This window comes from Strongylocentrotus purpuratus, unplaced genomic scaffold, assembly GCF_000002235.5.
Source record: "Strongylocentrotus purpuratus isolate Spur 01 unplaced genomic scaffold, Spur_5.0 spur5_scaffold_8, whole genome shotgun sequence".
NCBI classification, from domain to species: domain Eukaryota; kingdom Metazoa; phylum Echinodermata; class Echinoidea; order Camarodonta; family Strongylocentrotidae; genus Strongylocentrotus; species Strongylocentrotus purpuratus.
The window spans coordinates 7,348,747-7,409,694 of record NW_022145614.1 but is presented as its reverse complement, the minus strand read 5'-3'; the positions used below and the strand labels follow the sequence as shown (position 1 = coordinate 7,409,694).

General features: G+C 38.2%; 2 protein-coding genes and 1 long non-coding RNA gene across 4 annotated transcripts in view; 2 read left to right on the top strand and 1 right to left on the bottom strand.

Annotated features, from left to right (window-relative positions):
- The first annotated feature begins 1,311 nt into the window (after positions 1 to 1,311).
- Positions 1,312 to 48,725, top strand: LOC578691 (ras-responsive element-binding protein 1). 2 transcript variants are annotated; one of them, XM_778846.5, is made up of 3 exons: positions 1,312 to 1,629; positions 28,731 to 29,845; positions 40,819 to 48,725. In XM_778846.5, exons 1-3 carry the CDS (start codon positions 1,587 to 1,589, stop codon positions 45,940 to 45,942), a joined length of 6,282 nt encoding a protein of 2,093 aa, XP_783939.4. In that variant the 5' UTR covers positions 1,312 to 1,586; the 3' UTR covers positions 45,943 to 48,725. The 2 variants fall into 2 exon arrangements, with proteins under 2 accessions (XP_783939.4, XP_030831135.1); XM_030975275.1 differs by lacking the exon at positions 1,312 to 1,629 and adding an exon at positions 7,858 to 8,209.
- LOC115920181 lies at positions 3,616 to 4,851 on the top strand. The gene is made up of 2 exons (XR_004062226.1): positions 3,616 to 3,648; positions 4,383 to 4,851. It is a non-coding gene; the product is annotated as an uncharacterized LOC115920181 (long non-coding RNA).
- A 3,100-nt stretch (positions 48,726 to 51,825) lies between the features above and the next one.
- Positions 51,826 to 60,948, bottom strand: part of LOC100891243 (zinc finger protein 341) — an 11,358-nt gene continuing 2,235 nt past the window's right edge. Inside the window, exons 2-9 of the mRNA XM_030975816.1 lie at positions 60,681 to 60,770; positions 58,777 to 59,285; positions 58,009 to 58,325; positions 57,008 to 57,197; positions 55,790 to 55,859; positions 55,268 to 55,407; positions 54,122 to 54,321; positions 51,826 to 53,724 (exon numbers count right to left, since the gene is read on the bottom strand). Of these exons, the coding sequence (XP_030831676.1) occupies positions 52,461 to 53,724; positions 54,122 to 54,321; positions 55,268 to 55,407; positions 55,790 to 55,859; positions 57,008 to 57,197; positions 58,009 to 58,325; positions 58,777 to 59,285; positions 60,681 to 60,770 (2,780 nt within the window). The 3' untranslated portion in view covers positions 51,826 to 52,460. The remainder of the gene's footprint in view (positions 53,725 to 54,121; positions 54,322 to 55,267; positions 55,408 to 55,789; positions 55,860 to 57,007; positions 57,198 to 58,008; positions 58,326 to 58,776; positions 59,286 to 60,680; positions 60,771 to 60,948) is intronic.

Genomic DNA, 60,948 nt, shown 5'->3' with positions numbered 1-60,948 from the left:
CATCAAGATTGGAGATGGTGGAATATTTAAGATGTATTTCAATCAGCTGGTTGCATATCATAATAATTTGCGGTCTTGAAAAACTGAGTAGGGCTACATGCAGGAATCAAAGTAGGCCTACATTTTCACAAAGCTTAAAGCGTAAGCACAAGCTGCAAACATTATGGAGCTTAAATTCCAATTGTTGGTTGCAAATCTGGTTAAAACCAATCATTGGTAGCCTACCACGATTTGCATTTGTTATCTCATTAGCAAACATGAAATATGTCTTTTCTACCATTTCAACGTCTCATCTTTTTGACTAAAATTTGTTTAAAGCGTTTTGACGCAGTCAACCATTGGCTCATGAAATAATCCATTTGTATACAAATCATGTATAAGCCTGATCATGTAGATAATAAGCTCAACTATGTTCCCTGTTACGTGTCAATGAATACCTTTTGGCTAGGGAATATATGGATAACGTACAACACAAAAGCAATCGAATACTTATAGATCGAGATCCGCAATGCTACACTTGCAATATATACCATGATCATCATTAAGACAAAAATTTAATGTGTCGATCTCGGGCTTGAGACAATTGGTGGGAAATACCATAAGGCAAAATATGTTCCTATCATTCTGTTTTCGAGGGTGAATAGTAAACGAATGTGGTAAATTATAAAGTTTGAGCATGAATTTAAGTTCCAGCATCTTTCTTGCATAAAACGTCTGGCATTCGGTATCCTCCACTGTTTCAATATGTGGAGCAAGTTTGGCATCTCATCTTGGAATGGGATAGTGGAGGAGGGAACGAGATGGGTCAGAAGTCGTCCCGGTCACTATGGTTACGCGGCCTTTTCGTGAACTTGCATCATCTTGTTATACCAGTAGGCCTACTAGCAATTTCTGCAAAGTATTTGAGTTTTCTCGCTGTGGCATTCATTCACATCGTCTAGTGACGAACATCAGGGTACCATGATGGTAATAAAGTTGTGTGCAAAGAGTACAAATCTGTATAATCTAGATGACGAGTACGATATAGCCATAAGGATATCTCAGTGAGCCGTATTAGTTACTGAGTAGACATAACCCTTGCATATTTGCACATCGATAGCTCGCGCTTCACTACCCATTCTGAGTTCAACTTCCAATCCGCTTGACAACAAGAGTAAAGTTCTCTCCGCGGCATCACATGATAATCCTCAGCAGTCCTTATTTAGTTTTTATTTTCTAGTCGCCAAACACTATTCAAAGTAAAGAGTGCACAAACTTCTACAGAAAAAAAGCCCGCGCGCCACCGGAGCGAAGTACAAGATAAAAAGTCGTATCCTCCTTTTATCGTGTGTGCTGGCTGGCTCCGCACAAACCACATGTAGGAGATCGAGAAGAGGAGCGAGACATCAGCTTGATGAATTATTCATGAGTGACAATGTGTGTGTGTACTGTGTACGACGTGCCATTGGGAGGCGGAGGTTGTATTTGCAATGTATAGGGTGTGTGTGTAATCTGCATTGTGTGTGTGTGTATGCCAGCTAGACTATCGCTGTGAGCAAAAACCGCATCCTCTATCTGCAATGCTGCTGTGAAACTATTCTCGCATCATGTCAAGGCGCAAGCAACGCGCTCCTGCCCGACTCTCCGATGGTAAGTTTTGAGTTCCTCCATCTACTTTTACTCTTTCGACTCACTAACTTCTCTTTAAAGTTCTAATGATGATTGTTCAGATGTTGATTTTGAGGATGATGTTGTATGTGATAGTTGGTTCTCCGTATGATGTTATTTTGTGTGAGAGATTGTTTGGAAGCTTGCAACGAGGCGCATCCCAAGTTTTTTTTTTCCCTCCCGACGTTCTTTTTATTTTTTTAGAGATTGTGCATTGGAACGCAAGCAACTGTGACAAAATTCGTGGGAGTGAGTTTGTAATTCGGGGCCATTATTGTTATTTGTGGGTACAAGTATGCATGTAATCTGTGAGTGATGATATCTGATCAAACACTGAGAGATGATAAATATGTTTTGTTTTTTCCTGATGCCCAATTTGTTGAATATGTTATCGACTTAACGAGTTCTAAATGTTATAAGTAACCACCGCTTTCCGTCTTGTCTGAATATCGAAGATGTTCAATTTCCATCATCGTCTGATAAAACTCCACGGATCTTTCTACATTGTCTTGTAGAGATCGAGAAGACAACTTATGTAGGCCTATATACTATAGGCCATCCTAATCTTTACACCCCATTGTACCGTTTGCCCGTATCTATTGAAAACGTTATGTAGGCCTACAATTTATATGCTGGTAATTGTGTATAGAGGCAGGGAGAAGTCTTTTTGAAAGGAAGGAGGAAGTTTGAATTGGGGAAGTGTAAATTAGACTGCGTGTCGTGACGATCTACGCGTTTTGTGAATTCATTAGGATTCTGAAACAAACCGGGTCTATGTGATGATGATGTTTTTAAGAATGTAAATTGTCCGTGCACTACAGTAGTTACTGTAATAGACAAAAAGCCAAGGATATCTCGATGCATATGACCCCTGAGTTCTCTCATTACATATGGCTTAATAAGTGCGCAGGAAAATATTAAAATGATTCCTATTTTCATCTTATAATGATGATGCTTCGACGTACCGTAAATAAATTGCGTTAAAATACTGTTTTCAAAGTGACTGTGTTTAAAAGCTTTGCAAATCGTTTTTAAGCTATAAGAAGTCAAATTGAAAGCCCTTCAGATTATTTATAGGTTTAGTGGGAAAACTCCCGGAGAAAAATTACGTAGTGCTCCTTTCAGTTAGTGCCACTTTTCTATTCGGACCCCGCCATGTGGTTATGGAATGAAGACGTTTGTTCTGGCAAAATTTCCATCACGGCTAACCATTTTATTGTAAAAGGAGATATATGCGGAAGTATTTTTTCATCAGCATCTTGCAGCGGCCAGATGATACCTGCCAGCATAAACTGGACTGTTTACTTGTGTAGTCCATTGTATGCTGGCTTATTTGACAAACCTGCATTGATATATGGCACGCCACAGCCGTCATAATTGGTCGAGTTTACAAAAAAGCAGTCGAGTTTACAAAAAAGCAATCGAGTTTACAAAAAAGCAATCGAGTTAACAAAAAAAGCAATCGAGTTTACAAAAAAGCAAACGAGTTGACAAAAAAGCAGTCGAGTTTACAAAAAAGCAATCGAGTTTCCAAAAAAGCAGACGAGAAAAAAAAAAAAGCAGTCGAGAAAAAAAAAAAAGCAGTCGAGAAAAAAAAAAAAGCAGTCGAGAAAAAAAAAAAGCAGTCGAGAAAAAAAAAAAAAGCAGTCGAGAAAAAAAAAAAGCAGTCGAGAAAAAAAAAAAAAGCAGTCGAGAAAAAAAAAAAGCAGTCGAGAAAAAAAAAAAAAGCAGTCGAGAAAAAAAAAAAGCAGTCGAGAAAAAAAAAAAAAGCAGTCGAGAAAGAAAAAAAAAAAGGCAGTCGAGAATAAAAAAAAAAAAAAGCCGTCGAGAATACATACATTCACGGTTGTTTCATCGCAAAGCATGCCGGGACATTTTTACCTTCGCCGTGATCAGCTGTCCCGTTGCAAACAACGGGATTCTTATCGAAGCAACATCTTAATCTTGTACATAATCCGCTATTCTGCTGTGATTTTCTTTCACTCCAGTATCATTTGTACGGTAAGAAACCAAAGTTTGTGTTTATTCATTTTTATGACGAATAAAGCTGATAATACGACGTAATGAGAGTGGGCCGGGGTCCAACTTTAGTAAATGTAGGCCTAGATCTAGTCCCGTATGTTTAAATGTGTGTGCATTTTAAGTAGACTGATTGCCTTGTGTTACTTTTAGGTAGAAGTTAACCAAATTTACAGTAAAATGAGACTTATGTCTCAGGAAATATGAATAGGTCTAGATCCTATAGACTATAAATAATTGATATTGGAATAGGATCTACTAGAATGGCTGACAGTTAGATAGTGATGGCAATTAGTAGTCTAAATGTAAAAAAGTAAAAGAGGCCATGAAAACGATAGATTTGTCGATCTTGATCTGAATATAATAGTCTATGTATTGATGAGCTCTACTTGAGGATCTACATGACGGGGGCGTATGAAGGATTTTTTCGAGGGGGGGGGGTTAAAATTTGAAAATCGTGCCGAAAATTTCACATCGACTCAGCCAGCCGGTGAATGAGAGGGGGGGGGGTCGGTTAGAGCACCTATTTTTTCCCGAAAATATGAACATTTGGCAGACCGATATTTTGTTCAGCTGATGGCAAGGTCACCTTGTTGGGGTCACCCTTTAGCACAAAAATGTTTCCCCATGATCTAGTGCGATAAGGGTTCTTTTGTTACCGTTATTCTTGAGGTTACAAACTTAAATTTGATTGTCTTTTTCCTTTTATTTATCAGTTGCAGCATCATCAAACACTATGGCCGATGAATCAGAAGATGACGTAGATGCTACGAGAGAGCTCATTTCACAATGGACAACAGAAGTGATACGTGACTTTCTACAAGGAGGGGACTCAAGCTTGGAAATTGAGGAGTCATTATTTTATGGGTGTTCTCTGCCCTGACGCTGGGGGTACTGTTCAGCCATCCGAGGTAGAGAGGGACTGGACGATGGATGGATGGGGGGGGGGGGGGAAGAAAGGCATGCAGAGATGGCCGTCTTCTATGTATAAAGACATTTGTGTGCTACTGGATAAGGACCCTCCATCACTAGAGGGAAGAATAATGAGAGACTACAAATAGGGGAAGGCATTTAGTTATTTTGCCAGTTTCTGGTTAGGGAGACATTTGTTTCATCTCCTGGGAGAAAGCTGTCTTAAATTCAAAATGTATTTGATACTTGAATAAATTTAGTTCATTTTCTAGACTGGTTCATGTCAAACCCGCCCATTGATTCTACTTTCTTGTGAGTATACACTGTAGTCAGAGAGATAGAGAAGTAACACGAGTAAAGAATGAAAAAGAAGCCAATATTTGAACGAGGAGGAGAAAATGGAGATTACGTTGTTGCCCATCAAGTTGGAATAATTGTTCTTACCACTGTTTATTAAATGATTGTGACCATATGGTTTATTGTTTGTACATAATGGTCTTATATTATAAGAACTGTATTGATCAATCTCAGGAGTCTTATACATGTAGATTGATTAATACAGTTTTGAGATGATGATGATGATCGTGATGATGAACGAGAAGGAGAAGAGGAGGAATATATCAAGAGTTGATGAAGAAAAGATTGATAGAGGGGTTATCATTACAGAGAGAGAGAAAGAGAGATAGACTAACATAAGGAAGGGAGAGCAAGAACAAGGCTATGACATAGGGGAAGAGATAGAAATCAAAATTATATTTATACAACATTTACTAAATTAAAATAATAAATTAGAATACAAGGCTAGAGGAAAGAAAGCAAACTAAAATTAAGCAAAGACCATCACTATATCTGAGTTGGGGGGGGGGGGGTACCACCTTTAATGCAAACGCATTTAAAGGGATCCGGTAACATTATCTCAGATTCTGAAACAAAATCCTGGATTTAGCTCATGCTGCAATGATAATTTTAGGTCAGTCAAGAACTTAATGACTTTTACAATCCGATCGCCTGTCTGATTATCAAGATATTTACGATTGGAAATCGAAACCAAATTTTGTGTTTGTCAAACGCTTTTCATAACACTACAAGTCTATTGAGGAAAACGAGTATGGTAAAAGGGGTCAATCAAAGATTTTTACTTTTTTGAGGCACTTCTTGATCATTTTGAAGCGCGATTTTGTTAGGGCTTCAGTATTAATACACCATATCGCAGACACTGGTAGCGCGTAGGGCCATACGTCAATCTCGAATTAAACATTGTTAAACCCCGCCCCCCCCCCCCACTCAGTGTTATTTAGGGTACGCATATGCTTGTTCCCTCTTTTTGAAAGCACCCCCTATCTGAGGACTGCCAACATATCCGAACCCCCCTTTCGCGGGCTTTTCCTGCCTTGGAGACTCCCCTAAATCATGAAAAATGCTCAATGTACCCCCTAAATTCAGAATAATTTCTCAGGAGTCCAAAGAGATAAGAGAAAAAAAGAAAAAATACCCCCTTTTTAAAGAAATCTCCGGGTGAAAAGTTAATACACCCCTTTTTGTACAATTCTCGGGCCGGACTTTGTCACACGAAAAGTACCCCTTTACCGGACATTTTGGTAACACGCATGGGGTCCGTCTGTTCTCGGAGTGGGGGGGGGGGGGGGCCTGGTGTTAAACAATGCCTTTTACAATACCTTTACAACATACACCATTGGCTGTCACATGGTTTGGAAATCACATTACAGATAATAATTCTACAATTGTGAGGTTTCACCTGTCATCATTTGATACCCGAAGGAACGCTTTTTTAGGGGCTAAATCTATTTTTTTTCACAAGGCAAAATAACTATATGCCTTCCCCTCTTTGAAGTCTCTCATTATTTTTCCCTCTAGTGATGGAGGGTCCTTATCCAGTAGGTACATACGTGTACATAGTAGGCCAGTTCTGCATTCCTACCCCCCCCCCCCGTCCTCCCCTATCCATCCATTGTCCAGTTCCTCTCAGTCTTAAACTCGGATGGCTCAAAAGCTACCCCCAGCGTCAAGGCAGCCGGCAGAGAACACCCATAAAATAATGACTCCTCGGTTTACAAGCTTGAGTCTCCTCCTTGTAGAAAGTCACGTAGCACTTCTGTTGTCCATTGTGAAATGAGCTTTCTAGTAACATCTACGTCATCTTCTGATTCATTGGTCATCGTGTTCGATGATGCTGCAACTAAAAGGAGAAAGGCAATCAAATTTAAGTTTGTGACCACAAGAATAATTGTAACAAAAGAATCGTCATCGATATCAGACTATTATATCCAGATCCAGATCGACAAATCTATCGTTTTCATGGCCTCTTTTTTTACTTTTTTTACATTTAGGGCCTAGACTAATTCATTTGCCATCACCACAGCGTAAATATTCATAATTGAATGACACCCCTTAAAACTAAAACAACAACAAAAAAACATATCTAACTGTCGTGTCGGCCATTCTAGTAGATCCTATTCCAATATCAATTATGTATAGTTTATAGGATCTAGACCTATTCATATTTCCTGAGACATAAGTCTCATTTTACTGTAAATTTGGTTAACTTCTACCTAAAACACGAGTGTTTAGGATCGACTTATAAGGCAATCAGGCTACTTAAAATGCACACAAATTTAAACATACGGGACAAGATCTAGGCCTGCATTTACTAAAGTTGGACCCCGGCCCACTCTCATGCATTACGTCGTATTATCAGCTTTATTCGTCATAAAAATGAATAAACACAAACTTTGGTTTCTTACCGTACAAATGATACTGGAGTGAAAGAAAATCACTGCAGAATAGCGGATTATGTACAAGATTAAGATGTTGCTTCGATAAGAATCCCGTTGTTTGCAACGGGACAGCTGATCACGGCGAAGGTAAAAATGTACTAGAATTATGTCCCGGCATGCTTTGCGATGAAACAACCGTGAAGACACGTATTCTCGACGGCTTTTTTTTTTTTTTATTCTCGACTGCTTTTTTTTTTTTCCCGACTGCTTTTTTTTTTTTCTCGACTGCTTTTTTTTTTTTTCTCGACTGCTTTTTTTTTTTTTCTCGACTGCTTTTTTTTTTTTTCTCGACTGCTTTTTTTTTTTTCTCGACTGCTTTTTTTTTTTTCTCGACTGCTTTTTTTTTTCTCGACTGCTTTTTTGGAAACTCGATTGCTTTTTTGTAAACTCGACTGCTTTTTTGTAAACTCGTTTGCTTTTTTGTAAACTCGACTGCTTTTTTGTAAACTCGACCAATTATGACGGCTGTGGCGTGCCATATTGATACCGCGTGTGTGCGGGTACGGGTCCGTTCTTCTAGTCCTCTCGGTGCGACACTTGAGCGATCCGACAACGCCCATTTTCGCATCGTTCATTTTTTAATTTCTTCTCTACTTATTTTCCCATCGACCCCTCTCATGGAGCGCGGATCTATTGAAAACGGAGTTCGCGACCACGGCACTTGTTTAATGATATTCACACCTAGATAAAAGACTATTGAATTCTGCGTCGTGGATTCTGTGTTTCATGATATTTGGGTTGTAAGTGTAACATGACCGAGCCGAGCTGTGTCTACATCTACGATGCTTATATGCAGATACGAGGTTCAAGTTCAAGTTCAAGTTTAATTATGATGTGTCAGTATCCCATTATATTTTTTTTATTTGACATCATATTTCAAGCATAAGTGATAGATAATTTGTCATGTTTTCAAGTACTGAAGTAAAGTTCCAGATTAAAAGTATTTTTTCCATTGAAATTCTTTCTGTAAATTCCACAGTAAAAAAGTTTTACATTGTAAGTTTTGCAGCTTTATAGTTTCAATGTTCCCCAACTTGGTTATCATGTTCATAAAGAAGGACAAATGTTATTGAACATAAGACAAACCTTATAACCTTGTAGATGGAACTCTAAACTGTCTCTATTCTCTTATCAGATTTTCCCATCACTTCCTTTCCTACTTCTGAACCTACTTCTGAACCGTCTCTTCTCTTCCCCTCATCACTCCAACACTCTTCCTCGTCTGTCTCCCCAAATTGTCCTTCATCCATAGGTAGAGGTAAGCTCCTCAACGATTTAATTGTTTTTCAATAGTGATTGTGATCCATTCTATTGTCTATCTTGTTTTCCGATGTGAGGTTTGGATAAACCTTGACCTCGTGCTAGAAAGATATGGAAGAATTTGTTGTTTGGTTGGAGTAAGGTAATTGTTGTTAGCTCAGTGCTCCTCAAGTCAAGTCAAGAGGTATGCTATTTGGAAACTTGGACTAGAACTGGAGTAGGTCCGTGCTAGAACTCTACTAGACCGAATTTTCCGTCTCTTTCATTCGTTAGCCTCTTATTGGGGTAGGGTCGGCTCTCTCTTTAGAGACGGAAACCGTCTATACACATTCCCTTGATAACGCCACGGCCATTTCAGGTCGTAGCGTTTTGCCCCCAAAATCCCCCAAAATGTCATTTTACCTCGTGCATATCCACATGTAAATAAGGCCTAGGCTATAATACATCGGTTCCACTTACCAACTTGACTGAAATAATCAGTTTAATGGTCCCTTTTTAGGAAATTATGGGTCAAAATCGAAATCCATTTTGAAAATCTTTTTCAACATGGATTTCGATTTTGACCCATAAATTCCTAAAAAGGGACTATTAAACTGATTATTTCAGTCAAGTTGGTAAGTGGAACTGATTTATTATAGCCTAGGCCTAATTTACAATATAACATGCACGAGGTAAAATGACATTTTGGGGGCAAAACGCTACGACCTGAAATGGCCGTGGCGTTATCAAGGGAATGTGTATAGACGGTTTCCGTCTCTAAAGAGAGAGCCGGTCGACCCTACTCCAATAAGAGGCTAACGAACGAAAGAGACGGAAAATTCGGTCTAGAACTCTGCATACCATCATCTATACGGATGGCCACTCCTATTTTCTTCTAGAAGTTTTGTTTCATATCCTGGTCCAAGTTTCCTTTTAATTGAAAATGTTTTGTTTGCAGATGAAGTGAATAGGGCTATGTTACCACTTGATAAGCCCTAAACTATGGAATCTGACATAAAATCTTAAATTTGATTTGCCTAAGAAATTATTTCCAGTTTGATATCGCTGACCTGGAAAAGGGAAATCCAAACCTAAATGGTGAGTTGCTATGAAAGAAAACAGAAAATCAAAGAAGCATTTAACAGTATCTTCTTAAACAAATTAGAACTAATTTTCATGCTATCAATTTCAATTACTTTTTTTGCTAAATGATTCATCAGTGTCAATCAGGCAACATTTGTATAATAGCTACACCTACACAACATTGAGAAATATTCTCTTTTAGCAGATAGAGAGAGAGAGAGAGATATAGTGAGACAGACAGATAGAGAATGTAAAAATAGAGGTAGCCTTGGTGTAGACTAGATTGACAAAGTTTGAGGAGAGGCTTGTCTGTGTATCATGCAAATGCTGTTCAACCATGCCCGCATCGCACTATTGATTTGTCGTCAAGTGAGGCCTATTGTGTGGAACCGAGGCTGTATTCTGTGTGCTAGCTCCTGCCTCAGTACCAAGCCAACAATCTCACCTACGTTAATCCTCTCATTACCGCAGTCCTGGTCCAGGCATGAGTAAGCAATGGATGCGCACTTGTTGGTGGGGTTGTGTGGGTTAAGCAAAGAAGTGGAAGAATAGGAACCGGTGGAGTTAGTAGTTAAGCATTTAGAGATGGGATGGATGAGTGGAATAAGGCCAGACCCCACCAAAGAAGATTGCTCCTACTCTCTGTGTGTACGCAGTCATCGGTTTAGTTAGGAGGTGTCTACTTCTTTTCTCTTTCGTTTTCTCTCTCTCTCCCTCTCTCTCCCTCTGTCTCTTTCTCCCTTACACAAGCAGCCTGTCAGAGCCCTTCCTCTCGAACAAAATGATGCATTACTTCCAAATAAATGTTGGAGTTATCCTCTCGTTTTTTAAAGAGAAATAATGGCAAATTGACCCATAGTAGAATTTGAGAATGCAAATAGGGAATCAAACTCAAAGAGCAGAGAAGCATGACAATCTGTATGACCGTAAAGAGAGAATGGAGGTTGTACATACAATGGAGGAAAGAAGATGAAGAATTCTACCTGCTCCAGCAACAATACTAACTATCTATTCATGAGATTAAAAGGAATTCAAAACGGGGAGAAGATAATCTTTACATCCTTCGGAGTTAAGTTTTTTCCTCTTTAGTGTTTCGGTTTGCAAAGGGTGAAAATAGAGTATTGTCGTCTGTGTGTTTTCATTTATTCAAGAAGTCGAATGTGTTGATGTAGGCTAGTGGCTGGAAACAAGGATTTTATTTGGAATAAGATAATAATATAATCTCAAATGTTTTATCTTTGAATTTGTTTGGGTGATTTTATACAACAAATTCAAAAAAAAAGTTAACCATACTTAGATTTTCAAGAAACCATGGATATAAGGGCTACATATATCCAGGGAGGTGAGACTTTAAATGGAGATTCCGTCTCGAAAGAATTTCCCGAGGGAAAGATATTCAAGATTAACTTGGCTTAACAACAAGTAATGTAACCCTCTTCAGCCATCAAATCCATCAACAGCCGCCCTTATCAGACCACAGATGCCCTCTGGCGATCCAAATGTTACGAAGTGTTACGCAACGCGGCCTGCTTCCCTAAGCTCTCCAAACACTTGGTCGTAAAAAAAAGGCTTTGAAGCCATGCGAGTCACCGAGAAAATGACGTCATACTCATTGAAGATGTATAATTATAGCTATAACAGACAAAAATACAAAATCGACAACTTATGGCACAAGGCAACCTGCTATTGGTTATCAAATGCTTTCGCTGTGCTCGGATAACTCTTCTGAAGACGTAGCCATCTGAACCAGCGAAATCGACCAAGGAAATCGTGAGTTAGAGTGAATGCAAGTTTCTCATCATCATCACGTTCTCTTCTAATTATTGACATTTTCCGAAAGTTTCCGAAATTTTTACATAGCTAGGAAGGTAGTCCACAAGTTTATCTCTTAAAATAACTAAATGAAACTGTGTTGTATAATTGCGCATTTGGTTTAATGAGGGTTAGAAGTTGTCAATTCATCACCACTTTTCACCCCGAGTACGGGCCGGCGACGCGAAAGCCGCCGTGCTCGCTGGGCTGTACATGCTGGATGTTGTTGGTGGAAACACACATAGCTGCATTACTACCCTAGCCGTGTATTGAAAGTTGTGCTATTGATTCTCAACATTTCAAACACCACTGTACAAAACTCAACTGATTTCATTCAAAGGCAGTACTATAGTGACGATTGATGACACCTAAAGAGCATTAAAATACAATTTGTTCAACTTTCTGATGTTAGAAAGAATAATTTAAAAATTAAAATTGTGAGTCTACTGTCAAACTTGCCGATCAACCGCATCGGGATGATTATGTGCATTTGTACTGTATGTTGTGAGTGTATTGACTATTCATGTATTCAAATGCTGCCTATTTACATGGAGCGGCCTACGCATTCACGATGAAACCATTTAACCGTACATTCTGGTTCGCTGCAACGAATAAGATTTTCCGTTGATGGAATTTCACACGTGCATAACTTGTATTGGTCTCCAACTTCCCATACACCAGGCTCAAGAATCAAATCTTCCTCAAAATCAGTCAGAAAGTCTAAATCGTCGCCTACCAAATACTCTTTCCTACTGTACGCCGCCATTTTTGTCGATAGCAGCCGATGTGTATTTCCAACAATGCATTTCGCGAGCCCTATGTCACTCAGTTTCGGGAGTGAGATTTACGAGCTGTGCGCTCCGGGGTGGGGATTAACGGGATTATGATAGGGGGAAAAAAGACTCTCGGTGCAACGGACTGCTTCAAAGGGCCCTCTTAGATGCGGAATCCATTTAACTCACATGCCCTGATATATCTATTCATGGGTTAATATAAAAACATACATTTATTGTACTAAATATTGAGAGATATAAAGCACTCTGGACATTCATGGTTGAGGAGGTGTAGGCCTCTATGCCCTGATTTTGTCTGGAGAACATTTCACAGGAATGATGACCAGAATAGAATGTTTCACAATCGGCATACAAGACCTGTCTGATATTTGGATGCTTGTGCATAAAGATGATGAAACAAGAATACAGGCTTGCGAACGACACTATTATTAGCCAAAGAGAGAGGTCTGCTCCTTCCCGTGACTCTCCCTCTTTCCTCCCTCCTCACCTCCTTTCCATTCTCTGTACCTCAAACATATAAATATGGTGTCAGAAGAAAAAAAAGTACTCCTACATCATCAAAGAACGTCTAGGAATACAATTCAATGCACTCTGCTGTGTTTTTGCATGGGTACTGACCATATTTAAGGAATAAAACTAGGAACAGTCAATTGACCTTCAGCTTCCATCACTTCCTTGGTTACCATGGTAACAACACAGGGGTCATGATTGTTTCAGGAAGAGATGGGTTAATGGGGTGTGATTTAAACAAAGAAACAATTTCAAGTGTGATCATCTAACATTCTCACCCATTTTATCATGTGTGAACTTGGGATTGTTCTGGTGTTTTGAGTCAGGTTTAGTGATGTGCCATTAGTATAAAGTTCTATAGCATGTCTCTAGTTGTATTATAGTTTTATTATGGAAAGAGACAATTTGAATTGATATGTGAGTTTGACTAGTTTTAAGTTACCATGGTACAAAGCATCAGTCCTTATCATTAGGTCCGTTTCTGCCCCTGATGTTCAAAGATCAATCATCAATCATGTATTTCCAAAGTTCTTGAACAATACAAACTCTAAATGTCTCATTTCAATAAAAGATGCATGTTGGAGAAGAACTAGTAGGAGTTTGTTCTTTATCAGTTGAGAGACAAAGTTTCTCAAGAGTCCATTGTGTTTTGATGACTAATGTATATCATCTGGCCTCTAATCTACCATGGATGGGGTCCATTTCAGTGTCATTTTATCCCTGTATCATTTCATTAGTGAAAAAAGATTTGCCTTCTATGATGACAATTGTTTGCATTAATTAAGTCATTAATTTAGTCTATTTGTTTTAATTGTCTTTCAGGAAATATAGGGTCCTTGAAAAAAATGTCTCTGTAAGAAATAGCTGCATTTACCAAAAAAAAATCATCAATTTTTCTCACATTCCGGTGTTTCACCGATTTTAGCAGTGTAAATGCAAACTTCAATATTAAAGATAAAGATTTTATGTGAATTTATGGACATTCCAGAAAGGAAAAAGGGAAACAAGACAACTATAAACTGGGAATAAAGAACACATCATCCTGGACATTATCATCATCCAGGAAATTAGATCGTGTCATTTGATCATCATCTTTCTATTTCTGCTGGTTAGCGGCTAGCCATTCTCTGTTTGTGTGCAATCATACTACCCATCATAATTAGGCTATAAGATGGTGTTTTATCAGGCAAAGTTCAGTTTGCTCTTGGGCTTATTTTATTAAGAGGTCACTAAGTGGATAATTATGTTGGTAGTCTGTGATATTTCTCGGCAGAGGAGAAGGATGAGGATAGTTACATTTAACAGCATTAGATTCGTCTCTACCAGCACATCTTTCTCCGTCAGTCTTCCCCTACCCCCCCCCCTCCCCCCCGCCCCATTGTCTCTGCTTTATTTATTATCATCATGTGTATTATTCATCACTGATACATTATTATTTATGCTAGTATCATAGTATGCTCTATGTATTCAATTTTATTGTGTCCCATATTGGAATATAATTTAAGGAAAGAAAGCAGTTTATCACTATTCAATGTTTGTGTTAAGTTGCTGATAACTCGAGTCAAGTCATCCGTTACATCACCTTTGAAATGTGATACTGTTTGCTGTTATTTAGTGGTAAAAATGCCAACAGTGTGCCGTACACCTTTAAAATCACAGAATAAGGCAGCAGCTATGAAATTGGAAAAAACACTTTTGTGCTGTCACTAGACCGAAGGTCTCGCAAGAATGGCAAACATCCTACACCCTGTTGCATTATGTTCCTCCTCCCAAATACGAAAGAGTTCTGCCTCAGTTGATCTGTAAATCAAGTTCATTGCTTTAACAATCATGCAATCCATGATCTCACATCTACTTGGAAAAGAGATTGTGTTTGGTAGAGAAAGAGAGAGAGAGAGAGGGAGGGAGAGGATACAAAACCTTGAATACATCACCTCACGGATGACTGCCTAAATGGTATGGTTAGGTTTCATTGAGCATGCATACAATAGGACTGCAGCAATTGGCAAATATGGATTTTGGTGAGATGGGGTGTTTTTACCTGCTTGCGTCATGTCGCTCTTGGTACCTGTGTACTTGTGAAATAACAAAAAAACAGCTACGCAACAATACAGAATGAGGATCATTCCACTGCTCCCAAGTCAATATCCAAACATTTTTTTTATGAACATCATGAATCCTTATCTGTTATTTATCACTAGATTTGGTAGAAATTATTGATTTTATGTTGCCCCCAAACTCCAAAACAAAGTTACCAATTTTCACAATATCAGGATCCATTTGATGGAATGGAAGAAAATGTTGAAATTTAAAAAGATGACTTATTTAATCTCCATGTAAAATTTGATACTTCTCAACCCTTATTACTCGACTCTATAAATTCATCACTTGCTTTCCCAATTTCCACTTTAAATTCCTTGAGTAAAAATCAAAAGGTGGGTGGATTCCTGCCTGCCTGCCACCACAGGAATTTACATACAGTACATTGAAATTATGAGTAATGAAATGGATGTGATTGTTCTCTCTTTAAAAGAGAGCATGTATCCGGCAAGATGTGAAGATTGTTGACCAGTCATGATGGTTGGTTGGTGTTCAAGGAAAACGTTGGGGAAGGAAGTAGACGGAACAGATATGATATCAATATACCACAGTTCCTTACATATGTTGGATGTATTGTATAGATCTCTAACTTCATCTGTAATATACCAGTCACTGTCACTGTTGTTCTGGTGCATGAGTGTCTGTGGCATTTGTATTAAACATTTCTAAAGCTGATCTCGGAACCTCTAGCCCAGGAACAGAATTTAGAAATGAATCAATCAATATATGATAGTATCATACAAAATATCAAAGGATTATGTGCAATCGGTTAATTTGTAAATGAGGATTTTCTTACTTTAGTTTATATTTCGTTTAGATCATCTGTCTCGTATTAAAAAAATATCTGCATTTAAATAATATTGGCCCATCGCCTTATATCTTTCATAAATGGTGAATGGCATGATATTTATGTGTATATATGAGCATGAGAAAGTTGTTCAAAGCAACGTTAATGCGATACCATGCATGCCAATTGAGAACGAGGAAGTGAACATCATTTCTACTAAGAGTTGGAGAGTATTATGTAGAGATGTAGTCAGGATGGGATAGCTATCTGCAAAGTTGGGACAGATATGTTTAGTGTCGCTGACTGCATTTATTATGTTTCCATCAGGTTTCCTTCTGTTGGATAGTAATATATCATCTCAAGTGGGTTTTTTTTGCGGAGTCTATGAGGCAGGCGCATAGGCCTGTATTATTCCGTGTTTGGAAGCAAGAGAAGATGACTTGTTATTACTCTGTATAATTTTTTCATAGAGGCACTCCTTCAAACAATTTACCTTGTTGGCTTTGGCCTGATTTAATTCCCTTAGATCGGGTGTAGAAGACGGAGCTCATGCAAGGCTTCCAAGTTATTCTGTGTCTCGATTGCTAAGTTGAGATGTTGGCAAGCTATCATGCCATGACTTGCCAGAAAGACAAATGAAAATAGAGGCCCATTTATAAAGTTATTGTCTCTATAAAATGCAGTGCTCTACAAACAATACTCATATACTGAGTTGGGGTACACACGCGTGTCAAGTTTGTCCATTCATTACACAAAGTAGAACTTTACCCTTGACTTTTTAGTCAGGATTATAGGAGGGGAAAATTGTTCTTTTCCAGATATAGCACCTTGACCTTCAAAATTATTTTAGAAACAAGGCACGCATAGTGATGATGAAGTCATAGGGAATGATGGAATGAACAGTCAAAGGGCATAAGATGAGAATTGAAAAGACAGGAAGATTACATCAGTATTAAGTCCTCACGCAATTGACAGAATGAACAAGAAAGAAAAGACGTGAGAGTAAAAGTGAAGATTGTTTCCATGGTCAGTTCATCACAAGAAAGGATCAAACGACCCAAGATGAAAAAAGAAAAGAAGTAAGATTTATCTATTCAATAATTAATAAAGGAATTAACATTAAAGAATATACTTAAATATAAGGAAATACTATTTTCATTAGATGGGAAAATAGATAGTCAATGGAAATGAACAAGAAAAATGCACTGTCACTGAAATAATTTTGGCTAAATTTACAAATTATTCTCAAAATAAAAGATAGATATATGTCAGATATAATACAAAAATTATGAATCTAAGAGAAGGCATTTAAAACGTACGTGGATAAATGAAGAAATGTAAATATGAAAGCAAAGATTTACCACAATTTTAAAGCTAAAATGTAGGATAAAGGAAATTGAAACAAGATAGTGATTAGTGAAAGTGCAAATGTATAATGTGCAGTAGGAATTGAGAACATGAAATATGATAATGTTAGACTATGAGAATGCTAAAAAGTAGGAAATGAGAATGGACATATGTAAAATATAGAAAAAAAGAGAAAGAAGTTTCATGGAAATTTCACACGCAAATAAATCAACGATCCATGATCTCCCTCATGTACTTTTGAAAAAAAACCCATCTAGATATTTTGTTCATTTTTGTGAATTTGCCCTTTCATTTTTGACTGTGTTATTTGGTCAGTGGTATTTGTATGGTAAAAGCAGGGATCATTACTTCCTCTGCACACATTGCGTGGGTCTATCCATACATTGTATACTAATGTAGCATTACTTTGTTTTTGCCTTTCTATTAATCATCATTTTGTTTGTCATCCTCTGTTTAAGTATGGATGGTGGTATTTGTATTGCTAACCACATATTGTTAGGAAACGGGAATGTTCCACTAATTGATTTTGAATGTTGCACAAGTGATGGATTTTAAGAGGTCTCTCCTACTATTGCCTTTAGCATCTCCTTAAAATCATTAGTTTTACTGGGTTTTTTTCCTCTTTTTATGATGATCGTGATTATCATGATGGTGATGATGATCATTGTTATCAGTTTAATCCTACTTTTCATCATCACAATCAGCATTTATCATTAAATGTCTTCCTCATCTTCTCCCCTCCCCCTTACCATTATCAAAATCCTTTTGCTTTTCCTCCTCCGTACCATTATCATCATCAACATCATCATCATCATCATCATCATCATCATCATCAACACCACCACCAGCGTCGTCATCATAATTGTCATCATCATTAATTAGTGCCACAGGCATCATGCTAATTTGCTCTAACAATATCAACACTTGTCAACTAAAAATCACAAAGTTTAAGATTCTAAACTTGTATAATCATTTTGAACTCCGTCATGCTCTCCATATCCCATAAAGGAATGTCCAAGTTTGATTGATAATGTCCTCAAGGATTGACCATCTTAATAGATTGAAACCTCCCATTCTTATTGTCATGACGATAAACTTCCTCCAAACCACCACAAACTTCTCTTGCTTGTAACTTCTTCTTGAAGGCATCTTCCATCACAGAGATGTTTGAGTGAATAATAGGATAGGGGAAGAAGGTCAGACCATGGTACTTTATCAAGGTCAGATTCGGAAGAGAGATTGATTGCAAGTCTGCATCAATGGAAGCCAGGTCTGGATACCAATGAGATACCAGGCAAAATGAGATGGGAACAGCACAACTTGTTGGTCTTTAAGTTTTATGCACGTGTGAGGGCTCCAGTTGGGATGATGTGGGTGTATGAACAAACATTTTAATTAATTGAGAACTTAAATTGTGAAATACAATACTGTAACTGTGTAAGTAATGTTCCTTTTAATGTTTATGCAGGTATGTTATGAATTTCTTGGTTTGCTAATTTTATGATGCAAAACCCAAAGTCTATGTCATTGGGAGTCAAAATGGGTTTCAGTCTATGCATATATCACTGAAGGGAGTGCCGTCTGAACTCAAAACTTCTAGAAACTTTATAACTTCTCTTTTTTATAATCAAACTCATGAAAATTTTAATCATTTCAAGTTATCTTTCATTTTTGCCAGTATGTACTGCAATTTGCCTGTAATTAGGGAAAACCATATGATTGAGGGTTGTAGGCCTGTGCATAATAACGCCATCTATGCCATAGTATAAACTCTGACTGTATACTCTCAAACGTTGATGATTCTAAAGAGTAAAGTACATTCATCATCCAGCGCTAATCATACCATAGAAATCTATTTACACTATTCCTGCCAAGCAAAATGCCCTTGCTGGATGTATGACGATGATTAGGCCTCGTGTTGAACACAATACATACATAGAGTTTCCAACCCAAGATCGTTTTGTCCTCATACATATCCTACCACTTCCTCCTATCGGTATCATGCCTGCACAATTACTTTATCCATGCATATTTAGATGACTGCATCTACTAAGTATGATAAATCTATTACAACCAGTGAACCACCTTGTCACAGTCATCCAAGTCTCACTTAGTCTGCTCATGCAGACTCTTCAGCTCTAGACGACTAGTCTTTGCAGCAGTCGAGGACTACTAGTAGTCTCCCATTCCAAGCTGGCACTCTGTTTCATAGAGTAAAATAATGGTGATGTTGCGGATGACAAGTTTTAGAATGAGTCCTGAGTAGTATAGGCCTGGTTGTTGTTTAGAGTTGATACTAAGAGATGATGAGTGCTTACTTTCTTGGTATTGGTTGAAGTGGCCAATCTTATATGGTTGAATGAATAATTTATAGGCCTATATAGTTTATTTGCTTCTATATATTGTTGCTGTTTTCACGAAGTGACGGTAGTGAGAAAAAAATTGCATTCACTTTGCGTTACGATTTTCCTCACTAACGTCACTTCGTGAAAACAAGGACGATTATGTATGGATAAAGATCAGGAAAGATCATGAATTACTGTATGAATCTACATTGATTGTAGATACCCTACTATTTATTGTTGATGATTTTGTATTGTTCAAGTCATATGGTTATAGGCTGCCTCAGACGCTGTTGAAGTGTGAGTCAAAGGGTTTTGAGGCATCCTTTTCGAGGGTTATGTATTGGAAGATATTACAGGCCCATATGTATATGAAGAAGCTGAGGAATAACCGATTCCATGTTTGACAAGCGAACCATTAATCGATAGGATGTTGAAAATTATTAATGATGAATTGTTTTTCTCACAAACATACTTTAATAGCTAGCTAGCTAGCTAGGTGAGAAGTGTACATAGTCTAGATTGTTACCAGCACTGCACCACCATGTGATGCAAAAACATATGACTCCCAGGAACTGGATGTAGACGAGGCAAAGATGACTTTTAGTTTCCCGTTACATATCAGTCAATATCACTTTGTAGTTGAGCTCAGTGGATTGACGATAGCTCAGTCGGTAGAGCAGTGGTCTCGTAATCCGGTGACCCGGGTTCGAAACCAAGTCGATGCGCTAGTGCCCTTTGGTAAGGCATTAATCCTCATTATCAGGTCCCTCGGAGAGGACCACAAGCTGTTGGCCGCTTGGTTGCTTATTTACAAGCAATTATGCTTTCTTAGCAGTCTGGTAAAATAACCACCATCACCATCACATACATGAATGTGAGTGGTCTCCATGTATCCCTATGATGCATTGCTAGTGTAAGGTGATGATATTTAGGTGTCTTCTTTTAAAAAGTATATGATCTGTTACATATCGTTCCAATGGGTCTTAGTCCAGACTTGCATGCTGTCGTTCCAGTGATAAGACATATGGTAAGGAGATGGGGAGAGGATGATCGAAGAAGAAACAAGAGAGAAGACAAGAATTCAACAGATGTCGGAGGATCTTTCTGTGGGGGGAGGGGAGGAGGGGGGGGGGGGTGGATACTGACCATTACTTTGATTCTATGCCAGCAATGTAAGGAGATGGCAACTAGACTCTAAGGCAGAATCTACATTTTCCCCGCCACTTTATATAACATTGCTCATAGGGACTAACATGATTTGTACAACATTTCAGTACAGCTATCATCATGCATACAAAATGATACTTTTAGAGGCCTTGATCTGCGTTGGGAAACAAACAAACGGCTTGGAGTGGCTCTGCTAGCGCACAGATGTACCAGTAGATATAAAACGTTGTATAGCTCGCCTGCCCTCGTATCATGCTTGCAAGCTGAAACCGAAAATTGAAAATTGCAGCTCTGGCGGACATCCTCTGTAAGAGGTTACATTGAAGTGAGATGTGAGCTCACACTTTCCAAACCCAGGCAGTTTCCTTGTTAATTCAGCTTGCATGATGACTATTCATTGATGTGATAATTAATCATGGATGAAATAGTGGGAGGCTGGCTGGCAGAGATGATTGATTTGTTTCTGGTCAGATTAGAACAATGCTTTGATTCTCTCATTGATGTTGAAATGGGATCATTGAACCGATCATACGATGATGTTGTGTAAACTTGTGATAATGATTGAATGACAAGAATGTTTTTAATTGATTGGGGATTGGGACATGTTTCATCTCATTTCTCCTGCTTGACTTTTGATTTCATTACACAAAAAATTATATCAAAATAATATTTTGATATAGTATCAAAATATATTAATTTCTTCTGCATTATCTTGATAGTAATTAAAAGTACTATTCAACTTTTGAAAATGGAAATTGAAGTATTGAATAATTGAACAGCTATAAAGGTGGTGGAAAGCCAAATTTATTTTCAGATACCTAGATGTTAACAATTGTATAGAATTTCTCCACCAGTTATGGTGAATCAAATGATTCAGTGTTGCCTGTATTGTAGTACAACTATAATTTCTATTATATCGAAAATGAACATATTAAACATTACTTTGTTTTAATACTTTTAGGGCTGTGTTGCCTTATGTTCCAACTTTTTCCAAGCCAAAGTGATGAACATTCATCCACTTTTTCATGCTCTTCGTCAAGATTTTGAATATTACATGTAATACTTTGGTTTTTGCATACACTATATGGGAAAGAAAAAGGAAACTATCCAATGCTCTTAAGTGTTCATCAGATGTGGTCGAAACAATCCATTATTGTGATCCATGAATTAATTCGATATATTTAGATAAAACATTTTTAAAAAAAGAGAAAAAATAATTACAGTGAAGCACATTTCCCCTTTGTTAGGTTAAAATTTGAAATGTATAGAGAATAAAAGAAATATTTTCATATAGAACCATAAGTCTTTAAATCTGTGTCAAAGTACATTTTACTATGAATTGACATAAAATGATTAACTTGAATTAATTTCTTGAAATATAGAAAGATAAAGTTTTTCAGATCTTTAGCCTTTAGCCTTTAGTGAGCCTGACCCTGCCACAAATTTGAAAGGAGAGAGCTCTGCTCCACTTAAGTTCATGCTATTTTAAACTTGTTGCTCAACTGATGAGTTGGCAGGGGTAAAACTGTTTGAGATAACCAAGGTCTATATGTTTTTCGAGGCAAGCAAGCAAGCAGTAGGATAAAAACTAATTTTCCTTTCTTGGTGCCCCTCATCTGCGTGCAATGTGATACATGCTGGCAGCCCGGCTGTAAGCCCCTCTCTTCGTTGACCAGCATACCCCTAACTTCTCCTCTTGCTGAGCTCCTCATCAAGATCAAACTTTACTAAGGATGTGCTTCCCATTAATTGGACTTCCTTCTTTCATTATGTGTCAAGTTTTCACTCATTTATGAATGTTGTGTCTGTGTGTGTGTGTGTTTGTGTATGAGGGATGTGTTGATCAGTTTCCTGCATGGCATCCATTGTCTTGTATTGGAGAACCAGCATGAGTGATGGAGGGATCTCTACAAAGCCAGGCCATCCATCTTATCCTTGAGTCGCAAATCCTAATATCTGATTTTATTCTTAGTCACCTTTTCTAATCCTACCAGTATGTTTGTAATATAGGATCATCCTTTGTTTGGCTTTTACAGCCATCTTCCTCCTAATTAAAATTACAGAAATTATGTGCAATGCTTATCTAAAAGACAAGGGCTCAATTAAATGATGCTGCAGTAACATATGGTTATCAATATTGACATCCTTAGGATATTTTGAGACATTAACTAAAGAACATATTTCTTAGATATTTTGAAAAGAAACTGAGACATATTTGGAAAAAGCTGCTCTCTTTTGTTTTCATGCAATAGGTCATCCTGGCTTAATCATCTCAACAAAAAAAACAAAAAAAAACAAAATAATCTAATAAACAAACAAAACAAATAACTAATGATTCTACAATTAGTTTCAAACATATAGTTCATATCTCTGGAAAATGTTATTTCATGTCGTTAAAAGAAGTAAAAATATGTCACTTTTTTGTTGGTTGTATCGAAGTGACTGACCCCACCATAATGTACCCAAGTATCAAAATCTACGTCATAGGCCTATAGCTGAAAGAGGGATAAAAAGGGAAACAGCTTATCTTAGACATCTACATTGTATGAATTAACAGTGATATTATCTTAAAGCTGAATGTACTTTAGTGGTCTACACCATATCAATGAATGAACGAAGATCTGGATGGAAATGGAGAAGCAAGTATCAGAAGTGGTGATTCAACATATTCTCTTGTTTTAATTTGTTAAATGTGTAGGGTTAGGGTAGTCAGTGATTGTTTTCTTTAGGTTATGCTAATTGTAAGGTATAGTGGTGGGTCCAGGGTGTAAGATGAGGAATTCAACCAGTGATTTAAAAAAAATGGATGTAGGACAAAATAGCAAGAGCGATTGTTGACAGAGCATGTGTCATTTACACTCTTTATGAGCATGTTAAATTTTCTTGAAACTTTAAAAACAGGATTAGTCTTCCAGTGCCAGTTATCGTTCAGGAGCATAAGAGAGAGAGAGCTTGACTCAGTATTCTTCTTTACGTTGATGTCTGCCAGTTCTGACTTGTGGCTACGTGTATTGGAGACAGTTTGGCTGATGTTCTGTTATTAGTCATCCACGGAGTACGTATGGGGTTGAGGATTTGTGGGTAAATGAGAAATTAACAGTTGGTTATCATCTGTTCATGAGTGACCTGGCTGTGATTGTGAACCAGGAAGACGGCTTGACCCGACCTGGTCTCTGATCAACCTCTGTTAGGCTGTAGGATGATGGGACTATAGGCCCTGTTTAATAGTCCTAATGAAAGCTTGACCTGACATGGTCTCGGATCAACCTCTACAAGACTTTAGGATGATAGGACTGTAGGTCCAGTTAGTCCCAATGTAAGCTTGAGATACGTTCAATCCTCTACTACTGGTTCATAAAGGCAATAATGTTGCACGGGCCTTTAATAAACAGGAGATGAAAGTTGTATACCAGTTTGGAATATTTTCTGTTTCGTTAGGGCTGAGAAGAGATTTTTCCAGTAACACATTGGCCTACATGTTTTACTTATAAGGTATAAAAGAATTGGGGAGTTCAAGCAGAACTAAACAGATGACTTCATGAAGTTGGTAGTTTCCCTTTTCTTTCAATTAGAGAGAGAGTGAAAGAGAAAGAAAGAGCAAGAGAAAGAAAGAAAGATGAGGGTATATTGAATTTAGATGAAACAAATAATTATCTTGAGAAAAGCATTCCAAGCTATGTAAACTTCATGAATTGAGAAAATTCTTTGTAGAAGAGATTATGTAGACTTCAAAGCTTGCAAATTGTTTTAAAACTTGACTTCAAGAAACTGAGTTCAGAGCATTAAGAAGGCAGGATGATGAACAAGGAATCAAGATGATGATGATGATTGGCACTGCTTGATGGAGAAGGAAGAGACAGAGAAAAAGAAATTGATAAGATTATTGGTGTCCCAGTGCTTGCTGGTGGGACATATCATCCTGAGTCAGACTCACCTCACTTCCTCCCTAGATAATGAGTAAAGGATGCTGGGATAGGGGGACAGGATGCGGGCAGCCGGGGACCAGAGATTACGCTCCACGGATGACAAGGAGGAGAGCAGACTGTTGGCTGGAGAGAGAATGAGAGAGAAAGAGAGATGATGCATTTGTAAGAGATAATAAGAAAAGATGATAAAGAGGAGAGGAACATGTATAGTTGGCTTGATAGAGAGTGAAAGAGATGATCAGATGAAGAAGTAATGTCAGACTTGAAAGAGAAATAGAGAGAGAGAGAGAGATGAAGAAGTAATGTCAGACTTGGAAGAGAAGAGGATCGAGGATCACAGAGAGTTTGGTTGATAGAGTGACAGAAAGTGAAATAAAGGTAGATGAAACAATTGTGTGAAATGAACGAAAATAGACAATAGGATGAATAATGTAGGGGAAGAGGCTGTAGTGCAAGAGAGAGAGTGAGAGAGATAGGAATAGATGAAGCAGTAGTAAGAAATTAAATTGAAGAGTAGAGGAGCAGAAATTGGTCTTGATAGGAAGTGGAAGATAATAAAGAGGTTGTCTTACAAGCTATGAAAAAAGGATGGGAGGACAAAGACTTGAAGAGTAAAGGACCAGAAAGAGTTAATAGACAGTGATAAATGGATGAATTAGTTGCCAGAAATATAAATTGATGAAGGGACAGAGAGAGAGAGAGAGAGAGAGAGAGAAGAGAGAGGGAGGAATGACAAATGGTCAGAAATAAAAGAGATGGTGAATTAGAGAAGAATAAGGCTCAAGAGAGAGAGAATGGGGGGAGGATTAGGAGTGAACAAAAGAGGAGGAAAGAGTCAACGAAAAAGTTTTAGATGGGGGGAATAGGGGTTGTGGGAATGAGAAAAAGATATTAAAAATTGCATTATTTCGTGGAGGAGGACATGAGAAAGGTATACCAGAGTTGTTTGTGGGGTTTTAACATTTTGAAGGATAATGGTTAATTAGAAAACTTCAAGACGATTTAGAATGATACATGATGCAGTTAAGAGCTGATTTTTATGTTGCCTGTAACCAGAAATCATCATGCTATCTAATCGGAGCATTGATCGTGGCTCCATTACCACCGATACATGCATTGGAATTTCTATCCCACAGTCTTTGTATCACTTGTTGATTTAGGGTATTGTTTGCTCTTCCTCCCCTCTTAAACTCTGCATCGATCCATGGTCATGAGAGGGTCGTGACTGAGCCAGCCAGGCCAGGCCAGCCAGTCAGCGAGGGAGGCAGCTTGGCTGGCTGGCTGGCTAGAAGGAGGCTGGTACTTTGTAATTTTCAGAACAGGAAGTGGGATAGGATGGATGTGAGGAGATGGACCGGGCCAAGAAAACAAGAACAAAGACCCCTGAAAGACGTTTTGAGAGTTTAATGCCTTCAACAGTCCTTTGCTCTAGCTCCAGTTATGACGCAAACCCTCCACTTGTAGGTCCATGACTCGTAACATGTGTTGATGTAGCCGGTCCATTGTGTTTGCCTTGCCTATTGAACAATTGTGTCAAATTTCATACGTGCTTTTGTTCTAACCCTGGCTATGTTTTCTCTTATGAAAACATCTCACCAAGCACGTCCATGATCACTGTGATGGTAGTTTCCAATAGGTGGGTGGAGGTGATGCTGAATGATAGGATTCCTTCCAAAATTCATTTCCTTCTGTTAGATTCATGCTTCATTTGCATATTTGTTTGTCTATTTGATGATACTGATAGGTCTAGTTTGGGATAAATTGATTTTATTTCATATGACAGTTGCTTTATTAATTGGGAAAGAATGTGATTTGAATGATTCTGCTTGAAGTCATCTCTATGCATTTAATAAATAGACACATTTCAATAATCTTTGAAAGTTGAAACTACAATATTGTCAACAATTTGATATGAATCCACAGGAATGTTACAAGAAGCTTTAATCAAATATAAGCTGTTATATTTTGTAACATTGATATATTCCTTGAGACACCTTGCTACACAACCACATGTACTTTCAAAGTTCTCAGTTCTCAGTGTGCCACAGCAGGCATCATGCATGTATGATGGAGTCATCTACTTGTTTTCCTATTGCCATGGTAACATGACCCTCCTCTTTTGTAAAATGATCTGCTATCATCCGCAGAGTAACCAAGGAAATACCATCGTTGTTTAATACTCCAGCCTGGAACGCACCCAAAGAGGTGATGAAACATGGTATTGTCATGGTAACATCTTCCCATCCTCCATCATCCTCTCCTCTCCTCTAAATAATCAGTCACAGGAGCTTTATGGACTTCATCCTGCACTTAAGTCATCTAAAAAATAGATCATATATCTGTGAATTTATATTTCTGAGTGATATTTGGGATGCATTTTCTTTTAACCTATAACATTGACAGCTTTGATATCATAAACTGTCATCTTTAATATCACATTCCCAATCGCCAGACTTTTAGAATGTTATCGTACTGCTTTCAGTATGAGAACCTGCTGTCACCATGGTAACAAGTATATCTAAAGTCATCCTCTTATCTTCCATCTTCCATTACCATGATGATGCAAACTTGTTATGATGAGAAGATTAAAAGCCTCAACATCAGTAAATTTTGTTTTTGTGAGTAATTTTCTGTTACTGATTATTAAAACATGCAAGAGTGGGGGGGGGGGGGGGTAGGAGAGGAAAAGGAGAGAAATTGGAGGGGAGGGGAAGGGAGGATGGATATTAAAGTTGTATATTCAAAAATATTTTGTGGGCTGAAGAAGATGAGCAAACCAAATGGTATGTTCATTGCTAGTCTGATCTTTTAATCAACTTTCTCAAAATTTGCAATTTATCTTCTGTTTAACATGAAACAACCAATAGACCTAATGATTAAAGCTTTGTGGGATTAATTCAGTAACTCTGTTGTACAGATGTCAACAAATGCAGTCAATGAAAGAATATGGCCAGATGTAAATGTGCATTCCAACAACTCAACGTTCACTTTACTACTTGTACTGAGTTGTTTTCAAATGCATCTTCCTGTGAATACCATAAATCATACAGAGCGATACTGAATATCTGAAAACACATCCACCCATAATGATTTTTCCCTCTCTCTCTCTCATTCTCTCTCTCTCTCTTTCTCTCTCTGTCTGTCTGTCTCTCATTCTCTCTGTGCACTGGTTTGCCTTGAGTGGTGTGGCAGGGATACAGTTGATTGGTTTCTGGGTATTGTGTTTGATCAGTTCAACAACGTGGTGTGTGTGTGTGTGAGGGAGGGTGTGTGTGCGTGCTGCGCAGTGTAGTGAGAAGACAAGGAAGTGAAATATTTGCAGTGTTGCATTGATTGATTGATGATGCCTAAGCTGCAAGAAATAGAGCTGTTTAGAGAGAAAGGGAGAAAGAGAGAGAGAGAGAAAGAGAGAGAGAGAGAGAGAGGGGGAGAAAGAGAAAGAGAGAGGGATAGAAAAAGGGGAAGGAGAGGGATGGAAGACAGGGAATAACAGATAGTGAGAGAGAGAGAGGAGACGGAGGGGCGGAAAAAACGATAGAAGGGAGGGCGATAGAGAGAAATAGAAAGAAAAGGAGAGAGGGAAAGAGATCAATGAGGGGATGAAAGAATGATGTCAATGATATATGTCCTTAAAATGATGTGTTACTTTTAACTTAATCCATCATATGTTACTAACCTGGACATTACTGTATGTACCGGTATTCACTTCTCTTCACATATTTTGTATTCAACCTCCCAACTTGTAGGCTATGATGTATACAATCAGTGAGTAAAAGGCTGGAAATTGAGATGTAATAGGGAACAGAGTGTTTGTGCAAAGTTAAAGATCATCAATATATTTCAATATAATGATTTTTATTTTAATGTAAACAAAATACACACAAAAATATGCCAGCTATAACAATTATGAGATAAGAAATTGTTGAACAGGCTACTTTAAGTTTTGACATGCATGCGCATATTATGCTGGTTTAAGCTTTTATTCATTTGTGTGTAATGAACTAAGACATTCGATATTCTGAAGTCATTTCTCATTGAAGGAATTAATCTGAAGATCCATTCCCTTTCCTGTATGAAATAGTTTCCCAATTAATAGGCAACTTGCGGAGGAAGACCCTATTTCTCTCTCTTCTTGAGTTGGAATTAGGCATTTGATACAGTGAGATAGAGTATCATTGAGGTAATTAATCTGAATATCCCTGTTTGTGTATCGCCTCTCTTTACAGACCTTGAAGGAGAGGGGACAGGAAGAGGGAAGAAAGCCAAGTCAGAGCCAGCATCAGAAGTGACGAGGAGGTCGTCTGTTAAGGGTCGTCAATCCGTGGACAGAAAGCAGCCCCCAGCGAGATCAGTGAACGGCCATAGCAGAGAGAGACCCACGGCAAAGAGGCGGAACTCATTAGCCAAGGATAAGAAAACTCAAGTTCAGAAGCGATCAACAGCGACAACAAAGTCAGATCTGCAAAATGGAGATGTTCATGAGCCGCAAGTGACTAGGAAATCTTCAAAAAAAACTAATGCTGATGTTGTGGTGAAAAAAGAACAGGAAGAAAAAGAACAGGAGGAGAAAGAACAGGAGGAGAAAGAACAAGAAGGAAAAGAACAAGAAAAAGAACAAGAAGGAAAAGAACAAGAAAAAGAACAAGAAGGAAAAGAACAAGATGGAATAGAACAAGATGTTAATGGTAAGATTGTGGATGGTGTAAAGCCGTGTGACACAGCAACGCCTGAGCATGCGTCGTCCCGCAACGCTGATGATGATGATGATGCTGCCACCACCGTTGATGACTTGCAGGATAGCTCTGTTGGCAATGCTGGCTGCCCTGTATCAGAAGCAGAGCTTGCTGGTGGTGAGTCAGCCTTAGGAGGAGGGGGCACGACAGCCGGCGTGGATCAAGTGGCTTCATCACAGCAACCCATGACAGGTGTTGGGGCAATGGAGAGGGGGCAGAATCCAACCGAGGAGGGGGAGGATGGTGACACAAAGCTTGATGATGAGGCAGAGACATCAAGCTCATCAATGTCAGTCTTACAGGAGAACGACGCTATCCCCGGCGACCAGGTAGACTTTCTGAGTGCCAAGGCAGCAGCGGCAGCCGTCGTATCGGGGGTGGCCCTAGCTACGGCGGTACTGATGGAGGATGAGCTGTCGAATGCTAGTAGCTTTGGCAGTGGCAGCATGAGGGGTTTTGAGGAAACGGGGAGGGGTGAGTCAGCAACGTGGAGTGACAGATGTCTGAACCAGGAGGGGGAGACTCAGAATGGGGTGGATGGAGGGTCACTGAAGGCAAGAGCGACGTCGCCTACCAGCTCTCTATCCAATGACAGCACTCCATCAAAGGTAAGAATCATATCAACAGGTGTTCTTTTTTTTTCTTCTCAATGCCATCAGGTGCAATTTCCATGTACTGTTGTCCATCAACATTACAGATACATCAATCAATCAATCAGTCAGTCCACACCAACTGAACATTTGAAGTTAATTACTCTGAACTGTTATGATAATGATACAACATGTCAGCTGTGATGATACCAATCCTTTTAAAGGAAAATGGAAGTATAGAAACGATTACAAATCACATTAAGAATCAATTAGGAATCACACATAGAAAAAATGATATACATGTAGGAATCATCACTGATTATGTATTTTGAACCAGTTTTAGCCAATCGTCCCACAACATGAAAATAGCAGAAAGTGACCTATGCCAAATAGATACATCATGTGTGCATTGATTCCACAAGAACAAGATGATTTGACTGCGTCATAGACTATGATAATGATAATTGAAATCCAGTGTATTGTTGTGGCTTCATTTTGCTCTGATTTGCGGGGAGAATGTCATTCATTGTTAGAGAGAGGTCTTGTTTACAGAGGGAGGAGGTGCTCCGCTAGGCATGCATGGAAATGTACTGATTTGGTTTTTTAGTTTAGTACCTCACTGTTTTACAGTCCTCCCTAGCTCAATAATAACCTCCATGATGACATGGAAAGAGAGGTACTTTGTACTCAAATAGATAACTCAAGCCGAGCCGAGTCCAAGGGACTTTATGATGCTATCTTGCCTTGCATTGTCGGGAGTGTATGCCAATCTTTTTCCTTGAAGTCTGATGTACTAATGAACTTTGGTTTTGGTTACTAGGGTATTTATCATCCTAAATACGGCTTCTGACTGGATTGGTATGTGATACCATGTAATGTACATGTATTCAGATTAGCTGTATATATATTCAAGCTGCTGTATACGTGTATGGATGTGCTGTATGCCTGGTTAGGTTTAAGCATATTTGCTTAGGATTAATAAATTGCTAGAGAATGTGAAGTTTTAGAAAGACACCCCAAACATTAGATATATAGGATTTGAGAATGGAAGGGAGAGAGAGAGAGAGGAGAGAGGGAGAGAGGGGAGAGGAGGAGAGGGGAGAGAGAAGCAGAAAGGGAAAGAGAGAGAGAGAGAGAGAGAGAGAGAGAGAGAGAGAGAGAGAAAGAAGATGGGGGGGGGGGTGGTAAGGTCTGTAAGAAATTTACTTAAACTTTTACCCTTGTTTCTTTTTCATTATAATTGATATCTAGGCTTAAAGTGTTTTTTCTTGTCAACTTCATTCACTTTCCCTAAATTTATGTTCATATTTTCGCCACTCCTGCTTATTTTTCTTCACTTTTTTCTACTTCTCTTTTTCAATCAATGTAGACCTACATGTATAGAGCATGGATTATAAGGCTGTTCTCTTCCCTTACAATTTCCAAGTCACTACCTATTTCAGTTCTCTTCCCAATATCCGTCCATCTCTCTCTATCTTTCTCTCTCTGTATCTCTGTTTCTATATCACAATCTCTTTCTCTTTCTATCCCTCGCCTTATCTTTTTCTCCTCTCTGCTGCCTCTCTCTCTCACAGAGAGTCCAAAGGTTGGAATGGGATTGTTGAAACAGGCCTATAATTGCTACTCACTGTAGATATATCGCACAATAGCATTGACTACCTCCACAATGCATACAACCAGCGATATTTGTTTAATTGGGAGTTTGTGCTGGTAGTCTCTCCTCTCTCTCTCTCTCTCCCTTTTTCTCTTCTGTTGTTTCATGTACCTACCCTCTCAAGAGCAATCTTGCATCTCATCCCAGTGAGCTAGATCTTGGCCCTGTTTCATAAAACTTGTTTTCAATAACAAGTTACAATATCTGTTACAAGTTACTGAAATCGTGGCATTTGATTGGCTGAGAGCAAATTTGTCATAGAATTTTAACATTTGTGGTTGATAACAATTAAGTTTGATGAAACAGGATCCTGATTCTCTCTCTCCAAAAGCATACCATCTCCCATGCTTATCATCACATAGTATTAAGCTAAGGTTACAAAATGACCCAACTGTACATACTATACATGGGCTTGCCTTGTGATGGATACAAAGGGCACTTGATTAATGTGATTTGTGTCTCCATAATTTAGATTAAACTGGAATAAAGAATGTAATATCCAACATGTTGTTGCATGTTCGAGAATCCATGGTGATATTTTCATCCATGCTGGAGTATTCTGTAACTTTCCGATCAGATGGTTATGGGCTGATATGAGGACTTGATACAGGAGTGTAAAAGCGTCTCACCATCTGGCTTTCCAATACAGGCAATGTTTCCACCGACTGAGCAGGGAATTCAAGTTAAAGGGCAAGATTCATTTCAAGAGGCTCGTTGGTTGGGTTGCCCTGTCTGTCTGTACAGTATGTGAAATGAAACTGAGAGAGTGGCAATGAGCATGGTCTTACCAGGAAGTGGATAGATGGATGGATTTGAAGGGAAGTGCAAGAAAAGGATTGTAAAAACCCTAAAATTAAGATGGGTGTTTACAAGAAATATTGATGTGAACATTTTGAAATAGTACTTATTTGCAGAATCAGTCCTACATTGGGAGATGTTAGAATGTAACAGTGCTTGAGTGAGAGCTTAGAGAGAGCTTAGAAAGAGAAAGAGAGAGTGAGAGAGACAGAGAGACAGAGAGAGACAGAGAGAGGGAGTGGGGAGGCAGGTGGAAAAAAATGGAGATGGAGAAGAGGGAGAGGAAGAGGGGAGTGGAAATATGGGAGGAAAAGAGAGCTGCAATTGTAGAGAGAAGAGGTAAAACATTGATGAAGAAGATCACATTAACTGCCAGGAATTATAAACTGAGTGAAGATAGTCAAGTGAGGGAATAAAACACCAGGAGAGAAGGAAAAAGAGATTCTGGATAATTGTAGATGGAGAGGCAGGTGATGATGAGCAATGCTGTTGAATAGACGGCACCATATGTGAAGATTCTCATCCTTTCTGCTAGGTTGCCATGAGGATGATGACTCCTCTCTCTCTCTCCCTTAATGACAATTCAGTCTGTCTTCCAATATCTCTTCTCGGTCTGGTATCCCCCCCTCTCTCTCTCTCTCTCTCTCTCTCTCTCTATCTCTCATCTTGCGTCGTCAGCACCCTGCGAGACGGTTGCTAGCAACGCTCTGCTGCTTTGATGAAGTCTTTCTCCTTGACACGCTCTGGAGGATCCCGCAGTCCTTCAAGCAATATAGATTCTCCTCACCTCCTCTCCCGCATCATCTCTATGGTAACGGCTACCAGTGATGATGATGATGATGATGTTGCAGTCGATTGGGATGACTTGCTTTTGACGAAGAGCCTGTTATTAAAAAAATTTGCTGCATCCTCAAATATATCTTGTGACATTTGAGATGGAGTGCTGGGTATTGTGAGAGGACAGATGCTGGATCTGACGTACATGTAGGCAAAGATGCAGGGTTGATTAAAGCGAGACAATTGCACCTATCTATTCATAATTCACCGCCAGATGCTCATTTTCCCACTTGCATGATACATGCCCAATAGGACTTACATACATGTATGTACAACGCCGTGATGCTTTTTCTGCTATCGTATACCATCCTATGTCAGGTCCCACGTTAACTTTTTGGGGAGGCGGTCTGGACCTAGATTTGGGCACCCGTTTGTCCCTGGCGCCTTTTAGGGTCAAGCCCTACCTATCTCCAGGAGAATGTAATGCAATATTGACATGTTTCAGCATTTCAAAATGATAAACTTAAATTTAACTTGGATATATAAGTCAGAGAAGATAAGGATGAGAATTTCTGTTTGAAAATAACATAAAGGAGGAAATTGCAAAAAGCATCATTTTACAGATCATGAGCAACTACAGAAAAGTTGTGTCATTTAAAGTATCACAGTCCATGTATTCTAATGCAGCGTGCTTGTATGTTTAACCTAAAGATACCCTTTTATGTTAACATTCATCAGAAGATATTTTTGATTAGTCCTTCAGTCTGCATTTCATTTTCAGTAAAACAGAATATTAAATTGATAAAAGTTTGTGATGCCTTGTTTTATGACCGAATGACACTCTGAGCTTTGAGATAAGAGATTAATGCAATTTGATCTCTTTACTTGAGTTGTCAATTTGGCATTTGAACTTTGGACCTGTGTAGAAGACGTGGGTCACATGGCTGTGAGGTGATGTTTGCTCTGACTGGCTTGTTGGATCGGCGGCGATGAGATGCTGATAACACCATCTTTATTCAGATGACTCTGAGATATATATATATATATATATATGGTGGTCTGCATTTCATGGTGACATATTTTGGCAACAACTAAGAGTTTGAAACGAGTCCTTGCTCTTGGTAGATAAAAGTTTTCACAGAGTGAAAATATATGATGATGTCTGCCGGCATCTCCATTGTATACTGTCTACACCTAAAAAAACACTTTTGTTATTGACAATGTACAACACACGATCCTTTTGAATGGTCAAAATTGATTAAATTTTAAATGTAATTCAAAGGGTGATAACATTGAGAATTAAAAAAAAAAACTTTGAGCCTCCACCCCGATACCCTCAACAACCTCAGTCATGTACAATAATATCACAAATAATGACAAACAACTTAGTGTATGGTGCGGCACTCAGAGAACATTGAGAAAGTTGCACGCAAAGAATCAGGGACTGACCGCCATGTAAAGAAAGTGATAATTGTTTGTCCACATACCGATCTAACGCTCCTACTTCCTACAAAGCTCAGTTCTTTCCCTTTATCATTTCCTGATTTCCTACCACAGCAAGGTTTCTCTTTTCTGAAAACAAGTAAAACCATCTCCTCTGCTATTCAGATCTATATATAATGTCAATGCACATGTAATCTGATGTTACATTTGTGATGCAGTTCCTTTATACCGGTACTTACAATTTCCTTTTGGTACGCTTCATTGTGTAACGAGAAAACTTTCTTTTTTCCAAGTAGGAATACCCGACATTATTTACGTTTGATTAAAAACATCACCACTCGTACTGGAACAAGATGTCTTTCATATAACAATAGCAGTTTTGTTAATTTTCAGTTTAACAATACATTATGAACAGAATATTGTGAATATGAATGTATCTATGATCTGTACCAGAGCGGACTTTGTACTTTGATGATATTGGAAATGACAGTGAATCCATTATCATATAAAAAATGCTTTGCATCTATTTTGCATCCTGGTAGAAAATGGTAGATATGAATTATTTTACATTATCTTCACTCATGATGCATAGCCTTGCAGGCATCTGATTACAATGAGTTGGATTGTAGAGAAAAACAAACAAAGAAGCAATAAAAAACCAACCAACAAACAATAGCAACAACAGGAACAACTCAATCATAGCAGATTTTGTAAGTGTTATGATCTTTATACAGATAACAAATAAATTATTCATAGGAGAGGTGAAATTTTAGCCAACTCAGAAAATGAAGTACTAGAATTGAATAAAAGATTTACATAATATATCTTGTTCCCTCTTAATATGTAACAGTGACTAAGGGACCACTATGAGAGGAGTACTTTCCTGGCCAAGAAATAAAAGAAAAATAATAAAATATATGATTTAATGTTTCCCATATTTGGAGTTACACAAATTTAGTGATAGGCCTATATATTTGTAGTTCACATAACATGAGCATAAGTATGTTTCACATAATAATAATAATAATAATAATATTGGCATTTATATAGCGCTCTTACAGACATACACATCATGAACAAAATAATTAATTCCATCCAAATAATAAGATTGCCACAAAGAGGTTTTGACATTCTAAGCGACTTGACTTTTTCCATTAAATTGAATCTGACTTCTTCATTGTCAAACTTCAGCATTTTTCTTCAAGAAATAATTCTTCATTTCTTACGTTACATTCTCAAATTTCCTTATCTGGCTTAAAACTTCCATGGAAAAGAAATAACATATTTCGATGAGTATTGTTTCTTCTTGATACTTTAGTAATTGCCCCCCCCCCCTTTTTTTTTGCTGGGTTTTCTTTGTATGAATAAGTTTCAGATAAATGCTGATGTCTCGAGGGAATGTTTAAGGAGATGACTTCCCAGTCTGCTCAAACTGAGGAGAGAAAACATGTTTGTTAAATCTTCCCTTGGTTAGATGGCTATGAAGATTCTTTTGAGAGAGAAAAAGGTTGGGTTTCTTTTTTCTCTCTCTAGGAGTTTCCTGTTATTTGAATTAAAAGAATTGGTTCATGGCATTTATTACTTTCCCTTAGTAATTATGCCACCTACGAATTGATGGAGGGAGTTTAGGAGTTGATGGAGAGTTGGAGACTATCAATAAAGATGATCAGTGTTTTAGTTAGTTTGTCCAGTCAAGTCAAAAGTTTGGAAATGGTATTGATTTATGAATAAATTGAGTTTAGATGTTTTATCTGCATTCCTTTCACGTTCCTCTATTGATTAAAAAAATATGGATGGATGGATAAATTGACAATGTGAATGAATAAAAATAAAAAGGAAAGTACACAGGATTGAACTAAAACTATTATGAAAGATAAACAAAGAAAGGGGACAAAGGGGATAATTTTTTAAACGGGTCATTTATAGATCTAAACATATAGATAAAATCATCATATTAAACATGATCAATTACACATTGTTGTTGTTAATCACTAGCTGACATCAACATACACTAAACTCTGCTTCCTGTGCAGCAATGTAATAATTCATTCTGTACAAGTGAATTGATGGAGCTTGTCCGTACTATTTCAGCCCTTTGTTAGCTAACCCTTTTTTAGCAGCTCTCAATACTTTAACAATAGATTAACTTTATTTACGATGATGATTGATCAATTACCAAGAAATGGGACTATGTAGTTTGATCGATGAAAAGATGGTAAAACTGATGATTTACAGTTTCTAAAGAACAGAACAGAAAAAACGTGGACCCTACATGGTTTCCTGCCAGTTACAAGCAGATGGAGAGAAAGAAGCGAACTTTCAACGAACGATTTACTTCCTCCTCAAAAGTTTCCAAACCTAGTTTTTTTTTCTCCTCTTCTACAACTCTGGAGCACTGCTTATCTTTGAAACCCATCTGTAGTATTACATTGAATCAAGCACGTTTGCATCAGGGAGGAACACGAGAGTTCTCTGTAATGCAGACGACAAGCGTGTACCACGTAGCTTTGGTTGTATAAAGCAAGCTGCTGCTATGGGGTGATAACAAGCTCTCAGCATCCTAATCCTGCGTATGAATCATCGCCAGAGACCCTCTCAGTTATCGCTTCAATCACAGCACACAACTTTGAACAAAGTTTGAAGAGCGGAGCAGTGGTGATGAATTTGCGCGCTTGGAAATTGACTCTGGCTTAAGGAGCAAGAGATGAGTCGAGTCAAAGTCAAAGTTGATTTGTAGATTGATGGAATTTAGATGCTTGCTTTTGAAAAACTACCCTGCAAACAGCTATGACTGTACATTTGTCGAAATTATGCTGGTTTTGGATGTGTTTTACCCCAAATCTAGTTGTTAGCTTTTAAAGATATTGAGACAAAGTTATTAGAACTTATGTTATCATAATTTGGATGGATGTGTGATCAATATGTTTAGAATGATTGCATGTTTCAGACTATGTATGGAATTTTGCAAAGTTTGAAACTTCGCCTTTATGGCAGTAACCTCTATTTTACTCCTAGGTAAGATTGTACAGTATATAATAAACCTGATTTGAAGACTAAACAATTCATGTGAGAGATTAGTGGGACTCGATACCTAAAATATGAACATAAAACATTCTGCAGTTGCTAGTTTGGGAGCTTACTCTTTTGTTTGAAGGAAATGATAAAACGAAAAAGAAATAAAATAGAATAGAATGAAATGATGAAAAGATGATTGAAAGGAATTTAGAAAGGAGAGAATTAATTAAGATGGGAAAAAAGAAAGGGTATATTAAAACAGAATAAAAAGGGGTGGATAGAAAATGGACATTTAGTGCTTTGAAAGTTTGTGTTGAAGACAATGAGGAATAGATGAGTGGGCCTCTTGGCTACGTTACTTAGACAGACCCCAGCCATATATTAGAAGACAGCATGGACTGGTTTATCATGAAGCATTAGAGCCCGGCTTGGGATGGATGCAGCCCTAACAGGATGTACCAATTTACCCATGCCAATCTCTACATCCTCCCTGTTAGCGACTCTCTGCACTGCCCTCGCTTGGGTTCGACTGGCATAACAACCTCCAGGAGCTAGCCCAGTCACATGATGTCGTCTCTGTCTCTCATGGCTCTCAGAGCAGGATGCAGTCATTTGAGGGAAAGGGGCGCAGCCGGTTAGCTAGCCATCAGTGGATGGCAGCCATCTTGCCTCTCGAATGAGTCTCAATTACATTGTCTAGCATCTTTGCAATCTCTTTGTCTTTGTCTTCTCTTCGTTTTCTGAGATCCCAACTGTTTGCTTCCTTTGAGCTCATCTTTTAGACCTCGTACTTTCTTGTCTTGTTTTGTTAATGGAGCGTTATAAAAAAAGTGTCCTTCATATAGTCAAATACATGCATTTTTACTGAAATATAAAGGAAATTAAAAGAAAATGTGGTAAATTTGATACTTTTTTTTATTACCCTCCCCAAAAGATAGATAATGCACAGATGGGGATAAAAACATATTATCTCCGCATGCTTTTCATCTTGAGAAAATTTCTTTACTTTGTTGAAGCTTATTGCTTATTTTGTTTGTCCATATTTTAAATATACGAGACTCCCATCACTAATTCAATTTGGTGACATTGATTAGAACTGACAAATCTGTCATTTTTCAATCTAAGATGTCATTTTATTGGGAAAATGTATTATGCATTCAGAACAATAGCTGTATTTATGGAAACAGATAAAACAAAGTCATCCATTAAAGGGAAGGGAAAGATGAATTTAATTCAATTCTGTTTATGGAAAATTTTCCAGTGTGACGTCATAACTTTTTACACTTTGCCAGTTTGTTACACATTTCAACAGCTACTATAATAAATCTTCTTTCTTCAATGGAGGAGGCTTGTGAGAAAACCCTATTTAGCATACAGGGTATCTTAAATCTGCATAGAAACAATTCGAGAACACTGCCAAGTTTTGCCCCTCAACCAAGGCCAATTTTGAGCTAATTTTAGGGAATCCTTTGATTTCTTGGCTTATGATGCTGTGTAAGGAGATGGAGAAATATGATGGAATATTTATGGAGGAAACCCTTCTATAAGGTTCCACATTGATAGGAATAATTACATTAATACTATCAATATTGCCATTCCATTTTTTTAATATGATTTTTGTCTTGAAAGAACTGACATAGAGATATTCTGAATATTCTGAAACTTACAACAATCAGCGTTATTCACATTACGTTTCGTAAATTTTAATTATACCCCAAAGTTTACTTTAATCCTTACACTTAATCATTATACTTGAGTTTATTATCATGATCCCAATAATTGACGCTCTTAAAGCAAACTTTTTATAAATCTGCATTTTAATAACTCTTTTATTTGCTCAATGATGTGTGACAAAGAAAAGTGAATTGATTTCGCTTTTAGCACTGCTTGATCAATTCCATTTGATAAGTTTTGTATGGTAAATGAAATGTCCACAGTAGGTTGAGAGGGCAATACAGTTATGATTCTCCCTGTGGTTGCATCATTGCAGCTATTTGTGTACAGTGGAGATGAACATGAAACTAATGAGAGAAGAAGGTGATACCCCAACAGTATCAGTAATAGGCCTACATGTTCTCTAATTTCAGCCATTTTGTTATCTCCAGTCTAAGGTTGAACTTTTCCTCCTTTCCCCCTCAAACTATCGACTAGAACGATAGAAATTGACCCACATCCTGCGAGTGTTACAAATCCAGGGTGTGTTAGTAATGTAATATTCATCTTCAGCAGACTGCTTTAGCACTCCTCGTCTTACTCCCTCCCTGCTTGCTCGTCGTCGTTGGGAAACAAAATAGTGCACATAGTCCTGTGGTCGTCATGGAAACCGTGGGGGTTTATGAGTTGAGGCATTGGGGAGTAAAGATTTACTTCTAATCTTGCAAAGTCCTTGAGGTTTTTTAGTACCCCTTTTTCCCCCCCTGTTTGAGTGAATGTGGCTGTATAGATGAAGTGATGCTGGCTGAATGAATCAGGACTGAAACAGCTTAAATAAAACTCAAAGTGTTTGCTGGCATTTTGGGCTATGTTTGAAGAATCGATGAGGTCGTTCAAGTTTCAGAGAGTAAATACGATGCACGATCATAACAAATCATGAGAGTGCAGCTATAAAACTGAAGCAGAGAAGTGACAACTTGGTTGTAAACTTGGTTGTAATGGGATACACACACAAGTATACAGGGAAAAAAAAATCATGACGCATCATTCGCATCAAGAACTACGTGTACACCACATACCGTGTGGTGTTATATGATACTCAGTTTTGAATATCAGCCCTTTCCCCCATCATAACTGTCATTTTATCGATGCTGTAAAACCCTAAAACATGATCTCTGGCTTTAGTACATGTAGTTCATTTATTTTGGTCCATGATACATGTACATGCTCTATATTTATGTGAACTGATGAATAAACAACGTTATGAACATTGGCACATTACCAAATTATGCCTTTTTTCATGAAATATATTTAAAAAGAATTAGTTTCCTTAATTTATGTCTGTATTTATATTCAATCATTCTTACTCTTTCGTTGATGTCGTGTATGGTCAGCATGGCAAATGTCTTTTTTATCCAGATGCTGCATTTTAGATAATTAATTTTTAAAAAGGACAATTTTTTCTGTTCTTTAAATGTACATGTATAGCAATTGAGACTTGTCTTTTAATGGCTAATATGAATATATCAATCATAGGTCTTATGTTAGGAATAATCAATTGAATTAAAGATGTTTTCTCTTTAAAATTTCATGATTAATTTGGAGAGCAAATATTAACGAAAGGTATTCTACTTTTTTGTCATCTTTGCAGAACTCCATGAAGAGAAGGCGTCCTTTTGAATGTCCAGAGTCCTTGACATGTCAGGTGTGCAACATTGACTTCGTAAACGCCCATGAGCTGACTCTCCATGTCCGTACCCACAACGCCGCTAGCTCTCACTCCTGCACCATGTGTGGTAAGAAGCTGAGTTCTACCAGTTCCTTGGACCGCCACATGTTGATCCATTCTGGAGAGCGTCCCTTTACATGTCCTCTGTGCGCCATGTCCTTCACCACCAACGGCAACATGCATCGTCACCTCCGCACCCATGAGAAAGGAGGCGAGCTTCCTCCTCCGGATTACGTGGTGAAGCACGACTATGCCAAGCCTCGTAAGCGTGTTCCCTCGAGACGGCTCATCGAGAACCTGGACATGGAGGGTGGGTCTCCGCAGAGAGACGGTCAACCAGCTAAAAAGAGAGCGCATCATGGTGAGAAGAAGTCTTCAGAGAAGAAGCTGATGGTGGAAAGGAAAAGGCCTCTGAACCTGAGTATGAAGGTCGTGAAAAGCTCTGACGAAGCAATCTCGGATGAACCCATGGACCTGTCCTCGGGGGAAACACACACTCATGTGAGCGAAAGCATCGATGAGGAGAAGAAAATAGAGGAGGAACTGTCGTGCCCAATATGTGGTAAGACATTCTTATGTCGGAATGGACTCCAGACACATGTAGAGCAACACCCTAACAAAGTACTGGAATGCATGATTTGTAATGCGACGTTCCGCAACCAGAAGGGTCTACGTATGCATGTCCACATGGCTCATCGAAGAAGCAAAGCCCCATCCCCTATCACAACGGGAGAGAAAGAATTCTCAAGTATGGCGGAGTTGGGTTTTGCTGAATTCTCTTCTCCAAAGTTTGCCCTCATTGCTCAGTTGTGGTGCGAGAAGAATTCACCCAGAACAACCGACATGGACAGTATATATGCCTGTAAAGACTGCAACAAATCTTTCCCCTGCCAAAGTGCCTTAAACCTTCATCATGAAAAATCACATTCCATAATTGGGGATGAAGAGATGTATGCTGACAGTGAGAATATTGAGCTTTCAAACGAAGACGTTTCACGCGATGAATTCCTTGCTGCTTTGAATCTGAAACCAATATCCCCTCCTCAGTCACCTCAGAAAGTACCTCAAACTTCACCCAATAAGTCACCACAGAAATCCAAAGACAATGACAAAGCAGAGAGCAGCCGCCCTGCACCTATCCTGAATAGTATGCTGAGCAGACCCTCTCTTGCATCTCCAGAGAAAGCAAAGAGCTCTTTGCTTCAACAGCATCTTCAAGCTTCACCTCTACTAGCTATGAAGCACTTCTCCAACCCCCTAGGTGCACAGGTCCATATTGCACAGACCAAGTCAACACCTATGAAGCACTCCCCAGTCAAGGGTGTAACAGCTGGAAGTGTCCCACAAATCAAGTCAGAAATGGACGTTGCTGAAGGATCAGAGAGTAGAATCGAGAGTGCCGTTGAACCAAAATCTGGTGATGTAGCCATGGAAATGCACACGCCTCGTGAGTTTGCCAATCAGAATAATTCAACGGCAGAAGTTCCTGAGAATCAAGCTGGGGACATAACAGCAGCTGAAGCTGAAGGAGACTTTGTTGCATCACTGGAGGAAATCGAAGAGGAACCTTGTGATTTATCAAATGCCAACAAGAAGAAAGGCACCCATACCTGCAAATACTGCAAGAAAGTCTTCCCCTTCTCTAGCACCTTGAAGGTCCATACACGCAGCCACATGGGTCTGATGCCTTACAAATGTATGCTGTGTGATTATGCGAGTGCAGACAAGAGCACCCTTGTAAGACACATGCGCACTCATAGTGGAGAACGCCCATATTCATGCAAGGTCTGTGATTTTGCATTCACCACCAAAGCCAACTGTGAGCGTCACGTTCGGAAGCGACATAACAAGAATACCAAAGAAGAAGCCGAGGAGGTGATTCTTCACAACCCAAGTCCCAAGCATGACGATGAAGGCAAGTACAGCTCCCCATGCACAGTCTGCAAGATATGTGATAGAGATTTCAAGTTCTTCAGAGACCTCCAGAACCATCTGCGTGTTCATGAGAAGACACCGCAGAAGCCCTTCACATGCACCAAGTGTCAGGTAGGCTTCAGTAGCCTCAGCAACTGTGCCCGCCACATCATGAGGCGACATGAAGAAGTGAAAGCAGATGAAGTGGAGACCTACATCACTGTGTTCCAGCATGAGGATGAAAAGAATGCCCCCATCATCAAAGTTCCAAAATTTATAAAGAGTGAGTCAAGAAGTGTTACCCCTGTGTTAGACACTGAAGGAGAGCAGGTAGAGCCACTAGATTTTAGCCTGAAGAAAAGCCCTGAGAATGGCAGCACCGTTGCAAGGGTTGGACAGCGCAGAACCTCAATATTTACAGAAGACACCCCTATCGACCTGTCCATGCCTAAATCAGCTCTTCCACTGAACTTCTCTGTCAAGCCTGCAAATTCACTCGGCCTGCATCGTTTCAAGGAAGTCTATCATAAGTTCTACGATGAAGGTTCCGATGCATTAATGTGCCCACACTGCCCTTTGCATTTCAAACGTGGTAGTCATCTAAAGTCACATATCAGAAGCCATACCAATGAGAGACCTTATCGCTGTCACCTCTGTCAAGCGGCCTTCACCATGAAAGCAAACCTAGAAGCTCATATTGTACGTCGCCACAACAACTCTGATGAGTGTGAATCCCAACAATCCTTCATCCCAAAGAGTGCCACACCTATGCAGTTCAAACTCATGGCCAAGTCCTCATCAGGTCATCGTTTCACATCAAGAGCATCAAAGACTGCTGTCCCCCTCATCTCACCCAACACTCCAGTTGGTGCATCTCAACAGATCAAACTTGGTCCTTCTCCACATAACAGTGTTGGGTCAGACTCCAGTGGAGAGCTTGCCAGTGTCAGCAAGATGTTGGCAGCTACCGACTCTAATCAGTTCAAGCTCTTCTTGTCACCACCAGAATCTCGATCACCGCTCACAGTTTCAGAAATTTTCCGTGAAACAGATGATGACTACAGAGATGAAGAGAGCCAGGAAATGTTTACCAATGTCAAGGAACCGCCAGAAGTAAGACTCGACCGCATTCAAAATGGCAATGTTTTTTATCAAGATAATGTGAGTGACACGATGGATCTAAGTATGTCAGTCAAGGTAGAGGAACCAGAGCTGGATCAATCATTTGCAGATGATGAACTAGGTGGACCGCTCCAGATTGTGGAAGATGAGAAAGCAACAGATGACAGTGAGAAGGATATCAAGGAAGACAAAAAGGAAAGAAGGGGAACAAAGTTTGAGAGCAAACAGTGCTGTCCCTACTGTGGCCGGCGCTTCCCATGGATCAGTTCTCTCCGAAGGCACATCCTCACCCATACTGGACTAAAGCCTTACCAATGCCCTCAGTGTGGTGCCAACTTCTCAACTAAATCAAACTGTGAGAGACACATAGTAAGGCGTCATGGTGGTGCAAGACCTGGTAGTCTTGGAGGCTCAGTGCCTGGTGGACAAGATCATCCCTTCATGTGTCCAGAATGCAAAGGGTTTAAGTGTACCACAAGAACCCAGCTGCAAGGTCACTATGAACAGAACCATCCACAAATTGACTTTGCAGGCATCTACCCGGAGGCCAAGAAAGTTGCTTCCACTTCGGTTGATATCGTGAATCAACAACTGGATGCTAAACTTGCTTCAGAAGCTCCCTTGTGTTTGACAGTGGACAACAGTAATGGTGAAAAGAGCAATGATGAAGACACCACACAGTCTGAAGACATTCCAGCAGATTTGTCAACTACCCATTCCAAGTCACAGAAGAAGTCTAAAGGTGTTCCTCTTAAAGTGAAAATGTTTACTGGCAAGGGAGTTGTCAAGGTTGGTGCAGTGAACGAAAAATCTACTAATATTTTAGGGGAAGACGAAGGTGCCACTACCAATCAAGGATCAATGGTTGAAGATGAAGCTAGAGATTCTCTTGCTGAGGAGGTCTCACAAGGGTTGGGAGAAGAGGAAGGGGAAGATGTAGACGAGGTTTTAGAAGAAGAAGGAATGGAAGGCATCCAGCATTCTGGTGATGATGTAGATGAAACTGAGCCTCAACTCGCTGCAGCTGCTGGACTGAGCTCTTCCAATTCAAGGCCTCGCTCTAAGGGAAAGAAAAACCGAGCTCGATTTGAATGCACTCAATGCTGCAAGCGTTTTAAGACTGCTGCAACGCTCGAGAAGCATGAGAAAGTACATGAAGTTGAACACCCTTTCCACTGCACTGATTGCAAGGCAACTTTCACCACTAAGTTCAACTGTCATCGCCATATGATGAAGTTGCACAAGAAGAGCAGAGAAGAAATGGCTAATTGGTCATTGAAAGAGGACGGCTCTGGAAGTATCAAGAACAGTGTTATGAATGGAGACAATGGGCAACAAGTTTCAGAAGGTAATCATCAAGCCAAACAAGAACTAGATGATATGTCCCATATTTCTCTTAATCTTGGAGACAGTGTCAGTGCCCTAGGAGAGTCCAACAAGGGCAGCAGAAATGGTACTCCTGTCCCATTCCGTCTGGGTCAGAAGGGTAAGAAACGTCCCAGCATGGCTCAACTTGTGAAGATGACCAAGTCTCCAAAGCTTGATGAGGCCCTGAGGACTGGTGCAGTACAAGATCTACAGGGCAGCACTGACAAACTGATGGCAGTTGAGAACTGGTTGAACTCTGACCTGGACCTGCAGAACGGTCAGATGAATGGCTATGGCACAGACGATGAGATCAACTATGACGGAGCCATTCCCATCCTGAACCCAGAGTCGCCCACATCTACGCAAGAAAGCCAACGCAACTCTGCAACCTCTGCTAATCCTAGTGGCTCCAGGAAACCCACCCAGCAGCAGGGGCTGTACGTGTCCAGTTTCTTAGAAGACGAAGACTCTTTGGTGGCCCAGGATGTCGCCAACCCCTCTGATGTCTTCTCTGGTGGACAAGGTGAGGAAAAGAACGACATCATCTCAAATCTCTTAGGAATCCAAGACTCTTCCGTTCTTGATCAGATGCTTGAATCCGCTGACTCAGCTGCTAGACTTCTAGGAGTATCAAATGGATAGATAGCATTATAAACATATCATCTGTACATATCCTTGTGTGATTTACATTCCATCACTAAACTATCTTGATTGTCTTGAAAATGTCTTGAAAATTTCATGAAAGAATAAGAAAATGTCACCTTTCTATCTTTAGAATTCATGATAATGTATACGTGCCTCTTTGATATCGATCTTTCAATTTAGTATCTCTTCCATTTTCTACAATTTTTGACATTTCTGAATCTTTTTTCCAGTTTCACATTCCTTTGTATTTTCCTATTTTCTCGAACTTCCACTTCAGTATTTTCATCTTGCATGTCTTGTGCCTTTTCAAAAATAATTCTGCCTTGCCGGAATCCATATACCTCTGCAATAATTAGACTTCATTAATTGAAATATATATGTGTTGGTTTTATGATGTCATAATTTGTGCCTGTATGTGTAAAGTCTTGAAATACAGGGATATTTAAAGGTGAAGTTCAATTTCCTGGCAAAAAGTAAGTCTTGGTATTCCCATGTCGTGACTACCGTGTTGAAGTGGGACCCGATATGCTGGTATAGATACAACTATTCTATTTGTGTGTGGAATATATGGTTCTCTTTTCTGAAACATATTGATGTAAGTCTATTTCTGGTTGTTTATACTTGTGATCTTCAAATATTAAAAGAAGAAAAGACATCAAACTTACTTTCTAAACAGTCTAGTTAAAATTCTGAACACTAATTTGCATATTCTGTTTTTGTACTTTTATGTAAATGAAATGTATTTCCAAGTGGGATTCGTTTTTCATTTAACAGTTAGAATTTTTATCAACTGGAATGAAATATCATGTATAAGATGAAATTGACTACTAGTGTTGAAAGGATTGTTCTATAATCATTTAAATGTGTTATGTTATGAGTTCTTTTCTTCTGAAAACTTGAAAAGTTGTTATCCTTGATTCTGATTGTTGTTTAATATGTTCATGCTGTATCACATACAATATGTATATGTATTTGTTGTTATTTCTCCATTACTGGCACATTTATCAATATCAAAATCAAGAAATGTGGTATACCACAGGGCTTGAATTGTTTGAATTCGAATTGCTGCAATATTTTATTGGAAATTATATGTCCATAAATGATTTTTTCTTTTAAATAGTTAACCTGACTAAGACTTGATAACGGTGCATTTATTTCATACACATTGTTTTAACCTCCTTGCATATAGGTAGTCATACAGTTGTATATTCAGTGGAGGGACATGAAAGAATTGATATGTTGAGATTAATTCACAGAATATATCTCTCGGGGAGAGAAAAAAAAAGGGTTGTAAATATTTATGTGTTTTAGACTGGGCACAAGCAATGTATGAAGATACTGTACTACTGAGACAGGTGTGTAATAATGTTTATATCATACTTGAAAATGACTAAGGCTTTTACCTGGTGAATGTAAAATATTAAAATGATTATGGAAAGTATTGATTCATTAAGAGTTATGTGACTCTCTGTTTTAAAGGAAACTATCAAAATTATTGAGTTGAATTTTTTCTTTTCACATTTGAAATGGTAAAAAAAGACGTTTGCATATGTTTGTTGATAAGTTTAGGTTTGCGATATTATTACAAAGCACATTGATTGTGTTAAGACTGATTAATTTAAATCATTTATAAAATAAAAATGGATCTTTAACATATGTCATTGATTGGCAGAAATCTTTATGAAAAAATAGAAACTGATCAGAATGTATTAAATTGGGATTTCATATTTGTTTATTGAATTTATAAAAGATAATTTTATGATTTATGAAAGGTTGTGGCAATTGTAACTATTTTTTTTTCTTTTTCTGAAAATATATGTACATTTTTGTTATTTCTGTAATCTTCATGAAATAGGAAATATTAAGATCTCCTTGCTTCTGGCCCTCTTTTATATCTGTAATTGCTGCAAAATTTTAAAATAGAAACCATATCCTTCTTTTTCTGTAATGTTATCTGGGTTGGAAGTATGTAGATATTCATATGGCCATAGCATATCATTTTAAGCTTTTAAACACTAAGTAAAAAGACTTGTCATATTTTGATAATTCATGACATGTACATTGTCAGGCATCATGTGGGTGAAATGAAACAAATGCATTACAACATTAGTTTGATTTTTTGGGATCAAAATTTTGCTTTATATCTGCTTTATGAGGATTCCTAATGCTTTGTCAACCTGTTGAGGGTGTTACATAAGTATACTCCGGCCGTCATCTATGGGAAGTGTGTGTTATCGCGAAATCAAATAATCCTCAACCTGTTAAAGAAAAGGTCTGAAAAATATGTCAAAAATCATGAAGACTAGCAAATATAATGTCATTTAGTTATGAATGATTTGATATGTTCATTCATTAGAAAAAGGTGAATTTTCAACCTGGATCGAGTACCCTTCAAAATCTGACCACAAATCTTATTTTATATAATGTTGGTCAAGCTGATGCTTTAGTTTGGTCAAGAAGGTAAATTCTCTTTAGCCACTCGTGCCTTGATCTATGTATTGTTGACTTGAAATGAATAGCCCCTGTCGTCTATAATGTCCACTTTCTTGATGTGTCATCAAAAAAACAATCTTCCATAAATTGTCTTCCTCACATTTTTTGATGTGGTAGTTATGGTACAAAATAGGAGAGTGTTCATGTCTTCCGAGATTATGAGAAGTTAAGTAGACTGTGAAATAAATTATTACGGGATTATGCGGGTTGTATTTTATAGATTATATATATATGTTCAGATTTGTTGGTGTAGTAATGATCGATAATAAATGTTTTATGATCATGGAGAAATGTTTGTGGCTGTTTTTATTGGGGGGGGGGGGGTATTTTGAGCTCTAAGCCATGTTTAGATCCCGTTAAAAGTCGTCCCAGCTAAACTTGGCCTGTATAATGAATGGCAAGAAGCACCTTTTTTGGGGGGGGGAGGGGTTAAAGCATAGATGCCAGCAACAATGAAAAGAGAGGAAGAGAGAGAGAGAGAAAAACGGAGATAGTTTGAAAGACTGATATGAGGAAAAATATAAGTATGGGTGAAGGAGGTAAGAAACGAGAGAGAGAGTGGAGGAGAGAAAGAAGGTGCATAACGTAAAGGGAAGAGGAGAAAAGAATAAATAATAGATATTGTGGAAAATGGACTGAGAGAAAGTGTGAAGTAGAAATGGTATAATAATAATTGATTCTTATTGAGCGCTATTACAGACGAACGTATCGCAGCGCTGTTACAATGGAAAAGAAACGTACAAATGGTAAACACTACCAATCTGTTGTGAAAATTAGAAGTATGAGCAAATTGTGGGCTGCCTGCAACAGGGATGTGAGAGCTACTTCTTGTCAATGGCATTAACGACCTTCTTGCGGAGAGTCAAAAGAATGATTCGAGTTCAGGGGGGTGCTTCACAAAGATCCTAAGTCAAACTTGACTCTAAGTTGGACGTCAAAATTATGGAGGGCCATTCGTAGCCAAAGAATAAAATATATTCAAAAGCAAAAGCAAGACTTTTCGTAAATTCCACATCAAGAACATGAAATTTTGTTGACAATAGAAAATATGAATGATTTGAATTACCATTTTCATAGATGCTAACGGCTTTCCATAATTAAAGTCCAACTTGGGATCTTTGTGAACCCCCCCCCCCCCCCCCCCCCCGAGTGAGATATCTGTGAAAGCACTAGTATTTACATGTATTCATTGCATTTTCAAGCTAAATAATTTTTTTCATTCACCTCTTTTGTGTTTCTTACTCCCCCCCCCCCCTCTCTCTCTCTCCTCTGACTCCATCTCTGTCTCCTCCATTTCCTCTTTCCCTCCCTATCCATTGGCATTGCACTAAATCTTGGTTTTCAGGTCCATTTCTACTTCTGCATTTTCTTTTCTGTGAATTTATCACACTGATAGACTTCACCCTTGCCTTGTTTTGTCTTTCAATATTTACTAAAAATTCAGAGAATTCTGTCATAACGGGCACTTTAAAATATTCTAATGGAAAAGGTTTCTCAGTGACAAGATAAGCAAAAAACGGTCACTGGATAAAGTAGTTGTCAAAACTGATAATTGAAGATGTAGAGGCAGGTATGACAACTTATTTTTTTTCCTATTCTTTTAGAGCCAATTAGGTATATAAAACAATTTTACTTTCAGCACACCAAGCGATCACAACTTCGCAATTTAAAAATATTTTCAGAAAAGATTTATATGCAATTCAACTATGAGTAGTGACAAATGTAAAATAGTACCTGTTATACACAAATCTTGGAATACATGTAATAATGCAAATTCACACAATCTAAAACTACTAAATCATCTGCAGTAATATGTCAACATTTACATTATACTCAATTCGTGCATTTAATCACTTATAAACATATCCATTCTTCTGAGGTTAAAGGCAAATAATGTATTTTAGTGCCATTCACATACCTCAGTTTATACACTTTTCTCATCTTTTACTTTTATATAATTTTATCACTGGCATTTTCATTCTTATTTCAGCAAATCTCACAACATTTCATCATGCCCCCATCTGCTGAGCGCTAGAAGGAAGTTAACTTAATTGTATACTTTTACAAAGAGTTAACACCCTTCTGGCTTTCAGCAGACGAAATCTTTGACAAACATGTAATACCAAAATTGATGACAATGCCCTGGAAAGCTGTATGTGAAAGTGTCCCACCCAGAAAATTAAGTACTGAAATGAACATTATATCTTGCTATTTATTCACTGAAGGTGGCACCAAGCATTCCTTTAACTACCAGAGTACTGAGAAAACAATTGGGCCTAAAAAAAAAATGTATTGCCCTTTAGGTGCCAAAACATGGATCGGTCGGTCAGAAATTTTTAAAAACTTTTTTTTTACTCCCTCTTTTGGCTGATATTTTTCATTTTGAATGCTTTAATACCTTTTTTTCCTAAAAATTGATTTTAAAAAAAAGCTGACCGCAGACTTCAAGATTTTTGGGTCGGTCGCAAAGGGCAATACAACATCTTTTTTTTTTAGGCCTTCGGCAAAATTTGCCTGGGCTTAAAAAGAAAAACTTCTTTCTCAACAATTGCAAGAAAGGATTTACAATTATTAAATACAGGAAGCGCTATCCTTTATGCCATCAATGAAGATCAATTTTAAATAAACTTTGGTAACAATTAATGATGATGTTAAACATCAAATTTAGACAAAATAAATACAATTAAAGACCAACAGTATGTCATGGCAGTGTATGCCATACATCGAATCATTGCAGCAAAATGCATTTGAAATCTCATTAGTGAAACCAACTACATATAATCACAAAGTTCATGATTTGGCATAAATGTATGGGCAAAGGGGAGTGGTCTCGTGCACAGCATAAAATAGTTTTCATCATCAATCCATCATAGAAATAAGTTAATAATATTTATATCTGTATTCTTTTGTACAAATACACCTCTATGTAGTTTCAATATTACCATTTTGGCTTTCGGGTTTTCAAAATGAATGAAAAACACTTGCACTGTACACTAATGGCAGTAATCTTCATGAATTTGGCATACCATTCAGAGAGTCCATTAAAAACAATTCTTCCAATTTAATTTTATGAGCTTCTCTCTTTTAATCATATCACCATCAGCTTCACGTATTTTACTCTATGGAATTTACTATTACATGTATACCAATCTTTCTCTTCATATCACATCCTATATTTCTTTCTCTGTTAGGTACTACTAATGATGTCCCTTGCTTGCTTTTATTTTGATCAGGGAAAAAAAAACTTTAAAAATTTGGGGGGCTACTTTTCAAGCTTGCTTGCATGAAAATCACACTCTTTAATTTGTTTTGCATTAAACTCTATGTAATTTTTTTTTGGGCTCTTTTATGACTTTCGTTTTGGGCATTTTGGGGGCTAATTTATTTCTTAATCGATCTTTTTAGAATTATCTTTGCTAATAATAGCATAGGTAGAATGCCATGAAATTTGAAAATGTTGCAAACCACAAGATTCGAAGAAAGCCTCATATAACAGGAACCATTTTGCAATTGGCTATCCTCATATAGAAGTCAGGAGTGTTTCTCATTTCACCTATTCATTTATAAATGATTCAACTATTTTACTATTAACCATACACATAAATTTATAAATGAATACAAAACTTACAACAGACATATGTTGTTATGTTTTTTATTTGAGAGGGGGTGGGGTCGATTTAAGAAATAATTGATAGAGGGCTCTTGTCCTTTGTGGATTTGGTTTACAACACCCGATACCAATGGTCTAAATAGAGAGCTCGCACTCCCCCATTCCATCTCGTCCTGTTAAAAGTTGGGCATTGTAATTTATAGTAAGCCTATAGACGGGTGTATATGCGGAAAAAAAGAATTGTATTGAGTAGCAGTCATAAATATTGTAACGTAATCCCTGTCTAGTGATTCTGCTGACATGATTATCACTTAAACTCATTGATATTTAGATATACAGAGAATAGAGACATGTAGCTTCAACATTCTTTAAAGATTTGTCTTCCCCACAAGGGAAGAGGCAATTGAAACACTCAAGTTTGTGATACAACCACCACCACTTCATTCTCATCATCAAGCCGATGAACTCGGTGTGTGACCACAGGAACCATCTGTCCACTCAGATCACCAGGTTCCAAGTTGATAGGATCCTGGATCAGAGACTCTGAAGGGAGACTGATGTTCACTCCAGATTGACGAGAGAGAGAGGAGGCAAGGCTATGTCCACTGTCCGTATGGTCTGTGTCAAGATCTTCCATACCCACATCCACATTGACGTTGTTGCTATGTTGGGCGAGGACATTCTGGATGATAGCAAGGTCTTCTTCAATGGCAGCAATGGTGGATTTCTCTGACATTAATGGGGTTTGTTGCATTTTGGATTGTTTCATTTTATAACTAGGTGTCCTTGGTTTCCTTGCTCTCTTTGATTTGTTGAGCATAGACCCAGCTCTCATCCTGACCTGTCTTGTCTTTGTGTGGACAATCCGTACCTCCTCTTCCTCCATTGCATCCTCTTTGGCTCTCTGTGATTGAAGATCACTTTTCCTTTTTCTACCTCTCTTCTTCTTCGCCTTCTCCGCCAAGGCCTCGACGAGGCTGTTCTGGATCTGCTCTTGTTCTGGGTCCATGATAGCTCCAGCATCGATCAGCTTTGCAGCATACTCAAGGCTGATGCCTTCAATGGATGATGTCCGCTTGGGACCCGTCTTGGCATTACAATTATGGTTCTTCAAGTACTTCTCTCTGGCGTATCCCTTGTTGCACTTGTCGCAATGGAAAGGAAAGTCGTTGGTGTGGAGCTTCATGTGTTCAGCCAGGTTAGGCCTGCGACTGAATGTCTTGGAGCAGTGGAAGCATTTGAAGGGTTTGATCCCACTGTGCGTGATGATGTGAGCTTTGAGTTTGTCGGCTCGGTTGAACGCCATGTTGCAGCCTGCCACTGAGTGGAATGGACACTTGAATTTCTTATTCGGTTCATGGATCAGCATGTGTCTCTTGAGTTTGTCCTTGCGGTTAAACTCTGTGGTGCAGACCTGACAGCTGAATGGTTTCTGGCCAGTGTGGATGAGAATGTGAGACTTGAGATAGTGCTCACTCTTGAACTTCTTGTTACAGATGAGGCATTCATGCAGGGATTGGGTGCAGTGGGAGACAAGATGGCGCCGCAGGTATCGCTCACAGGTAAAGATCTTGTTACATTCTGGACAGTTGAACTTATGTGATGAGGTGTTCATGTGGTGATCCAGAGCATCGGGTGATGAGTACTTGCTGTTACATTTGGGACACTTAAATTCTCTGCAAAAGAGAAAGAAAATGGCATGGTTCATTCTAGATTAAATTCTCCTGCACAGCAGAGAAAACATTCAAAGGTCTTTGTTTCGTACAGGATCATATCACAGGCAAATCTAGTAAAAAACCAAGCACTTGGGAGAACACTTTGTAATAAGTACTGGTAGATTATAAAAATTGGCATGCTAATAATTGGGTCTGGTCAATTATTGGTTATAACACCTTCACACATACCAATGAATTATAAAAAGAATTGTAATGGTATGACCTGTTTTAAGAAATGACAACAAATCACAAGTAAGATTAGTTAATATTCCCCAATCGCAAACTCCTTGCAAACATAGGAATATACATAGTTTTCAATTCCCCCTGTTGTAGCATCACTTTATATATATAGACTTACTTTTGAATAAGCTTTGGTCCTTGGTTAGGATAGAGACTGTGTGAATATTGATGAACACCTAGATCATTGAGATCGTTGAACTGCTTGTTGCATAGGTGACATCGGTAGGACAGTTCTTTGTCATGTGCTCTGATGTGTTCTAGGAATTCATCTAGATTCTTGAAATTCTGGGAGCAGGTCTTCACGATGCACTTGTACAGCTGAAAATGAAAGAAGAACAAATCAAAGAGTTCAGAGACATAAAGAGGTAACTCCATATTTTACCAAAATGAGTATTTGATATCAAAATGTTCAGAAAAATGTGGGCTTTCCAGGAAACAAAAAGACTTAACTACGCCCAACACCCCAGTGAAGTCAAAGGCTGGGGAAACATAGACTTGACTCCTTAAGGCCCAAGTGCTCACTGACACATAAACCACTTTTTCTCAAAATGGCAAAAATGGAGTTACGTCTTTGTGTCACTGACCCCTCCCATCCTCCTAAGATTCTCACAATAACCTCATTTTTCAAGATCTCTGGTGAATGATATTGATATTGAGGTCTCCATGGAAAGCGATCATCCAAGAGGTAGTTTCCTATGCTTTAAAGTGACAATGTTAAAGGCCAGGCAAAGGTATTGATATAAAAACATCCACCATTATGGCAGTAGAGGTGGTATGAAATATAAAACACAGAAGAATATGGCCTCATTATCAATAAATTATAATATCATGTCATCCACATTTTGCCCATGTAAATTCCATTTGTGCTAGTAAATAGAAAAGTGTGGATCACTGTAAATCATGGGTAAATCATCAAGTAATAATACAAAAATCGCAACTTTAAAAAAAAATTATGCAATGTTAATTGATTTTTTTTCCCCTCCTTCACCCCCCCCCCCTTTTTTTCTTCTCCTTCTTCTTCTCATCTTTCTTTTCTTTTTAAACTTTATTTCAATCAATATCAGGTGCATCTGGTCAGGTGGGGAGGAAGGTCTGCGGATCATAGTTATTAGGTTAACTTTTTCCATACCCGGGCAGCTTGACCAGATGCACCTGCTATTGCAATATTTATATATGTTTTCTATTGCTTTTGTCCCAATTCATGTTTGTTATATTGTTGTATTTATGTGAATTAATTTGGCAAATCAAATAATAATAATCATACCTGTTCATCTTTGTGTTGTCTCATGTGTGTCTTCAGTTGGTAGTAGTTCTTATACTTCTCATTGCAGAAGTTACACACATATGAGTTATCAATCAGCATTTCTTCTCTTGGGATGGGTTCCAGCAAATCCTGACTGCCGCCTAGGAGATACAAATTGATAGGGTTTAACGTTAGAATTGCTTGAAATAGCCCTTTAATTTTCTTTGGTGATAATTTTAATGTGATCTCTTTATTTGAATACTAATGGTTTAATTTATGATGATGATAATCAGACATGGGTACAACATTACGTTTCCACATTTTGAATGAGTTTGGACAGTCTTATTTAGACTAATGCACATACCTTGTCTCATAGCATATAATAAATAGTAGGGATGGCACTGAAAATGAAGATCTGTGAATTTTTGCCCCAGGGCTCTCTTTCTCTCTCTCTCATTTTCTTCCTCAAGTTGTCTCAGTCTTTCTTTATCTCTCCTTATATCTCTCTATGTAGTTTGTTACCAATTCATAAAAGTAACATACCTGCATCCAAACGGATCTTGGCATTTTTGGCACTATTCTCTTCTCCAAGATTGGTAACCTTTAAAATAGGCTGAAAGAAAAAAAGACGAAATAGCAGTTAGAACCAATACTTGAAAAATCTAAAGAGAATAGAAACATGCATCATCACTTCTGAAACAAACAATTTATTTTTATGATAGAAGTAAACACAGCAGTATCACACTTACTTTCTGATTTCTGATGAAGTTTCAGTCATTCAGCAACAAAGACAGACAGCAGTGATTAAAGAAACACAATACCACTGACCCATTACATATGGACAGCTGCATTTACATAGTGTTTGTAGGTAAAATGTAAACAAAAATACACACACACACACACACATAAGTACGACATATGAATTCAAATTTTAATTATGCAAATTTTGGGATTCTTAATGTTAGGAAGAATCACAGAAGAGATTCTTAAGAAAGAATACAGGTACTTTAATTTCCAGTACACAGACATACAGCAGATCCTTAGCCTTGGGTGTACAGCCAAAAAAAATTATCTTTCATGATGTAAGTACATTAAAGGTATTACAAAGTTTTGGTAAATTTTGAAAAATGGGTGGATAGTGAATCTTTACAATTTTGATATATTTGGATGCCCCTGTGGATGAATTAAAAGCACTAGAAATGTTAGCCCCTAAAACACTTCTGCTTTCGAGAAATATTGAATATAAAGATTTACCGGTGCTCCCGGTAAATTTTGATAAATTTCAAATAGCTCCTACGGCCGTACAATAGTAGCTGCGACCATGAAAATCTCAGAATATGTAGTTGTGCTTTATAATTTCCGAACGGGAATATATAATCGGTCGATTTTAGTCAAGAAACATTGTTTTATAGCCTAATTAATATCTTGACCTCGAGAGGGAGCTATACAACATAATGTGTTTATTATTTACAATTTCATAAATTTAGAGTCCATTTAGACCTCGACAACGATCACTGAATATTGTAGGATCGCATATGCATCCAATATGTTCATTTGAACCAAATTCATGACCCCATACCAAAACTTTGTATTACCTTTAAAGGTAATACAATTTCTGCTGTATTAATACATCCACAGGGGCATCCAAATATATCAAAATTGTAAAGAATTACTATCCACCCATTTTTCAAAATTTCCCAAAACTTTGTAATACCTTTAAGAAAATGAAAATTTAACGACACGTTTATAAGTCTAACTTACTTTATTAGGCAGAGTTGCTCTCTTGCCCTGTGGCCATACTTTGTGTGTCTGCATGTGTTTCTTGACGTTAGACTTCTGAGCGAATGCTCGTCCACATACAATACATTGGAATGGTTTCTCTCCTGTATGGCTGCGTAGGTGCTGATTCAGATCAAAGTTCTTTGCGAATGTCCTGTCACAGTAGTTACATCTGAGGATGAATGCATGAGATTAAATAAGAGTTTGTGAACACTGATACATATGACATAGGTGTTTGGGGTGTCTTTGAACATGCACACATATACGTCAATCATTACAAATGTAATTTAGAAAGAAAGATTTGAATATCAATATGATAAATAAATATCAGTTGAAATCATGTGTGTTTGTAAATAATTCTAGAAACATACAAAAATATTCTTCATTGTCTAATAAATAATAGGGGCACTGTGGAAATGCAGGTTTCTATTAGATTTTGAAACACAGTATTCAAATCCAGGCTGGTTGCATAAACCTTCAGAAAACAAAGTATTTCATCTTTAGTATCCTTCTCACCGTAAGTTTAGTAATGACAAATATCCTTGAAAAGATTTTGAGCATTATATAGTCTGCTAAACTATGTTAGGATAAGGATTTTCAAAGCCCTCTGAGACTGTTGTGATGAACATGTCGTTGGTTGCCCGGTAAAAGGTCACGTAGCGTGGGCGCTGGTAAAAAAAGGGGGAACCGAGAAAAACCTTTTGTAGTTTTAACACCTACTTCAGGTGCTAAAAACGACAATGTTTCTATGTTCCATGTAGCCAAAACTATTCTTAGAGAAAGATATTTAATTGATTTATTATGTTCTCAAATTAATTTGCAAATATATCTTTCTTTTGCTACACTAAGTTTTGCTGGAAACAAAAAAGCCAGAACGCACAATTTAACTTCCCGGCAAAAGGGAGTGTAGCGCTAAGCGACGTTTTGCCAGGCAACCAAAAGAGGCAAGCCAATTACGCTGTAGGTATTGCTCTGTATAGTACCTCAGCTTTCCTGGCTTCTTGCTCTCAGCTTCTCCCCTACGTTTCCTCCTTGCAGTCAGGCTGTAGATATGATCAGGTCTGTTCAGAGGGTCACTACCATCACCACCCCCTTGGACCAGGCTAGTCATGGGGGCGATGCGGGTCAGTTCCTGCACCCCTGAACTCCGAGGGGGCTGCTGTTGCATGATGGTTGCAGGTTGTATCAGGGTTTGACCCTGTTGCTGGAGGAGCTGGTGTTGATCTTGTTGGTTGGAGTTGGGGAGTACCTGCTGTAATGTGATGTTACCGTTGGGTTGGACTATCTGGATATTGGTCACCTGCAAGAGAGCAATATAAAAAAAACAACACAGTATTATTATCTGTGGAGGACATCAGATTTCAAGTCCATAAATACCCCTCTTGCAACAATCTGTATTTACTCAACATAACTCCATTCAAAATGTATGCTGCAGCTGTACACATTCAGAAAGAATAAAATGAAAAAATATTTTTCACTCTTAGTAAAATTATTTCAATCTAGGATGGAATCCTGCTTCATCCAGTTATATTCACAACTCTACAGATAAATCCATTGGCTCAAATATAATATATAAATTATAATTGCCTCATTTTAATGTATGATAACAAATAATTATTCATGTTGTCAACTCATTTTCTGAATTATATATCATATTTCAAAATAGCATACATATAACGCACTTGATAAATGACAAAAATCATCCCATAATCTCGCATAACATATATCTAGCATTGTAGAGGGTTGCCTACCTGGCCAATATTGAGAGTCTGTTGTACAGAGTTAGAAGACATGGAAGAGCCGCCTGATGAGACCGGTGTGGTGGAGGTGAGGAGCCTGGAGGCAGCTTGAGACGTGATGAATGGTGCCGAGGATAACGAACCAGAGTTCATCAGGGTGTTCTGAAGCTGCTGAATGTTCTGCTCCACGTTGGCAAACTGCGAGATCAGCACCTCCTCACCCAGCACCATGTTGGATGGTAGCTGAGACAATGGGGACTGGGGCACCGGTCCAATACCGCCCCCGCCCAGGGATAGACGATTCCCCAGTGAGGTCTGGGTGAGGGTGGAGAAGGCACTGTTGACAGAGTGTGGAGCAGCAGCAGGGATGGGTTGAGGGCGGGGTAGGGTTGTTATGGTATGGATGGGATGTGTTGAGATGGGTGGTATGCAGTGTTCTCTCTTGTGGTTCATGAAGGAGTTGAGTGATGTGAACTGCTTCTTGCATTTGCCACACTGAAAGATATCCTCTTCATCCACACCTGCAATTATAATGAACCATAATAAGTGAGGGCAAATCATCAGTAATGTATTATGTGTCCAGACTACATTTAGGGAATACATAAGCAACGCATACTAAAACTTGGTCTGTGGCAGCTACATAAATGCATTTAGTCTACATCAATTGATAAAGCCACCAGTGAAGTATAACAAATAAAATTAAACATTGGCTTGGAATATGAGAATTTGCATGAAATATTGCCCAAAGTAGGTAGGCAGCAGAACAAATTTTGGTCTTAAGAGTGAGACTATTAAAGGGCAATCCAACCCTTGTAATAAGTTGATTTATATGAAAGCAGAAAAATAACAGAAACAGAATGGCAAACGTTTTAGATAAATCGGACCAATAGTAAGGAATTTATGAATGTTTGATATATGAGATCACTATGTCTATTTTGCGAATCTCAAATTGGTAGTTCGGTCAGCTTTTTTGCTGTTATGAGTTTATGTTCATGATTTAGTTAGTATTATTATCATTTAATTTTTATTTTAAAGACTAAAGTTCCTTATTATGTTCAACAGGGTCTCATAGAAGACCACCATTATTGGTGATGAGACACTGTCTAAATATCAGAAATAAATAAATATACAAACTCTCCCATTTCTACAAAAATATCATCAATTTTTGTTTTTCTTGAAGTTCCTTCTCCCTTGGGGCACTACTCAAATATATTATAGATATCATATTATTATAGGTCCTCTAAAAACAATAGATCCTCCTGAGCCATGATTTAAAAAAAATTAAATTGTTGTCATTTTATGTTGGAACAGATGGGAAAGTAGTCCGGCACTACATGTACATCACATTGACATTACCGCTTCATCCAACAGTGAGAAAAATACATGGGGGCTCGGGGCAAATTAGCCCAAAAGAGCCCCCGAAAGTCATAAAAGAGCTCCCAAACTTTGCATAGAGTTCAATGCAAAACAAATTAAAGAGTGTTATTTTCGTGCAAGCTACATGTAGCTTGAAAAGTAGCCCCCGAAATCTTTAAAGTATATTTTCCCCTGTCATCCAATTTGAAGGGCCCACACATGTACGTACTTTTTACAACTTTAAAAAATTCATAACTTTCTTATATTTAGTCAGATTGAAACTTTCATCAGTTTGCTTCTCTGATTTTTCTGCTTTCTTTTAGAGTAGATGTCTATTTGGGTTAGAGTTCCCTTTAAAGAAAAATTGTAATGTAAGTCCATGATCTATCACATGTCTATATCTCTTTTACATGTGAATGCCACAATGTCAAATAATAATAATAATAATACAAACAAGCCCTCCTTCTTGTAAATGACTTAATGTATGCATGATGGTTAGGCCAAATTAATCAATTTTTATTCAATGACTTTTTACTTGGACAAAGATTGAACATAATTACCTGCATTTTGATCTTGAACAATGGTTGTCATGGTGTGTGTGGGAGTGGTCTCTAAGAGACCCTGCATTCCTAAACCACTCCCATCGATGCCTGTGTGAAGGGAGAAAACAAACAAAAAAAGAACAATCATATATAGGATAACAGCTTTTTTTGACATATAATGACAATAATAATAATAATAATTGGATTTATATAGTGCCTTTTCCAAAGGATACAAGGTGCTGTCTCTTTGACTATCGACAATTTGAGAGGAGTTGTACAGGTAAGT

Excerpts from the sequence above, each read along its gene's own strand:
- LOC578691 (XM_030975275.1), top strand. The coding sequence starts at position 8,125 with ATGACCGAGCCGAGCTGTGTCTACATCTACGATGCTTATATGCAGATA. Across the intron at positions 8,210-28,730 it reads TTCAAGTTTAATTATGATGT|ACCTTGAAGGAGAGGGGACA; the intron begins GTCAGTATCCCA and ends CTCTCTTTACAG. Across the intron at positions 29,846-40,818 it reads ATGACAGCACTCCATCAAAG|AACTCCATGAAGAGAAGGCG; the intron begins GTAAGAATCATA and ends TCATCTTTGCAG.